The 61,554-nt window shown below is 43.3% G+C and overlaps 1 protein-coding gene across 1 annotated transcript; it reads right to left on the reverse strand.

Annotated features, from left to right (window-relative positions):
• Positions 1–32,357: 32,357 nt before the first annotated feature.
• ABHD5 (abhydrolase domain containing 5, lysophosphatidic acid acyltransferase) lies at positions 32,358–60,469 on the reverse strand. Its single transcript, XM_021525882.3, has 7 exons — positions 60,312–60,469; positions 46,632–46,717; positions 45,983–46,355; positions 42,433–42,587; positions 38,197–38,308; positions 37,490–37,676; positions 32,358–35,487 (listed from the first exon to the last, which is right to left on the reverse strand). Exons 1-7 carry the CDS (start codon positions 60,440–60,442, stop codon positions 35,398–35,400), a joined length of 1,134 nt encoding a protein of 377 aa, XP_021381557.1. The 5' UTR covers positions 60,443–60,469; the 3' UTR covers positions 32,358–35,397.
• Positions 60,470–61,554: the final 1,085 nt, after the last annotated feature.

Genomic DNA, 61,554 nt, shown 5'->3' on the forward strand with positions numbered 1-61,554 from the left:
TCCTCCAGACACCCCCTTGACTGGAAGCAGCAAGCACTTGGAGCAGCAGGGCCACGTGTGCTCTCTGGGCAAGGCAGGGCACAGCCCTGGCAATGCTTAGCTTTCACAACGGAGGTGAGGGAAGACTTCACCACTCAAGCAGAAACATTTTCAGAATCAAGAGTATAAAAATAAAAGGGAAAAAAAATCCCAACCAAACTTTTAGAAGTCTCACAGCTGCTATTGCTGATCATGTGTGTGACTCAGAGGGTAGACTGTATGCTATAAATGGAAATGGGTTACTTATAATTTGACTGATAATGTCTTAGTTTTTGTAAGAAAAATGTCTTTTGAAGAAATACTATAGTGGGGTGGCAAGCTGTACCATATGTTCTTTGCTGCAGCTGACTTTATAATACATCTCAGCTACACTTTAAACTGTATAGCACTGATTGCATTGTAACTCCTATGTCCTCTGCAGATAAAGTTATGGAAATATAATGACTGTGCTTCAGATACATGCCAGTGCTGTCTATACTATTTCAAATCATCAGACAAGAGAAGGACACCTGCTTGCCTAGGCTTTCCCCGCTTGTTTACTGCCTTCTGTACCACAGTGAGAGAGGCTTGCGGGTCCCCTAGGGAGAGTAAGCACCAAAAATAAAAATTAATGCTTGCTGGAGCCATGCTTTGACTATGTACTTCTTCATGCCAAAGCGTGGATGTCTTGTGCCCTCACATAGGGAAAAATTAGCTACTACAGATGCCTGATCCTTCAGAGGGCTAACAGGGGAGTGGACAGCCAGGAGAAAACCTGGAGACTTCCCTCCTTGACCCTGAAACAAAATAGGTCTGGAAATGATGGTCATTGCACACCCAATTCATCTCAAAATGTCTTGTCTGTTGGGAAATTCCTTGGGCAATCCTCTGCTGTACCTCCAGGAAATGCTGATGCCGTTTGCCTGAGCTATGGTCTGGCCAGCACCCTGTGATTATTGGCCTATTAAATTTTGGTAATGTGAGAAGGCTGAAGCCACACAAGATGCTGTGGTGTGGCCTCCTGGCACTGCTTGGCTGGATCAGACCTAGCAGAGCCCTGCCTTTCTCTGCAAGATGTCTGCCTGCACTTGCAGCCTGGCTGTGTGTAGACATTTGCAGGGAAAACAATTTGTCACTGTAAAGTGTCTGTGTGAAGGGAGCGGTAGAAAACAGTTGAAAAGAATCATTCTCTCTAATGAGTTTGATGTAATGTCTTTGGTCATGATTTTACCAGCAGGCCACCTTCACCACTGCCTTACTGAAGATATTTTAATGAAGGCTGGGCCAAATAGTTGTCATGCCAGAAAACCTGTCTGCATGACACAGCTGGTCTCAGTCCTGGGCTTCTAGGGCTTTGTCATGCCTTATGGCAGGGAAATGGGATAAAGTCATGGGGGAGCAGTAGGCACCAACCCATAAGGAGGCCCTAAGTCCCTGTGCCTCACCCTTTGCATACTGCTACTGCCCTCATTGATGCTGCTATACCACATTTAATGGTCTTGCCCTTTGTGCCAGACCTTGGCAGCCCTTCCCCTGGCTGCCTCCAGCCCATTTCCCTGCCTTCCTGCAATACTTTTTTCTTTCATAACACTGCACCTTAGGGCCTGGGCTAACCTAACCCAGACAGGAGTAGCCAAAGTCCCAGGTAAGGCAAGTGCTCAGGCTATGTTTTCCCAGCAGTGGACAAGGCAGGTTTTCCTAATTCCCCGTGTGCCTCCAGCCAGGCACTAGAGTAATATTCTCTGCAAAATTTGGTATAGTGGCATTAAGCACATATTACTTCAGGAATTCAAAAATGGACCAGTACAAGGCAAAGGGCTTGATCTTTCTGCACCCTTCTCAGCAAGGTTGCCTTGAAAGGTTATGCTTTAACTCATAGGGTGATTGCAAATCATTTTCTATAATGCTGCCAGTGAAAAAAGCAGGAAAAAATGCAGTGAGACATGGCAAGACGTGATGGTTTATGCATTGCAACATTGTACCCCTCCTTCATATATATATATATATATATATATATATATATATATATATATATATATATCTGCCTGAATGCACTGTATATACTGAATACCTTATGGGATAAGGAATGCACTGGCTAAAGTTTGAAAGGAAAATTTAATATCAGATTTAAATGGTGACTCAATGACTTGCAGAGAAATTCTTGATATGCTGGATGGGTCAGCACTAGAGTAGGAGTCAGTGTGAGTCAGAGGCGTGGAGAAGGGTGAGGTGAGGTGCAGAGAAGGGGCCAAGGGTGGGAAAGAGGGGATTTGAGGGCAGCAGGGTGGGAGGACCCCTTGGAAAGCTCTGTGGGCTGGAAGGATACTGTGGGAAGGAGCTGCAGGGTAGGTGAATGCCAGTAGCCATTGTAGTGGGTGATGAGCAGGTACCTTCTGCCCTCAGTTGGTAGAAGCTCTCATGAGATCCTAAAATTCAGGAGAATGACTTTAGAAGCCAAGCAAAAATGAAGTGTGTGTGGGAAGAGTGCTGGCCTGAGGAATGAGACTCGAAAAAAATTCCCCAACAAAAGGTATCGTGGCTTGGTTGCATAAACATAATATATGGGTGAAAATGCCACATAGTGGGAGAAGCAGGACAGGAACAAGCCACCAGAGCCATGGCATGCCTGCAGCCTCATAGTGGGGCATCTCTTGAGCAGTGGAATGGCATCCCTGAAGCTCACTGCCTTGCCAGTTGTTTGTGGCATCGGTGATTTGGGGCAGGGAAGGTGATGCTCTTCCAGGGTTGGACCTCTCTGGACCACAGTGTCCTGAGCACTGCCTGGGTGCTGTCACAAAATGTCACATCAGGAATAAGAGAAAAGGAAGGCAGGAGAGAATACAAATCTTGAAATGCCCTTACATATCCTGTGAAGTCAGTATCTGATCTCGAAATAAAAATTTCAGTAAAGTTGACCTAGAGATGGCAGTCTGTCAGCAGGCAAGAAGTGAGAGGCTGATTGGTCCCAAATACTGCTAAAAGATGATGCCTTACCCAGCTCAGCCACTCAAGGCTTCCCTAGAAGGAAGATGGGAGACAGACAAGAGATAATCCACACAGTGACAACCCCGAGGGGATATCTGCACTGCTATCAACCCTGATGAGATATGGACTCATGGGAATGAAGGAAAATGACCCTATAGAATGGAAATAGATCTGGAAGAAAACTGAGCAGCCATCCCTCTCATGCTCACATGGTCCTTGCATGGCATGGAAAGGAGTAAGCAGGTGGAAATGACACCGAGACTGAGCCTTCTCAGCCATGTCTCACTGATGCCAGGAACACGGGAAACACGAGTGCCACGAGGAGCCAGACCATTCAGCATTGGCCAGGAGTGAGCCGTGAGGCTGCTTTTTGAGGACAGTGCTTCAGTCTGCAATGTAGATTGGTGAATATTTAACAATTGTTCTGCTTCCCAGCAAGAAGACAGGACATGGGATCTGAAAGAATGAGCAGCTGCTAAAGAGAAGAAAAGTCAGGGACCTTTTTATTGGAGATGTCAGTCCTTTCTGTTTCCTGTGAGGCTATTAGCTCTGATACACTCCTGACATACAGTAGGCACAATTTTATTGCCATTTGCAAGTAATTAATGCCCATTGTTCACTGTTTTAAGCAATTAGGTGAACACATCTGCTTTAATATACCTCAGATGAAGAATGGTAGGGGAAAATAGTCCTTACATCAGTATTCATCAAATTCCATCAGCATACTTGTACTTCTATCCTAATTTCTTTGTCAGACACAGAGGAAATAGTCTGGGAAAAGAAATCCCACATGACTATCAGGCCAGATACGAATGTTTTTCAGACTGCCATTATTACCCAAATACAATTTTTCTCTTTCAGCTTGGTGCCAGCACTGGTGTTGATGGAGCAGCCTATGGAAAGGATTGGTTCAGGTTAGCAGAGAGGTTTTGCAGCAGAGAGGTGTTTTCCCTCCTTTTCATGCACAAAACCACAGTTGAATCTCTAATTGACTCTTTTTGTTGTGAGCATCATCTTTTAGCTATCCAGGAAACCTGGGTAGAAGCCCCCCATTGTTACTCTGGCCTGTGAGCTGATCCCTTACAAGTCCTGCTGTCCTGTTCCATCAGAGCAACAGGCAGAGGCATGTTTGTTCCCTTCTCTCCCATCACTGAGATATCATTTACTATTAAGTCATAGAGGACCAGAGACCTCAAAGGCAGCAAGGGAAGATTTACGGCACAGAGGCTGTCAGTTGCTTTGGTCTAATTAAATGGTTCCTGCCTCCTTGACTCGGTTCCAGCGCAGCGGAGCTTGACTTGTTAAGCATTAAGGAAGTGTCCTGGCTGCTCACTGTTACTAGTGCCTCAGCTCCAAAGTGTGACTGTTTGGCTGAAATAAGCTGTAAAAGCCTGTCACTGCCTTCCCACCCCTCTTCACAGGATGGATGTTCCTGCAGGTGGGTGCCTGCATCTGGGATAGCAGCAATAGAGCACATGGAGTATGGACCACCACAAACAGGCAGCTGGACAAAGGGCCCACAGAGCCATTGCTGCCCTTGAACCCTCTTTGAAGATGTAGGCACTTTTCATCTTCTCTGCTTGCTTTTCGGAGGGGCAGTGGGAAGCTGGCAGTAGAAGAGCACTCAGGAAGTGAGGACCAATTTCAGTGGGGTCCTCTCCATATGACCCCAAGACTCTCAGGCAGGTGCTCTTCCCCTCCTTGCCCAGAGTCACCCTGCCTCTCCTGGGGCACTTCCCAGCCTGCCCAGCCATTCTCCAAATTTCTAAATATCTGGAAACTGAGCCAACTAAGTCCTTCACCAAATACACTCAGCCCATTCATTCATGCCAATGAAGTAAAGAACAGGTCATGGTTCAAGTGTGTCTATTCACCTCAGTCACTTGAATTATTTTTGATTACAGATTATTATTTGTATCTTGTTAACAAATTGGCTGGTGTTAATTGTCAGAACACATGCTACCCAATTGCCTCTCCACATCATACGTTACTGCCTCCCTCCCCTGATTGGATGAATCAAATTTTATTAAACAGCAGCCTTCTTTCTCCCTTGCTTGCAGATGATGCATGAGCAATTGTAGCTACTTGGCAATTCTGTTGTGAAACAATAAAAGAGCTTTTCAAAATGCCAGGAGAGGAAATACAGTGTGAATACTCTTGCAAATATTTACTTGTACTCTTATTTGCAATATTTTATTGTGTAATAGATTTAATGATGCTATTTATCAAATAATGATGATTGCTGTCTTTAATAAATTCAAATTTAGCTAAGCAATTTCCAGAAATATCTGACAAAATTAAGGGAAAATTCCAGTGCACTAAATATAAGAGATAGGAGAAACCAACATAAATAATTTCAGCTGTACGATGCTTAGATACTGCACAAATGTGTGTTTCACAAGCACCTTAGAGGGAAAACAAGCAGAGAGTTACCTCAGATGCAATCCCAAATTAGCAAATGCTGTATCTCCACCTCTTCTATTTGGCAGCACCCAGTCAGGACACAGTGGAATGGCCTTTTCACTGCAAGCAGGGCTGAGCAAAGACAACCACATCCAAAAGTCTGTCACTTCAAGACAGGGCTCTGCTAGAAGCTGTAGTTTAGAAACCTGGGGTGTTTTCAGGCTTTGGGGTGGTTTCACAAGGAGGGCTGCCTCATTCCAACACCTTTTCCAGCTCTGCTCTGGCCCCAGTGCCACCCCTTTCTGCCTCATGGGAAAAGAGGAAAGGGTTTCCAGCAGTAACAGGGATCAATAAGAGTCCCTCGGGCTTAATGAATGGGTCAGTCAATGGTCATGGAGCTGTGGATGACATTTATTCCATCCAGACCAAGCAATTAGATGTGGAGACATTCTTTCTCTACTCCTTTCCTGCTGTGCATTATATCTCTGAAGCTTCCAGCACCCACACAGGTAATTTCTTGCCATCTGACATATCTTTATTGGAAAACAAGAACTACAGAAAGTGCTGAATTTCAGAATGATTAAAGAAAACACAGAGGAATATAGTGAAATCTTCCTGAGGTGGGCATCAGCTTTTAATGCTTTTCTTTGAAAGATCTTTAAGGGTATGTTCCTATGATACTGAAGACAAGGTCAGTCTCCAAGTCCAGTCCCTTTCCCTGAAAGCTGAAGGCTGGACATCTTCCTGTGGCAAAGACTTGGAAGGCTCTATGCATATAGAGTCTATTGAATCATTAAGCTGGAAGTGGTGAGGTGCAAAAGTTCCTCAAAAATCTATGGTATCTAGGCTAGGCATATGAAAAAGAAGCATTGAGGACACATTCCTAGCCTAGTCTGAAGGAGCTCCTAGTCAGTGCCAGAGAATGGGACCATCTCCAAAATACCTGAGTTTCATTGAAATCAAGCACACTCTTTTCTCATCTGATTAAAATGAAAGCACTGTCTTTTTTCACATTGCTATTTTGACTTGTTTGAATATGCAACAGCAGCTTCTATTTCCAAGAAACACAGTAAATACATATTCTTGGAGAGCCAAGATCCTCTTTACTCATTCTGAAGTGCCCAGATCTTCAAAGCAAGAAGTATTTCCTCCAGCTGTCCACGCACAAAGTTGATTTATAACTAGTTTTCTGTTCAAACCACTGTAATTTTGTGAAATGATAGCAGTATTGATTCCAGTAAGAGTTTCACTTTGCTGAAACTACCAGGCCAGAGGGACTAAATGGAGCCTTGGAGTGAATAATATAGCTTTCCACTTTATCAATTTCATCTGTGTTGCTCTCCACCTTCACTTAACAACCTACATCTCTTCTTTCCTTCCTTCTTTTCCCTTTAAGGCACTAGTCTTTTGCTCTGGTTCACATCTATAAATGATTGAATGTATTTTCTTACCTGGGAACTCTGTGCAGCATCAAAATACAATCTGAACAATGAATAGACTGCTTGACATCTCCAAGTGGTTCATGTTGCTGTGTGGGAAGCTGAATTCTGCCTCCAAAATACACTGAATTCTGGAGGTGAAAGAAGAAAATTATTTTCCAATATTTTTCAGTGGAAGAAAATATTTCTAGTTCAGTTTTTATTAAAATAAAAAGCAATAAAATATTTAGGAGAAAAATTAAATTCCTCAGTCTGGGTTACATTCTGCTATCAGATATATTGAGATGAATGAAGATAAACTTTACTGAAGACAATGAAAATATCTTGGTGTAAAACTGGTCTGAAGACCAGTTCCACAGAAAGACAAATTCTCACCTATGTAGGAGACAAAAAGGGGAGTTGGATGATATTTCTGGATCTGTAACCTCAACAGTGATCTAATTTAGAGAATAAGGAAGAATTGCAGATGAATTCCATATATTTTGCACCCACACTGCTGTGTGCAGGTGTGGCTGTGCCTCCATTTCTAATGTCACAGTGAAAAAGCCCAGAAAATACAAATGCTTCGGTGGCACTATTAATTCAACCATAGGCACAGCGTATATGTCAGCATAAATCTTCAGTAGCCTTGCCAGCTACTGAAACTGCTGCTTCTGCATTTGCTTTCTCTGTACTCACTGACTTAAAGAAAGAAATTTCAGAAAATAAGATGGCTTTAAAGGTGTTAGGAACAAACACCACTTAGAAAAACTAAGAAAGAGATAAATATTTGATTTTTCTTGCCATGCATACAACATAGGTTTATTTTTTCAAATGGACCATCCAAGACTCTGTAAGTTTGAAGATTTTTGAAGCAATTTTTCAGGAAAAAAACCCATAAAATAATATTAACAGGGTCTAGAATGATCAAATAACACTTTGGATTCTATCAGATGAAACATGGTTTAAAGCAAAGCTGAGACATGCTGCATTTCTCCCAAACATTTTATGCAGTGGTGTGGCTCCAGCATGGGGATGTCACCAGTCAGCACAAGGGGTCAGATTTGGAGGTAGAGGTGGGTTGCTGCCTCCATGCTGGTGCTAAACAACCACATGGCGTAAAACCCTTCTGTCTTCAGTCCATCCCCATGGCCCCAGGGAGAGGAAATTGTTCAGCAGCTCCTGATGTGGAGAAAAAAGTGCAGAAGGGAGAATGCTCCTGCTCGAGAACCAAGCCAAGCATGAAATTAATATTTCCTTTATCTAAAACAAAAAAAAAAAAAAGAAAAAAAAAAGAAAAAAAAGGAGAAAAGAAAAAAAAGAAAGGCTGTAACATAGGAATAATTGTAAACTTGAAAGCCTGGGGACTGGCTTTGAATCTCCTTGTGGGAGTGGGGTGCTTTGGCTGGTTCACTTCTCTCCCTGTTGAGCAACACGGAGCTGAAGAGATCTAGGATGTTCCACACAGTTAGACTGATACCCAACCTGCTGCCCGGGTGAAATCCCTGTAGCTCTTGTATTCTCAGTCCCCTTGGGAAAACTTTACCCATGAGGCACAGGTAGGGCCTGTGCAAGAGCTCAAACCCCCAGGAATGGATTAGGATAGGAGCCTTTCTGGACCACCATCTGCCAAAAAACACTGCAAAAGGGTGGTGGGGCTTCAGAGGGGTTTTCCCCTGGAGAAAATGGAAAATAGTCTTGTGTAGGGTTGTGCATCAATGCTTATTTTTGCTTCCAAGGTGGGATTTCATTAAATGCATTGCATTTCTTCATCTCTCCATTTCCTTTAAGGAACTGCTCCAAAAGGAACCATCAGCACTGAGACTGACCAAAACTGGGGTGTGAAACTAAAGCCTGGAAACCCAAGAGGTATAGGATTTAATGAAAGCTGTATCTTAATTTTCCCAGAAGAAAATTGCTCAGGATTTTTTTCAAATTTGTGATTTTGCTCACTCTCCCGATTTTTTTTACAACAACATCTCAGCACTGCCTTACCCTTCCCTCCTGTCCAAGGTTTCCTGAGAAGGAGCTCTGCATGCCCTGAGCCCAGCACAGCGTAGCTGGTGCATTTCTCCTGGCTGGTTTGGCACAGAACTCTGAAGCTTCCCTGGCACTCCCCAAGCCAGGCAAATTCTCAGTGTCACTGCCACCACCAAGTGCCTGAAGCAAAGCAAATGAGCAGTGGGACTGGCAAATACCCTGGCTGGCAAGCAGAAGCACAGTCTCCCCCTGTGAGGAAGAGCCACATCCACCTGGAATGGGCACATTTTGAGGGTGCTGGGGTGGGCGGTGGGCAGATAAATACCCAGTATGTCATGCACTTACAGCCTTTACTCCCTGTAAGGTGAGATGAGGGAGAAGAGATAGCTGTTATGCATTGAAAACAAATGACCCAATCTTGCCCATTCTGGGCACAAAACATCACAACCTAAAAGGAGGTTGTTATGAGGTGGATGTTGGTCTCTTCTCTCAGGTAACAAGGGATAGGACAAGAGGAAATGGCCTCAAGTTGCATCACAGGGGGTTTATATTGGATGTGAGGAAAAATTTCTTCACCAAAAGGGTTGTCAAGGCTTGGAACAGGCTGCACAGGGAAGCAGCTGAGTCACCATCCCCAGAGGTATTTAAGAGCCGTATAGATGTGGAACTTAGGAACATGGATTAATGATGGACTTGGCAATGTCTGGTTAAGAGTTGGACTCAATGGTCTTAAACACCTCTTCCAACATAAAGATTTATATGAAAAAGAGCATAATTATGGAAAAGGTAGCAAACTTTGCAGCACAAAGGAAAAGGCTAAATAAATTTGTATGTCTTTTCTGGTTTTGAAGAGCCTGTCTTTGGGAAACCTTGAAATCAGGCTTTACCTGCTCCATTCTTCTGCTTTGGCTGGCTTGAACTGTCACTGTTTCACAAGGTCTGACATGTAGCAATGTTACTGCTCAGGGCATTGTTTTTTTCCTGACATATGTCCAAGTTTTTGGTCCCTTCAACATACTGAAGCACAGCTCTGCTTTGAAAAGCCACAATCTCGTCCTAAGTCATCAAACTGCTCCTCCTCTCAGCTAGAAACCCAACATGCCTTTTAAAAAAGAAAAATAATTGCTCTTTTCCCCTGTAACTGCTATTTCAGAGACAGCGTGGACAGTGCAGCAGGAGATGGACTCTGGTGGCTCTGCAGTGCCTACTTTTGCAAAGGAAAAGTGTCTCACAGGAGGAAACAGCTGGGGCAAGGAGCCACTTAGCATGCTTGGGATCCCACCACGCTTTGGTCCTTTCCCCTGGCATGCTGCCGCCCTCCTCCTGCCCTTGGTGCACCCACAGGCCTTTAAATTTCACGAAAGCTCTTCGGTTCTGGAGAAAATAATAATTAGAAAGAAAAAAAGAAAAAGCAGAGGGGAAAAAAAAAAAAAAAAAGTCTTCCTTGATTGCTGAGGCGCTGATGGCAGGACCCCTCCTTCCCTGCTGAACCACTTAATCAGGCCGGCCCCGGCAGCAGCAGGTGCCCACCGGGGCGACCTCGGGAAATCTCCTCATCACCGGCAAATGGCCCTGATGGCCCAGCAGGGGCCCTGGAGCCGGCTCTTAGCGAGCTCAGAGGAGCTTCTCCAGCAGGGCTGGAGCTTCTCTGGCAGGGCTGGAGCTTCTCCGGCAGGGCTGGAGCTTCCCGTCCTTCTCCAGTGCTGGAAGCAGCGGCCCAGCCCCGCTTTCCCTGTGTGGCTCCCTCGGGCTCTGGCTGCTGGGCGCTCAGCCCTGAGGCCTCGAGGTGCTGCCAGCCACAGCCCAGCCCCGTGCCCTCAGTTTGGAGACTTACAGCTCCTTGGGGGAAAAATGGGATTCTGAGGAAAGGTGGCATCACCTGTGACACAGACTGGCTTGACTCACCATTTTCCTGGCATTGCACCTTTTTGCTTATGGCCACATGTCTGTAAGCCAGACAGACACTCCCTGCTCATCCTCTGGGAAGTTGTGCCTTCATGTATGGCGCTCATATGGGGCCTTATTCCAAATCTGATCCAATCTGTCTGTATTATGGAAGAAAGCACAATTTTGGCATAAGCTTAGAGCTTTTCTCTTGGTTTCTGTGCCTACTATGAATACCAATGTCTTCCCGTGACCCACAGCTCTCTGCCCTGGGCATTAGCAGTGTTATGTGGCTGCCCTACCAACTTCACTGGAGGTGACATGATTACAGCCCCTGTCTCCTCTGGATAAATGTCTTCAGTTGCTCAGCAACCTCCACACCAGGATTAAATTAACTTTGATTACAATTACAGACAGCACAAATCAGCCTGCACCATCAGAAGAAAGCAGAGCATGGTGGGTTTTTGTTGTTGTTGTTGTTTGTTTTTTGTGTGTTTGTTTGGTTTTTTTTTTTTTTTGAGGATTTTCTTCTCAAATGCTGCTGTTCGAGGGGGGGAGGGTGGAATTACATCTCACCTCTTTCCCTCCCTTTCTTTGTGTTTAGCGTGGATGCATCCCAACCCTGGTGCTTTAAAATGCACAGTGGGATTGAGCACAAAAGAGTTAGTTCATTTACATGCCTGAAAATATTTGCCTGCTTGGGAAAGAAAAGCAGAGAGGAGACCCATGTGCTGAAGGCAGCTTTGCTCTTATGTCAAGGCCCCAAAACTTCCTCTGGTGAAACTGATAGGCTTAAATACAGCTACTCATCACCTCTATAAGGCCTTTGCTGTCACCTCCTCCAGGTGCTCAGGTTAATAATAGCAACGTGCAGTTATTATATATGGCTTCATGGCTCCCTGGAGCAGACTTCCTGTCTGGGAGGCACAGCTCCATAAAACCCCCAGGTGATGAGGAATGCAGGCAACCAGCCCCACAGGGATCAGACCTGTGGCACACAAAGTGAGAAGATTAATCACCTCTATCTGCTGCTCGTGGTCTTCTGTGTCTGCACCTGGAGGAGACTTGCCAGATTGGCAAGAAGCTTTCATGGTGCCCAGCATCTTGTTGTGTGGGCTGCAGTGGGGTGACCTGGAGTGGCAGGAAAGCCTTTGCCTGGGGTCTAGGGAGCTGAGTGTTGCTTGAAGCACTGCCCGTGTAGTCCTGGCCTTGGGAAGGTCAGACTGTTCTGCTCCCTGTTCTTACACCTCGTCTCTTCACCATGTCCTTTTAACCAAAACAAGGCCTCTCTTTCCGTGGTTTCCCCACTTTCCCAGCCTGTGGCTCTGGAGACCTGGGTGCAGCTGGCCACCACCAGCCTGCAGGAGGCCTGCTGGCATTGCTCCGAAGGAACTACTGAACTGTTTCTTTGGGGAAGAACCTCCCTCAGGTAGATGGAGGGGAAAATGGTGCAGCGGTGAATCAGTGTGGGAACCGGGACTGGCAGCACCACTGGGAGTCACAGATAGCTTGGTGTAGACAAAATTAATATTTGCTTTTTAGATACCTTAATAGAGGGGCAGTGTTTCTTTTCTCTCTGGGCAAAGAGGAAGAGGAGAAGGCAGGGCAAGGCAGCAGCTTTTGCTCCTCTCTGTGGTTCTCTGGCCAGGAGACTTCTGCCAATGCAGTAGGTAAGGACATTGGCTGCTGCAGGAATTGGCTAGCAACAAATGACTGTTCCCATGTGGGAGTGGGGAAGGAAGTGTGGAGGCTCATTACATTTAATGGAATTACTCTGGACTTAGAGCAGGGTATGTGTCAAAGGAATTTGTCCTTCTCTTATTTTCTTCCTTCATTCCCTCCCTCCCTCCCCCCCTCCCTTTTCAACTATATAAGAGTCTGGTCATGCCAGTTTGTGATCCAAAGAGGCTTTTTGCAGTTCTCCTTAAACAGGGACCCCCCTGGTCTTGCACAGGTAGAATTAACATGGCAGAACAATTTCTAAATGGGCCTAGAATTTGGCCAAGGCTGCTGCTGTGCAGAGGTCTGATGCAGGTGTTCTGCCCTGGCATTCTTTACCTGCTGCCCTTGCTGCTTCTCCAGAGAAGAGTTGAAGCTGCTCCTTGGCCTTCTGCTCATTTCATGCATGGGAGACATTGGCCAACAGCGAGTACCCTTTGCTTGTGACCCACCACTGTACCTGCACCACCTGCAAAACAGATAGCTGGAGAAACATTGGCCAGGATGGCCCAGAGGTGGGTGGGATATGGGGCTCCATCCACTCCATCCTCCTCAGCTCTCGTTTTTGCTTTCCTTGTTTAATGCTGGGGGAGATGGAGATGGCCCAAAATCTGTGGCAGTGCCATCTTGCTCCCTCAGGAATGCACCTCTCCTCACCTCACTGGGATTGCACTCCTGTCCTGGCATGGAGCCCCCAGGTCCCAGGTACTGACCTTCCCTCTGGGGCTCCCAAGGCTTGTCCATGCAAATCAGGCTGGGGCCATCTCCTGCTAGATCCTTCATGGGTTACCCAGGCGGGTACCCAGGCTGTGGCAGTGGGTGGCTACCTGCACTCTGGGAAAGTGCCTAATCATGATCTGTCACTACTCACATCTGTCTTTTAGTGTCTGCTTTCTCTCTCCTGAGTGTCCTGATGTTTCCTGACACTTTCACCTTCCTCTTCCTTGTGTGTACCCAGGGGAAAGCGTCTTTGACTCATGCTCCCGTTCCACCGTGATGCATTTCAGCCCTGCTGCAGCCTGCTCTGACCACTCGCCAGAGAGCAGCACGTCAGACAGGCCTGAGGTTGCCAGGATTTGCCTTTCCAAGTCACATTTCTGATGAGGAACATTTGCATTGACCAAGTCCGCCTTTCACAGACTTGGTCAAAAAGATCACTTTGATCTTGAGATCATCTTGGGGTGGCAGGTGCATGCTCACCTTTTCCTAGTCAGGCTGGACTTTCAAATTACTTAAATGTGGCTTGTGTCAGTCCCTTGCTGTGAAAAGAAAACTTGAGCTATTGCTTGGTATCTTCATCTAAAGAGCTCCTGTGATACCTCAAGTAGTTGCTTCAGCAGTGGTGATGGAGACATCAAAAACTAGATGCCCAGGTGTTCTCACTGCCCCTACAGTTCTTCTCAACACCTTTCCTGGCCATGGCAACCTACAGTCTCTGGCAAAGGTGCTGTCTGTCCTCCATTTCCCTTTCAGGAACAAGTGTCCACAACATCCATTTCTCCTATGCAAATAAACCCAAGTTTCAGAATATGAAGAATTTTTGGTCCATTTAAATACTTATTTACTAACACAAAAGCAAGTGCCCCCATAATTTAATATGCTTCTGGAAGTAATTGGATAGAAGTCCTTTGTTTCTTTTCCTCCTGTCATCTTGCATTTGTTTAATTTGGCTGTTGTGACATGAAGTGACAGAACCCGTGCTCTGTTTTTACAGATAGAAAAACTCCAGGATTCTTCTTTCTGCACTGTTAGAAATTTATGTATTCTCCCCATTCACTCGTACATCACTATTGTGTCAGATTACTGACCCCCTTAAGAATAAATGCATTTTAATACAGCTGACCCAGAAACCTCCCAAAGGGGAGATAAAGTGTAGCTCTGAGAACCAGCTGAATTTGCTGTAACTTAGAGAGGAATCAGAGAAGGGTCCAAAGTGGCTCAGTGCCATGGTTATTTCCCATTAACATGTCCACATTTCCTGCTGCTCACAGCATTCTGGTCCCAGGGTTGCATCCGTTCCTCTGGTTGGGAAGGAATTGCTCACACAGAGTTTTCAGCAATGTTTATCCAGAAACACAGATTCAAGGGAAGATCAGGCTTTATTCCTGTGCAGAGAAGGCAACAGGGATGTCCCAGAGATGGGACAGGGAACCCTGATGCCAGGCACAGCAGGCACCAAGAGCAGCAACATCCAAAGACAGGTATTACTCAGGCACAAGCCCTGCAAGGGCGAGAGGCAGGGAACACAACTGTCTGCAGGGGTTGAGTAGGAGCATTACAAATAACGCCTCGCAGTACATTTGCCTGGCTGGCAATGTTCCTGGCACTTCTCTTTAAAAATATTTATCAGAAGAAAGGAGAAACAGCAGGAAATTGCAGATTCAACCTTGTATATAAATGCAAAGCTGCAGTGTGGAGGAGAGGAAAATATCTTTCTCTTTCTAGAAGTTTTTATACATTTATTCTCAAATTTCATACCATGTATCTAGCTCCCTGTCAATTTTGGCAAGTTATTTTTAATAATTTCTGTAAAATGCATTTAAAGCCTGAAGGACATGCTCAGTTTGGAAGACCACAGGCTGCTTCCACTCTTCTTGCTTTGAGGTTTCTGAATCGAGTGTTTGGGTTCCTGTGGGGGTCTTCAGTTCAAAGGAAATGTCTTCATATTATAGCCATGGCAAATTGTTGGGTGGGAATTTTTGTCACCTTGGGTGACTCCAGTTGCCCATCATGTTATTCTAACACCTTCCTCAAGCACCACAGGTCTCAGGTGCTTAATGTCTGTGCCAGAACCTACCAGTGGGCAAATACAGACCTTTGCGGCAAAATTTCTTTTTATTTATGAGCTGCATACTGCATGTTATCCACAAGCAGCTTATAAAGGCCATGTTGTTATTAGCCCTCCAAGGTGGACTCTGCAGTGGCCCTGGCAAGGACCTTGTCCCATGGGAACAGCAGATGTGGGTGGATGCTCCACAGAGGAACCTGTCCATACATTGTGTGCCACCACAGCCAGCGTGGCTGTGTGGAGCCTGGGTCTGTGTCCACAGAAGGGATGGAACCTCCTGCTGATGAATTTCCCACCCAGCACTGCTGAGGCCCTGGGGAAGGTACTTCAAGCCAGCAATGTGGTTTGTACCCTCCCTCGAAAGGACCAAACCCTCCCGTTTCGCACACAGACAGAAGGAATGAGCCTTTCTGCTGTTTTATTACCAATGTTCAGGGGTGTCAGGATGAATCAGAAAGTGCCTAAATTAATTTGCTTAATCTTTCAGAGTATCAAAGATTGGGTAGACTCTTCTAATCCTTGTTTCCCTTCACTGAGAGGGGTATGAAAGTAAGGGGGAGAAAACAGCTGAGGTTTCATATCTCAGGTTGATTTTGCAGCACAGACAAAAAAAGAAAGCAAACTACTCCTCTTGTTTGGAGCTGAAGAACATTTGCTCTGGAAGCCCGTGAAAGAAAATAAACACCGTGCAATATGGTGTTGTTTGTACAATCGGTTTTCTGTGAAAAACTTCACTTTAAATAGTTACAAAGATCTGGATAGTGGTGATCACGTATGTGAATTTAGGGACTATGCAGTAGCCAGGGTAATATTTCTACAAATGCCTAATTAGAGAACAAAGCAGGTGGCGCAGAAAGATGCATTTCTGAGAGCTGCTCTCCTTCTTTCCAATACAGACTCACACATGTGAACATATATACATATATATATATATATATATATACACATACATACATACACATACACAAGAGTTTATTTAGATCTAAGGGCCATTTAACAACCTCGCTTTAAGGCTCATGATAAGATTAATTTGGTGTGGTAATTGTATGTGCTTGAAAACTACTTTGCAATTATACTTGAAGTTACCAAGAATTTCTGTGATGAATTACCTTAGGATTTTCTTTCTGAGAGAGGTAAGGACAAGGTTAACAGAGGTCTAGTTTGAAGAGAGTTGAGCACCAGATAATTATCCTGCAGTGCTGTATATTTACAGCATGTACCATTGCCATGAATCTTCAGACCTGTTGTAACATAATTATTTCTATTTTTCTATAATACAATATTAATTCTGCACCATGGGTGGGGATTCCCTTCTCAAATTCATGGGTATTTTTCATTTGTGGTCCAGAGAGGGGACCTGGCTGTGCCTTAGGTCGCTGCAGGTGACTTACCACACTCTCCTTTCCTTACACACCAAGATGTGGATTAAGGTGCCAGATATCAGGCACCTATTTTGGAAATTTTTCATGGAAAAGGATTTTAAAAATCTCTTTTCAGAAACCAAAGCATTTCAATTCTTAAAAAATATGGTGTAAGGTGGCTGTTGCCCTCCTCTGTGTCAGCTGAACTGAGGGGCAAACAGAAGCACACATCTTTCACCTATAAACATCTACTCTGTGCATTAAAACCAAAGGAGCCATAAATTTCCTTTACTCTTCTCAACCCCCTCAGGGTGTACGAGGCTGTGGTCCTGATAGGAGCTGGATGGGGCAGGGGTCTCAGCCCTATAGGGATCTGGAGGATGGTTTCAGCAGCCAGGCTTGGGCTTGCAGTGGCTGGCAGTGGCTGGGTGGGTGTCCCCAGGCAGTGTCAGTCCCCTGGTGAGCAGGAAGGGCAGGCACCCTCCTCACAGCAAATGACAAGCAGGGCTTGGCTTGTCCTCTGCAGTATCACTGGGTCTTCAACCCAGCTGCCTGAGTTGCAGAGGCAAGGGGTTTCATCTCCAGTGCCCAGGCGATGGGAGTGAGCGAAGGAGAGGTGAGGTCAAATGAAATCTCTGCAGCACTTAAGTTCACAAGTAAATATCTAATTAGAGAAATGTTTGACTTCAATAATAAATGAGCAGAATATCAGGAGACATGAGTACATCTATGGCAAAGTACATCTATGGCAAAGTCTTTACAATGGGGGCATTTTTTGGCCTGCCCTCCCAAGGTCCTCACGTAAGTGGAAAAACCATGTGCGCAGCTGCTAAGGGTAGGGCATGACTTTCCTTGCTCTTGCTCTAACAATTTGGAGGCACCCATCGGCAAACCCACCCTCATCAATTCTGCATCTTCCTGAAAATGTACTTTTAAGCACCTTAATTGCATTTCAGAGATAACCCTGCAGGCAAAGTGACAGGAAGAGAAACCATATGGAGCAGTTTGGCGGTCAGGCTCTTTGTTTTAAATCAATCAAACATCTGCGGCTAATGTAGCTTTGGGCTGCTCCTCAGGAAACATTAGCCCTATTAGTCTGGGCTGGCAGGAACACAAAATAATATATTTATGGACAAAGCACATGTGCATTACTGTTGGAGAGGGAGTGGAGGAGGAGGAGGAGAAGATCTGTGGTCAGCACTTTGCTTTCTCAGGAGGTCAGCTCCAACAAGCAAAGAGAGGGAGCAGGGGGTCCTGTCTCCTGGTGCCAGCCCCACCACCTACCTCCCTGCCTGGGAGCAGCCTTGAGACCTGCTGCCACAATCCCAGATGGGAAAGACCACCAAAAAAAGCTGTGTGGCTTCTACATTAAAGGAATGTGAGGCGGGACGGTGGAGTGGGATGTGCTACAGTCTGCAGGGACAGTGATGGGAGGGAAGCACTGGATGGTGGGGCTGGCTGTGGGGCTGTGTCTGCCTCTCCACAACACCACATCCCCACAGAGCAGGTGGAAAACAGCAGGGACAGGATGAGTATCCCATCTCAGTCCCCACAAGCAGAGACAAGGACCGTGTGTGAGGGAGCTGGGTGTTACCAGGCTGAAACCACCACTGCACACCAGAGGTGGGCTGGTTCCCTGTCTAGCATTCCCTTTTCCATCTGGACAGAGAGTTCATCTCATGCGTTGCCTGTGTGTGCTTAGGTAACAAAGGCAGTCCCAAGGAGAAGGTGGGAGATGGAAAGGGAAACAAGGCTTTTCCATTTACATTGTCATGCAGACAAATACAAATGCATTTGCAGGTGCATCAATAAGTGAGAGGCTCTAGGACACACATCCACCTGGCAGCACCTCTCTAGGCTGTCCTCAGCTACCTGGGAAATGGTGAACCATGACTGAGAACATGAAGAGCAAGAATTTTGGGACTGCTTCATAGCCAGTCACTGCCCCTGGTGACTGGCTATGTCAAGGAATTTGCACTAGAGAAACCTTAAAAGGTGTGAAAATACTGTATATACCCTTAATCAACTCCCTAAATCCACTTTTAGGCTCCTTTGTTTCTATTTTCTGCAGGGAAAACCAAAAACCTGTGGCATTGACAAGGGTAAGGTAGAGCAGCCATATTTAGGGAAAAGTGCATCACTGACATATTAAATTCTGCCAAAACAAAACATTGTGAATCCTGAAAGTATAAACAATTGTTAAATTCAAGAGAAAACCCAAACGTATTCAGAATAAGGATTTGTATATTTGTTAGACTGAGGCAAACTTTAATGACTGAGACCTGTTCCTTAGTGACACTGTGAAATAATTGCACAACTATGACAGTTAAATTAAGTTTTCATTTTAGCACTAGATGAACCTGTCTTCTAAAATAAAGTCTAATTAATCCTCTTCTATTTTTTCTGATGCCAACACCACTGGGCAGAGTCAGGGATTTGGGGATGCCTCAACTGTGACTTTTTAGATTTTTAGATGTTTTATTCCAAATTTGCACCTCTACAGGGTGGCAGGGCTGTGGAGAGGAGGATAGCAGAATGCATGATTTGGATTTTTTTCTTAAATCATGCATCCATGTATATATTTATTATTATGTGTATGTATCTGTTTGAGGAGCTTCCACTGGTACAGTGACTATGAATTGCAAAAAGAACATTTTTACATTCAGGAAATGTAATGACTTAAATCTGGAGAATACCAGTTCTATTTCCATATCTGGGTTTTCATGAGCATGTTCATTTGTAAGCTCTGGCTTTCCTGCAGGGATGCAGAGGAACAAAGCTGGTTTTGTGAAGCAGAGCTGCTGAAGCAGGTAAACTGCAAACCCTGCAGACCTACCTGCTGCCTCTGCAGCTCACGCCCCTCACATACCCCTCATTGTCCTTCTATCCATATCCTACCCACATATCTGACAGCTCTTGTGCTTTTCCAAAATGTGTCAGCTCCCAGTGTTTTCTGCACTAAGACCATTCCTGCCCCAGCAAACATCCCCACTTTTGAGCAGATACCTACTTCCACCTTCCTCTTCTTTAAAGGGATGTATGAATTCTGCTAACTCATCAGCCCTGTTCTCTCAAAAGGGAGCTCCATCTGCTATGAAATGGGATAACCCCTGGAGCAGCCACTATTGCCTTTTCTTTCCCAAAGAATGACAAAGTTTCAGTGTTCAAAGGCAGGAGAAGGACTCACCTAACCTTTCTTTGGGAGCCCATGAAGGCAACACATGTGAAACACTTTGCCCCTAAGGGAAGGCTGGAGAAACATCTACACACTTCCTCCAGTGCATGCATGAGAAGCCACAAATCTGAAAACTGCTGCTAAATTTGTCAAAGGATGTATTTGTAACATTTGTACTTGTAACTCAGGGAGACTTTCCAATTTATTTGCAAATTATTTGAAAATCCACCTCTACTCAAAAGAGCAAGTGTTGTAACTGTGCCAGGGACCTGCTGCATCCGCACCAGTCACTTGCCACCTTCTCTGAGTGCCAAAAAACATCATAATTCTCAGTAGCAGCCCCATCATGCATAACACACCAGGATGGTTTGAATTTTCCCAGCATCACAAGCAAAATGTTTCCTTGAGTCATCCAGAGCTGAGGAGCTTCAGGAGGAAACCAAGGGGTAGTTCAGAGAAACTGCTGCTGGTAGAGCTTCTCAGTGTGGCCAAGGTTCTTTTGGGAGTGTGGGCAGAATAAATAGCAGCTGGTTTTGGGAGGGCAAAATGGTGGTGGGGAATTTGCTTTGAAAATATTATGTACCTCCACCTGAAAGCAGCATATCATGGCAGGGGAAATACAGGAGGTAGCTGAGGTCTTGCAGCAGACTTCTGAGCATCGGCTGCCCCACGGTGCCCTCAGTGTTTCAACAAAGGAGGAACCTGTGTTTTGTAGGTCACAGAGCAGGATGGGGCTCCAGACAGCACATGGGGTTCAAATGGACTGAATTTCTACAGCTTCCACAAAGGATATTACAATTAGGAGTCATCCTAGTCCACACAGTCCAAGGCAATCATCATATTTATAATTATAAGCTACAAGGGGAAAGTTTTCCTTTCTTGAGCCATCCCTCATGAAAACTCCTTATCCAAGGAAAGGGTATGGGAATCTCTTAGCAGAAATGACAGGAATTCAAAGAAGGGGTCATAGTCACCTTCCCTGTGCAACAGAAGGGCTCTTGTGACCCCAAAGAGATGATACTGCAAAAAAGGATTCAGAGAAGAGTCAGTGTAATTCCAAGTTTACTTTGGCTGTTTGTCACCAGCTGCTTGAAGACTTTAGTGCTGGACCAGTGTTGGAAGTGAAGGACATGGAAAGATAATGCTGCAGGGGAAAATTAAGTTCTTTGCCATGATTGCTGCTGTGGGGAGATGGAGGCTGTGGCCATCCTTGTGAGGAGTCTGCCTCAAAGTTAAGAGAGGTGAGAAACAATGTGGTGACCAATATGGCTTTGAAGATGGTCTGATGAAACACTGATTCGTGCCCAGGAAGAGATACAAGGGAGGGATGTGACCTTGCAGGAGTTGTCCCACTGCCTTCACATCTCTTTGGATGAGATCTATGGTATCCTCACTCCCAAGGAAAAAGGATGTGCAGGGCTGTAATAGAACCATAGCAATCATAGAATGTTGGGTTGGAAAGAACTTCTAGAGATCATCTAGTCCAAGGTCCCTGCAATGAGCTGGGACATCTTCAACTAGATCATGTTACTCAGAGCCCCTTCCAGCCTGATCTTGAATCTTTCCAGGGAGGAGGCATCCACAACCCCTCTGGGTAACCTGTTCTAGCATTTTACCGCCCTCACTGTAAAAACTTCTTCCTCGTACCTTATGTAAACCAACCCTCTTCCAAATAAAAGCAATTCTACCTTGTCCTATCACTACAGCCCCTTGTAAAAAGTCTCTATCCAGCTCTCTTGTAAGCTCCTTTTAGGTACTAGAAGGCTGGAAGGTCTTCCCAGAGCCTTCTCTTCTTCAGGATGAACAATCCCAGCTTTCTCCATAGGAGAGGTGCTCAAGACGATCACCTTCATGGCCTCCTCTATACTCACTCCAGCAGGTTCACGTCCTTCCTGAACTGAGGACCCTAGAGTGGGATACAGCACTCCAGGTGGGTCTCACCAGAGTGGAGTAAAGGGACAGAATCAACTCCTCAACCTGCTGACCATGCTGCTTTTGATGCAGCCCAAGATGCAGTTGGTTTTCTGGGCTTTCAAGCACATGTTGTTAGGTCATGTCCAGCCTTTCATCCACCAGCACCATCAAGTTTTCCTCAGCATCATCTTTGTTCATACCCAAGCCTGTACTGGCAGTGGAGTTTGCCCCAGCCCAGGTGCAAGGTACCAAGTGATCTTTGGCCTGTGGCCTCCAGGCTGGGCTCCTTTTGCCTTTTTGCCCATGTTTTACTTGTTCTTTGAGGAGGCTGTACCCAGGTGGGCTGCAGCAGCGCTTTACAAACAGGCTGTGAGGAGCCTTGCCCAGCCAGGTAGGGCCTTACCAGATAAGGTGGGCTGATAATGAATCTTTGCATCTTCACCCTGACCAGCACCACCTCTGTGAGCTTTGCAAGACCCATTGTCTAAGAACCATAATTTGTCCTTAATCTTCCCCCTAGGTACCATATTAATCAATGTTTGTTTTCTTTTGCTTTCAGCAGATTCTCTAATTATTAACCGTGCAGAGGACTTATGGTTTAGTGCGTGGGTTACTTCCTCTCACTGGGGGAAGGTGCTCTGCACAAGCCAGGGGCTTATTTGCTCCTTGGTGCTCCTGAAAGATAAGAAAGACATTGAACAATGGGAGCCAAATCATCTTCCTTTTTCCCTCCGTAACCATTAGTTTGATTCATGGTACTTTTTGTTTGTCACTGATGAGTAATGAGCTATTCCATCTTCACCCTAGATCTATGCAGAAATGATAGGTGCACATCACACAATGTAAAAGACATGAGGATTTAACCCCTCAGCCAACAATGTGCTGCTAACAACTTGTGCCTTGAAAATAGTGATAGCAGAGGGGAAAAGTTCTTTTTTTTTTTTTTTTTTTAATCTACCTTTGATTAGGGACATACATTTTTGGAGTGACAGCCTGCCAGAAATACAGTGTTACACAAGCTCTCATCATCTGAACCAGCATCCAGGAGTTGCTAGCTTTTCTCTCTCAAGGTCATCCTGTTATTATGCAATTACACAAGCAAGGCAGGGAATAAAGGTGTAAATAGACAAAGAAGGTTTTGACTCACTCCCATGAGCACAGGGCCTTTAGGACTGCCCATTTAGGTACATATATCTGAAATATTTCCCATGTTTTCTCTCAATTTGGCCCTTTTTTAGTTCAGCCCCTACATAGTCTGGGGCTGAGAAGTGCCACACCCATCCCTGTATGCTGGGTGTCTTGGAGTTCCACTCTCCCTATGCCAGGCTGAAGCTGTGAAATGAGGATTCTGTGACAACATCTCAACCACCTTCCCAGCCATCTGGAGCACGAGGCATAGCTTCAGCCCCACCGTGAGCAGCCACAGCCAGAAACCCCCATGCCAGGTCAGCCTGCTGGTCCCTCGAGACCAATCCCCTCCCTCCAGCAATGCCCAGTACAGTACAGGCTCAGTGCCTCTGGGACCTCTATGGCTTAGGGGCAGTGGCACCCCAGCTGGTGGGCAGCCCTTGCTCATGCCCTCTGACTCGCCCCCCGTGCCATCAGGAGAATCTGTGTGCGGGTTAACAGCAGCGCTGAAACGGCGACGGTTTTCCAGAGCCCGCCTGAGCTGACTCATAGAACAGAGCTCTGCCAGAGATGACAGGGGGATAGAAATCAGGGACCTGATGAGCTTCTCCCGCAATTATTTATTTATTTTGTGCACCATCTTCTCCTTCTGCCTGTTGGCAATGAGAAGAATTCATAAATGATGGTAATAAATGCGGAATGACAGCTAATCTTAATTGACCAAAGCTTCCCTCAAAAGACTGGGTCGTGCTGGATGTAATATGCTCTAAATGTAAAAATATAGGCCAGGAAATTACACTGGTGGTTTTACATGCCTTTAATCAAATGGGTTTTATGCTGCCAAGCAACAAAATCAAGGTGGGATCCATCTGTGAGTGGGATATTTTTCCCCAAAAGAGGAACTCTGCAGTTCAGTGGCCTTTCATTGCTGCTCCATCCTGCCGCCTCTGCTTCCCAAGATCTGCTAATTTGGGCTCCAAAGTGGCATCACTCAGTGGGGTTTTATTTTCTTCTGCCTAATCTATCTTCACCTTTCTGGGCATTCACCACATGCTCAGTGCAGCCACTGTGCTGAAACACCACCGAAAGAGATGTGCCTGAGGGGACCCCCTGTATTTTGCTGGTGATATTTTATCTTGGTGGGTTACTTTTCTCCAAATATAATGCACCATGGACTGTTATTTTTTCCAGAAAACATTTTTCCTCCCAGGAAGTGGGCATTGATAGCAAGATCCCCCCTTATGTTCCATCAACTCCAGCACATTTCTCTCAGAAACTAGTGCAGGAATACTTGGGAGATTTTTAGGACTAGAGGGACCTTTAGGGCTTGGGGGAAAGAGGGGGGGGCAGTCACAGCTATTCCCTTCAGGATGGGGAGGCAGTGACTGGAGAAGCCCTGGCAGACCTCTCCTCCAGCCAGAGGGTATCCATTATTTTCCAGTGATCCAGGGATCCAGGGTTGCGGTGGCTGCTCGCACCCCTGCCCTGGGCTTGCAGCACCATCTCACTCCCCAAATTACTTCTCTGCGTGGAGGTGTCTGGAACACTGGGGCTGGGACACATGAAGGATGAGGGCCAAAGGAGAGGGGAAGGTTAGGAAAGAAACCTGAAGACAACAGCATTTTTGCATCCTGCCAGGATGCTCCTGCTTGAGGTTTCTTTCCGCACTTCCCGTCTCGGGTAGGTCCCCTCCCTGCCTGTCATGCCAGCTCAGCTGGGCTCGTACTGCGGCACTTTCCTGAGAACATCCCAGAGACTTCAAAACCTCCTCCTCGTCCTGGCAGAATGACTTGCAGCTTTTCCGAAAACTGGCAAGCAGCCTCAGTGCTTTACCATGGGAAGAAGGTTAACTCCTTCCCTCCTTTTCTCCTTCCCCCCCGCTTCCCTCCCCTTCCCCCCAGCCCACCGCATCATCCTGCTGGTTTGCCTGGGAGCTGGCTGTCGGGAACGACGGAGGAGGAAAGAGTTTATTTTTAAGAGCATTTAGCCCTCACAGCTTCTTGGCTCGGGGTGTCGGGATCGCAGCCTTGTCCCGACAGCCAGAGCTTTCATTCATTCATCTGAGGCCACGAGATAAAATCCTTTGCGCGAGGCTTGTGAAAAGGGCAATTATTGAGGGTTTGGGGGTCTGCTGTTTGCAGGGCGTGGAACACTGAGAAGTGAGGACAAAAGCTTTATCCTTTAGGCACTGCAGGGAGGAGCTGGCAGCGGCTCAAAGGGTGCCCAGCCCCGAAGGAATATTTTAAAGTTTTCCTATTTTGTAGCTCTGCGTAAGAGCAACCCGCAGCAATGGCGCAGCAGGTCTCCTGCCTCCGTTTCTTAGCTTTGCCTTGGGCTTGCAGCGTCACCTTCTTCAAGAATACCTGTTTTCCTGGTTAATTTTCAAAAACATTACTTCCCCCCCCGCCCTCCCCCCTGGCCCCACAGGAAGCTCTGCAGGTACAAAAACCATGGGAGTTCAATGCACTGCAGCTGCAAACCCAGCTAAGCACCTTGGCTCCTTGCTTTGCACACAGGTAAAGCACGACCCTGGTACTGCCTCCATCCCCCTCTGTCCACGGGCTCCTCTGTTCCCCACTCCCCAGGGCATCCCTGGTCCTGGACGCTGCTTTGGTGGGAATAACCACTCTTTGCCCCTGTCAGGATGGTCAGGGTACACGTTGTGTGACAGGAGAGGGATGAGAAGAAGGAAGACCAAGAGACTGCCACGGCAAAGGGGTCTAGCCTGGTAAGACAGACCTTAAACTTTTTCCCCTTTTTCAGACTTGATTCTCACTCCTGCAATGTCAAGATTTCAGATTATTGGGAGACAAATTTAGAATAGATCTGAAAAGTAATTTAGAAACCTAAAAATAGCCTGTGAGCCTGTCTATCCAGTGACTGTAAAACCAGAAGGGAGGAAGGAGAAAAATAGGTTAGGGGCAAAAAGGAATAAACAATTATGAGAGAGGGTGGTCATGACAGAGAGAAATCTATCTTGTGTGTGTTCCTGATCACTGGGATCTGGACAGGAAGCTATCTTAACTTGTCTCTGCATACTTTGAGAAAATGTGGCCAGCTATTTTGATATCAAAATTGAGAGATGCCATTTCATGTCACAGTGGATAGCCCTGTGTGACTGCTCACTGCTTCACCCTCTGCACCCTGTCCTGGTTGGTCCTGGGGCCCAGCAGGATGTGATGCCTGATCTTTTCTTCTTTCCCTGAAAATGTCATGGGAAACACCATTTGCCCTGAATGATTAACCAGATGTGGAGCTGGTGGGAATCAAATAGCAAAGGAGAATTTTCTTCAGGACTTTTGGGAAACTGAGTAAACACAACTTGGCCAGTGATGGGGATTTACTGTAGGAGGGTTGGACCTGGAGGTCACTGACAGCCCCTGGCATGGTGAACTAGGTCCAGAGTGCCACCAGGAAATCCAGCCAAGAGCAAAAGCAGATGAGGTTGAAGAAAAGCAGCAATGTTTAAGCGAGGTGTTTGTGCCGAGAAGCCACCCACAGCACAGGACTACAGTCTACGCTGCAGGAAGGACCAGAGGCAGGCAACATAATGCAGGCAGGGCTGGCTGCCCCAGGCAGAGCTGGAGCAGGCTTCCTGGTCCCCCATGAGAAAGCATCCCAGTGGGACCTGTGTACTCGACTGCCATCACAGCACCAGAGCCCCCAGGGGGAGTGTGGCATCCCAGGAGGGCATGAGGAGGGGGCGGTGAGGGCTGCAGATGTTTCCTGCTTGCTGAACATGAGCTGCAGAGAGGATATAAATGTTGGTGCCATGAGCTAAGCCTCGCCTCGTATCATGCCTTGCTTTTATAACCTCTTCTTTTTAATATCCTGTTGAGACAAACAGCCTGTGCAAGTGTGCTGGGGGGATCTGCCAAGCAGATGAGCATTTTAGAGGATTTCAATCTGAAAGGTGCTCCAAGAAATTCAGTATTGTAGGAAGTGCTGGGCTGCTAAATTGTTCCTGTCCCAGCACTGAGTCCCTCAGGAGCAAAAGAGAGATATGACATGGGGCCACAGGGTCTGGGCCAGGCACTTGAGTTCAGTGGTAACAGACCAGGGAGAGCAGATTGCAGCAGGACAGGGAGATGATATGCCAAGTGCTGATATGGTTGGTCCAAGGAGTCATAGGGTGCCATGGACATCTCCCAGGTGATCTCCTCAAATGCCACTGGGACACTATACTGCTTTTGTCTAGCTGCAGCTGGTACCCATGGTGATGAATACAGGCATTGTGTAGATTAAACATGGATTTGCATATGGTGACACTGCTGCCCACTATGAGCCTGTGTCATAAGTGCACTCCTGGCTGCAGCAATATCACCTCTCCTATATGTCCCATCAAAGAAAGAGGTGACATCGCTGCAGGTGTTTTTCCTTCCCCTCTCAGCATATATCCCTGCTTCCAGAGAGTGTTATTAGATGTCCAGAAGCACGGGGGGCTGAAGGCCACAAAGGGCAAGAGCCTCTGCTTAACTTGCAGCCATGTCCCCTGATGACTGAGGTCTGGCACAGTTTTCCCCTTGAACTGTGAATCATGCCCTGTTTTTGTAGCAGGTGCTTCTGAGGCAGACACATGGTCATCCCTCATGCAGTCTGTCACCTTAATCCCACCTCCAGCTGGAGACAAGAACACAGACAAGGGGAATGGCATGGGCCAAGGTGTCACCTCTTCTTGCACCATCAGCACCCAGACTAGGAAGGCAGGTGCCCAGTAGCACAATGCCCATATGGGCTCTGCAATGGCTGTGGCCATAAATCCTCTAAACTATGGGGTGAACTTTCAGCCTCACAGGCTTGCCCCAGCATCCCTTGGCATCCCGGCCAGCCCCATGATCCTGCTGTAGTAGGGCCAAATCCTGCTGCCTGCTATGGGCTGATCACCATCCTGAGCGGGGCAGCTGATAGAAGGAATCTCACCCTGCCCCAGCTCCCACGGTCACCCACCCTACCATTAAGGTCTGGTGAACTGTCCCTTCCCCTCAGCAGGAGCTGGTGCAGCCTCAGTTGCCCCAGTGAGGAACTGGGCTGACTGGGAATGACCAGTAGGAAGAGTCCTTCCTACTCCCCTGTCCCCAGTTATCCACACCAGGTTCTACTTTGGTGCCTGTCCCAGAAAAAGCCCCACTCTTTTCAAGAAACGTCATTCAGACTACTCATTTGTGTCACTTTGGTGACAGCCTATTTTTGCCGTGCACACTCAGTTCTGTGACTGCTTTCACCTGGGACAACAGGCCCCGGCTGTTGGATTGCCACAGCCCATCTCCTCAGGGTGGTGCCTCCCGGGGGATAGCGGGGTCTGTCCCCACCGGAGCTGCACAGATCTCAGCCTGGGTCGCTCTGTCCTAACAGTGACATGCAGTGGCGGCAGGCTGCAATGGAGGCTGGAGGTACCCTTGTGCTGGTACCTTCACTGTTTTTTACCAAAGGGTTTTCCCGGGGCACGGCCAGCCAGGTGCTCCTGCATCTCCCGGAGCCAGGGGCGAGGCTGGCACAGAAGGGGCGTTCCTGTGGGGTCCATGGCCCGTGTCCCACTCAGCCCATTCCTGGGGCTCTCAACACCTGCCTGTGCCGGAATGGCTGGCAGGAAGGGAGCTTCTCCCTGCCCTCCGTCCCTGTCCGCAGGCGGGCAGGGGGAGCACCCGCCCAGTCCTGGCACATACCCCTGCACTGCTTACCTGCTGCTTGCAGATGAAGTATCTAATGTCTAAGCAGTCCCATTTAAACCCGCAATCAAATTACAGGAGCAAAATTAGAAGCCAGACTGGAGCCACTTTAAAAGTTGCCCCTTATTTAATAATTCTGTCGCAGCTATTTTTTCCTCTTATCACCATTTATTCTCATTCTGGGGCTTGTCTGTAATAATAGAGGAGGTTCATTTGTGTTCCCCCTCCTCTTTCCAACGTCTAGTCTTTCTTTGTGGATTTAATTTCTGCCTTGTGAAAAGGCATTAGAATAAATAAAACAAAGATGCAGTACTACAGGGATCTACATTAATGGGATGGCGTCACACTCACCCCTTCTACAGCCTGCCCTTTCCCATATAACAGGCGTGAACCAAACGGCTGGAATCCCTGTTTCAGCCCTGCCCCATGCCTTTAGGTGTCAATCTGTCAAGCGTAGAAGAAGAAATTGCAGTGCAGCTCTTTCTTTAAAAGCAGCGCCGTGCAGAAGCAGGAGCCCGGAGGAAGTGCCGGGGCGGTTTGGGAGCGCCGTGTCCCCTCTAGTGGGGTCTGCGGAGAACTGATGGAGCACAGGAGAGAGTCCTCAGCTTCTCAGCCGATGGGAAAGGAGAGGACAGTCTCCCCCTCCCTCCCTGCTCCTGCCATCCCCTGCTCCACGATGGACATACTGGGATGGTAGGGATGTGCAGCCCCAGCTGGGAGCTGGCTGGCACTGAAGGAGCCGGGGGAAATACTGTTGTAATAATTTGCCTATCAATTAAAGATGTGACTTGATGAGAGATCGGATTCACTCACCTGACTGGATATTCATCTGTTTCCAGATATTGCTGGGATAAAAAGAAATGCATTAATTTTCTCACTAACCCTCCCGCATTTTAGCAGAAACTATTTCTAGAACCCTCATAAAACAAATCTATAGGCATTCTACAACAGGCAAACACTATTGTGTACTTAGCAGCTGCTGTCCCCCAAACTGCTGCTGAAATCTTCCTGTAGTCAAAAAAACCCCAAAATAGTTTATGCATCATTTTGATGACACACCTAATTCTTGTTTTCTGTGAACAAAGCATGGCTCTAACTAACGTGCTCAGGCAAGCTTTGCTGTCAGGAACTATGGCAGGTGTCACACAGCCTAGGAGCTGCTTCAGGATGATGCACAAAATCCCAGTGCAGCCCAATCCTGCCTGTGCAGAAGAGTTATCCATTGGCATGGGGGCTGAGGCATGGGAGATCTCCATGAAGATAATTCAGGTTGGATGCAGCTTTCAGGGCTGGAACTAGAAAATCTTAGAAGTTTATTACAACCCAACCCATTCTGTGATTCTAAAACTTTGGGCCAGGAAGATATACGCCCGACTGGGGAACCTCCTGCATGGGCAGGCCTCTTGCTGAGCACAGGGCAGGGCTGAAAGCTAGGAAAGAGTCAGTGCCAGGGGATGAGCCAGCTGGCTTCTCACTTTTCTCTATGCTTTACCTGCACCCACTATTGCTCTGCCAAGTTCCTTCACAGAAACAGCCATAGTGGCTTCAGCTGCGAGCAGGCTCAGTGCTGGTGGAATGCTTGGAGAGAGGTGTGCCAAGAGGCTCAAAGGCTTCATCCTGCAGCTCAGGGAGCTGGACACAGGGAAATAAATTGTGAGCAAATCCAACAACAGCATGGTGCCCAGGCCCTGCAAGCTAGGAAACAAACCAGGATCAAGTGCTGGATGGATCTCAGCATCCCACCACTCTCAGGAATCACCATATGCTGGTCTTTCTTCCCCCATGCATGACCCCATTACCAGAGTCTTCCTTCCACTGTGCTTGGCAGGTTATTTTCTTTTACTCTGTACTTACCAAAGCATCTGCTGGGGGTACTCATGAGGCAGAACTGGCCATGGCACATGACTGAACACTGACACTGAACTCAGTGTCCAGCAGAACAAGCAATCTCACTCCTGGCAGACACCAAGAATGTGAACCTTGGGTAGCTAAGAGTAATAATCTCATTATCAGAGGGGGTCTCTAGCTGGGGGATTTGCATGGACTGAGCTCTTTAGCCTCCATTTTAGGTCTGAACTCTGAGTGAGTGTGAGAAACCTTAAATAAAGTCAAAGCAGAAAGGCAGGTGGGTATCAGGCAAGCATTTAAATATCAAAACACTACAAAGGAAGTGACAGCCGCACCTCGCTCCATTCACAGCTCCAGTCATTTACACATCAAGTAGGTGAATTCGAGAGTGCAGAAATAGACCTGTAAATATATGGAGATCCTGCTTTTGCAGTAGTTCATTTTCAAAGCACTTAGCATGCATTTGGGGTCACACCCCATTTCACAGCCCTGCCCTGCTTCCCAAAACTAAGTTTCAGTTTCTAGCTATCCTCTGCAAGTGAAGCATAAAATGCAAGCAAACACCTAACTTGTAGCGTTGTCACTGCTTTCATCTTGCTGCTAATTACTAATGCAAATTATGTACGTCTAAAAATGTTTTCAGTACATTCCTGCTACTTGTGCTTCTTGTTTTTAAAGTATATGTAGCAAATATTTCCATATTTTACACTTCTACATTCTACTACCCACATCCAAACCTTAAGGTAGGATATCCCTGTGATCAAAAGCAACAAGGTAAACTGGAACAGAGCCACTCCTCTTGTAAAAGATGAATTTTAGCGTATGATCTTTAATGATAAGTCTTGTTGTACATCTTGATTTTTCATCTTACCTCAGTGACCCTCCATCATATGCTTTGCCATCACCTCACTTCTGATTTGTGAAATTCAGTTTCTCATGATTTCTTGAGGGCTGCATGAGAGGTAAATCTTTAAGGTTCCTGTCCAATTACCAGTCTGAGGGAATGGTGTCCAGCTTGGGAAAAAGCAGTTGGATTCCAAGGACAAGCTTTAGTCAAAGGAGGGATACCAAAATTTTCAAGTGCCCCATACAGTGTGGATCCAAGCTTTCCAACCAGACTAGCCTCCAGCTGGCACTGCAGGTGTTCTCCTTACCTTGGTAAGCTGCGTTATTTGCACACTAAACACCCCAAACCTTTCCCTCACCATTTCTCTTATCCTCCTCCAGAGCTGACTGGCTCTTGAATGTTCTCACCCCAAAGCTCTTAAGCTGAATTTTGCTGTTTCCAGCTGCCTCACTTTTTTCTAGTTCTTACTGTTCCCTGTGCTGTAGGCTGTCATTCCAGCCACCTGCCTCTGCTCTCCACACTGGTCTGCCCACCACCTGCCTGAAAAGCTGAAGGCTCCATCCATTTCCATCTGCTTCCACTAACACCAGAAGGCAGTTGCTGCACACACCTGTGTCCTGTTCTGATCTTACTAGTCCCACTAAAATGTGTCTCCCTTCAGCTCCTGTAGTGCCTCATCCTTTCACAAGTTTCACTTGTGTTTCCTACAAAACATAAATCCCTCCATGAAGGCTTCAAGGCAACATGGCTGTGCTGCCATGCTCAAAGACTGCAGGATGGGTTGATGGTCAAATGGCCAGAAGAACCCAACAAAATTACAGATGTGCCAAGGAGCCCCAAGAAATTACCCATTTAAAAGTAGTTGACTGTGAGTCTTAAGATTCCGTAGGTTCAGGTTTTAATGAATGCTAACAAAACAGGCATTCCTGAAAATATCTGCCCATACATTAATTCCAGGTATTTTTATTGCATTTAGTCTTGTTTTCATCCCACTGAAAAAGCTGAGTAACTGTGATCTGGAAAGACTGGGAATTTAAGGAACCACAATGACCACAAAAAGCATTTCAGACAGAGACTGGCACATCAGTTCAGCACAAACAGTTGCAGTAACCTTAAAAAGATAACTTGTAAAATGAAAGGCCAGCATTGATTTAATCCAAGTGAAACCAGATGATGACATTTCTCTTGCCTGGACACATTTTTCAAAGATCAACACATATGAATTCACATTTTCCACTTTTATTTCACAATCAGATACAAACAGAGGCTTCCTTGTGATGGTTGCAAACATTTTATTATAGAGTCTTATCAACAAGTTCTCTGAAAATCAGTTTTTCAAAACTAAAATCTAATCTGGCAGGGTTCAATAAGTAACAAGATGAACTCAGCCATGGCAAACAAAATATTACTAAGTTACTTTAAATAAATATTATCACAACTTCAGGAAGAGTGTGTCCTGGAGATTTAAGCAGTTTATCTCAAATTTTTATTAATATTTTGGATTATTTTTGTTATGCTCTAGCTTCTGGTACACAGCTGTCTTCATTTTGATGTTAGAATGGGATAGATCTTTGGGTGCCTTTATGTCTATTATTCTTGTCTTATTTTATAGTGCTGTAATAAAAATAGCATCACCAGCATTCAGTGCTCACCACAGTACATTTTAACAACTGGTCACTGCACTGAAACAGAACTTCTGGAGAAACTGAGATTATTTCCAGGCAGTAATTACTCACAAAAGGTCTAGCTCCCAAGTCTTTTCAGCCATTCATTTTCTGTTCAGCACCTCCTATGACATTTATTAAAGTATTTGATTAGATTATGTTGCACACAGCAGGACATTCAGAATTCCATCTTGATCTTCACAGTAGCATCTAATACTTCCTGGAAGATAACATGGAATCCTTTTCCTTATACATACAAACAGCATTCTCAACTTGCAGCTACTTGTTGACAAACGCTTGCCAGCTTCAGTTAAATACAAGGGAACCTATGAACATTGAGACATTTGAGAATAAGCATTAATGTATTTTTACCGTATTTTGGATAATTTACCTCAACCTAGTAATAACTCTTGATTTCCAGGGTTTAATTGCACATAATTTTTTAAAAAAGCAATATAATGTCTTAACATTAATAAAATATAACATTTAAGAATTTTTTTATTGTGCAAAACATAAGCAATAAGTCTTATTAGTACAATAAGCTGAAAAAGCAAGGTACATTTAAAACAATATTCACATCCAGTGTACAAGTTTTATCCCTACTTCCAACTTTTGATGTGGAATCTACAATTCCCATCAGTAAGTGCTATCACAAAATCCCAATAATTTGTTTCACCTTTTATTATTTGTAGGAGAGTCAAAATTTATTTTTGCATTAGGTTTTTATGCACAACTAAACCAGCTGTTTAAGTTGATAAATACAAAATAAGACACTGAAAAGGGTGAAAAATAACCAACATGCTGAAGGCATCCACCTAAATGGTGGCATGACTGATAATTTATAGCTTATATTAAAAAATTGAATTGATAATTGATAATTCTGATTTTCCATTTTCAAGATTTTAGCAAATAACCCAAAATTTTGTTTTACAGTTCTAGCATCTGCTAATTGAAAAAGTAATTTAATTCAATACTTTTTTTAAATTAAAATATTTATCTTGCTAGATATGAAGTGCTACCAGTCACGGCAGTCACAAAAACTGTTTGATGTTTACATAGCACCATATAGATAAATATCTCCTTCAGTAAGAGAGACTATGTTCTACTGGGGAGCATAATCACATTATCTCCTGAATATTTTAGGTATCTTTGCCTTCCACATCATAAATATGTGCAACGATTCCTTAATTTGAGAAAAAAATGCACATAATTCAAGCTTTAAGATGGTGCTATCATTAATTCAAATTCTCTGTATAAAAGTATCACAGACTCTTCAGTAGTCAATTGAATATTCAAAAACAGATCAACAGTTTTACGTAAACTTGTTAAAAAACAAACCACCATGTTATTTGGCTTTAAAGTGACAAAGTATTTTTCTTAATATAATTTACTAGGCATGTGAAGTACTAACATCGAACTATAATGCAAAAAGTAGCAGAAACTGGACTATCTCTGATATTGAAATACTCAATTAAAATATATAGAGAATCTCCAAAACATGTAATTGTACTTCATTACAGTGGTATTGTTCATTCCAATAATAATCCTTCCTATAAGGAGGCTGTATGTTAAATAAAATACATTAAGCTTTTGTAGTTCCCAATTAGAGAACATCAAAATTTTGCCTCTGCCTCTCCTTCAGCTCGAATTCACTAAAATACGGACTAGGCTTTCTACTGAAAGAAAACGGGAAATAGGCTCACTATCCAGGTGGATATTTCCTAGGCCTAATCTAAATCTTATCAGTTTACCCACAACTGTTAGATTTAGACTAGCAACAAATCTTGCAGTAAAGTGTTAAAAATAGGTGGAATAACTAACAAGCCATCTTCTGTATTTTAAATCACAGAAATCTGCACATCAAAATATTTATGGAAGCGTGAGTGCTGGTGACATCATCGACTCTTACAAACTGAGTCTTCCGTATAAGTTGCACAGATGGAAAAGGATGCCTCAAAATAAATGGAAATAAAATCCAACAGAAGATGGATTTCCCAATATTGAGTCTCAATTTCTTATAAACTAACAAACATATTTCAATGACAGACATTGCTCATTATTTTGGCCCCATCCCTTTCCCAAAATCAGTTTCATAAGCTGTTACCACTCCAATTAAAAAACAAACCCTCTTAAAATATTGTATATGGAGTTCTGGGTTCCAAAAATAAAATACACGTGCAGTTTCATATTCTGGCTATGAAACATCAGCTAAAAAGTACGAATGTTCATAAAGAACCCAAATTAAATTTTGTACATTGTATCTCTATTGATACAGTTCTCCATGTTGGAGAATTCAGCATTTTTAGTTCAAAATGTGCAAAATTCAATTAAATTTTGAAGAAAATTCCAGTTTCAAAAGTTACATGTAATTTTGTACCTGGCAGGACAATTAAAAAAAAAAGCTATACAAAGTTAGCTTCAAACCTCTTCATTCCCCCCAAAAATAGGCACTCAGTGGTTTAAGTGTGCAAATGACTTCTTAGAAGAAACAGTGTGTAAACAGAGCCTATTCCATTAGCTCTGCATTCTTTAGTGATTTCCTAGAGAGTATTGCCATTAAACGCTATCTATGGTATGACTTTCTAAGAACAGAGGACATTCAGTCCACAGAGTCACAGATGTCTTTCACTTTCTTGTTGAAGTCTTCAGGTTGATCAGCGTACACGTAATGACCTGCACCGAGGATAGCCTGCAGCATAAAGGTGAAGAAGCATGTCAATATAAATGTTGGGACAGGTGAAGAACCTGGCTTTTACAAATTACCTAAGAGTTGGCATCATACAACCTAAAAAACACTTTAAACATAAGAAATACCAAAATACTCTTTCCTTGTAAAGAAACTTTCCTACACAGGAAAAGAAAGCAAAACTATTGCTCACCTTGTTGAAAAAAAAACCCCACCACTGAAGCGTGAACAAGTCACTGCACATCAAATTTAGCAGATATCAAATCATATCCTTGCATATCAAATTTCTGATGCATCTTGATTCCCTTCACTCTCCACTCAAAATAGCCTATTTCTAGAATTTGTTATTCTCTGTAAAAATGCTACAAAGTAAATTGTCACCACAGTATACAGCAAAGGTACTTGGCCTGTTTTCTATTTTACTGTCAATCCAAGACTAATCTTTAAAAAAAAACTATTTTCCCCTCCCCTCCTTAAAACACCCTCCCTTAAGTCTCTAACCAAACCTCCTACAAGTATAGCTGTTATTGTGTTAAAAACTCCCAGAAACTCAAAGTAAAAATTACTTATGAATAAATGCATGTAACAAAACGACAGAATCTCTGTGCATTTTACCAAGCATGGCACTGCCAGTCCACATCTCAGTCTCATTAGAGCCCTTGCCCTCCTATGGGTTTTTGAGCATGCCTGCAATTTTACCACTCCAATTTACCTTTTAGAACCTGTATGTGGCTTGGCAAAATTTTAACCTGGAATACAATACAATACCATTTTCCACAGTCCCTTCTAAAAGTCCCTGACCAGAGTGGAAAAAGTCTCCTTGTATGGTATACGCTTATCCCAGCAATATATTATACAATTTTTAACAGTGACTTTCTCTTACAACTCCCTCTCTCTGGTTAAGCAGTTAAGTGACAATTTCAGTCTGGATGTCAATATTTATTAAATGTATCTGTGCTCTTTAACACACTTAAAACAGTTGGATAACAATGTCTTTTCTCTGAGTTCCAGCTCTAAATTCAGCTATATCAAGTTATAAAATTTAATGTGGGTGACTTGTTATAGTATGCAATCAACATTATATATTGTACACTTCTGTCCAGATAGTTCAAGACATCAGTAACATCACAGCTGGTGTGTTCAAACATTTTATCACCTCACAGCATTTTAACATGTATGCATATTCAATTATCACAGCTGACTGATGTGAAAATATGTGAGGAATACTTTTAAATTAGTTTGTTTTTAGAGAAATCAACGATAAAAAATGCAGTGTGCACAATCACATCAAGTTATAAGTATGCACTTTTTAAATGACAATATCATACCTCAAACCAAAAATGTCTTAGGTAGTAAGACAACACTAAGTATTTTTTTAATGACTTAAAGAAAGATGCTCACAAGATCCTAAGCGCCAGGTACAAACCACTCTCTTATCAGAGGAACAAATGCATTACCTAGACAGATGAAGAGAGTTTGTGAGAGCCTCCCTACTATCTTATATATATATATATATATATATATATATATATATATATATATATGGAAACAGTAAACAGTAGGACTGGTGTGGTTTGAAACACAGTGACCACAATACCTACTTCTATTCGCATGCAGTAGAACAAAACAAAGCACCACCTTGCTCATGGATCTAGTTTGGCTTCTAGTGCTACAGTAAGTTTTGTTCTTAGCCTGGGGACTCAACACTTTTGTCTAGGTTTCCTCTGATGTAACATTTGTTTTTTCTCTGTTACAGAAAACAGAAATTATTACCCCAGGCTCTAGATCAAAAGTGACACCACTTCCAGAGCTGGTATGAAAAAACAGTCATAGAATAGTTTGGGTTGGAAAGAACCTTAAAGCTCATCTAGTCCCAACCCCCTTGCCATGGGCAGGGACACCTATGCACAGACCAGGTTGCTCAGGGCCCCATCCAACCTGGCCACAATAGATATGACTTAAATCCGCACAAAAGACAAACAACTGCTTTAGAAGTCAAACTTACTATTGTCTTCACATAGGAATTTGGTCTCAGAGACTGGATAGTGCTGCCAGAATTTCCATCTATACATGAACGTGCTCCATAGACCACTGTGATAGGAATGTCTTGGTCCATTTGTGAAATCCGTTGCAGCATTGGCCTTTTTGCCCATCCATAAGGAATCGTCATGTTCTTGAAAGCTGTTTCACCACTTCAAGGCATTCAAAAGGGTAAAAACAATTTCAGTTGCCATTGGACCTGCTTTTTATCTGAAATGGAGTATCCATGCCTTTTGGTAGCACAGAGTACATGAGGTTGGTTTTTAACAATTAAGAAAAGTAAGTTGCAAGGTTTACATATAATTTTCAACAGGAAGAGCCCATGTTTTTGCATGACTGAGCGATAGCACTTAAAAGAGTGAAATGCCTTATTTTTTAAGGAAATTCTTCACACATTAAAATTCTCTAACAATTATTTAACTAAATGAAATGCCCAAACTCTCACAGAATTAGCACAAATTGAGAATAAATATAGAATTAGGATACTTTTTACATTTATCAGTATCTGGAATTCAGAAAAAGTGCAATGGTACCTTTTTTCTTCAATCTAATAAATGCCACCATTAAAAAAAAATAGCATGCACACTGCTGCCATGGCCATTGGAGGGAGTAGCAGGAATTCAGTAAATGAACACCAGACTTCAAAACATACACTGGGAAATTCATACTCACCTGGGTGACTGTACATTGCAGTGATAGATATATTCAGCCACAGTGTTATCATCAAACATTGATGAATATTTTCGCTTGAAATCTGGTCTTAAACGTTGAACAAGGCTTAATCCTGTTAAAACAGGAAACGCTATTAGAGGAGGAATGTGTATCAATTACTTTATCAGATTGCCTAATGCCTTTCATTAGAGCCCCGAGAATACATCCCCTTGAAACTTGTGGCTTCTAAACCTGTATTTGGTTTTACCACTTGCATGTCTTAGGGAAACATAACGGAATTACACTTAACAGAAATTAAATATAATACTGTAAAGAATTTTATGCTGCTCCCCTCACCAAATACATATGGTGAATGTTTGAATAGGGCCACCACAGCAATAGAAGAAACCTACAATGGGGACCAGCCAAAGGGCCAAGTCTTTTTGTCACCAGTTTAGTCTCACGTGATACAAATATATTCTCCTTGCTCTGGCAGCACTGGGTAGGTTAAATGCACTACACTTTTCAGGACCAGAAGGCACTGTTGAAAAAGCTGGGGTGTTTTCTTGCTTAAGTCTGTCTTCTCCTCTTACAGAATAGTCTGCTTCTGAAGCTAGTTCATCTAACTAGTGTGTGATTGAAAGAACAGAGGCCTATGATGAAAAATGGGTATAGAAATCTTAACTTAAGACACAATTACTGGTATAAATGAAAAGACTTAATGCTGAAAACCATTGTCCTTATGCTCTCCTAACGAGCCAGTAGAGAAATGGGTGTTTTCAGGGGCCAGTTCAGGCCTTCTAAATTTAAGTCTTTTCTGAACAATTTCTCTAGGGAAGAAGCCTGTTATACATTGACCAGATGGATCTTTGGGACAAGAGCCTCGCCACAAGGCTAATCTTAGTTTAAGAGTATTAGTCATCCCTAATATCTGATCTAGACTTTTCAGTTTGAAGTCATTACCCCTGTCCCATCAATACAGACCCTTGTAAAAAGTTGCTTTCCAGCTCTCTTCTAGGCCCCCTGTAGGTACTGGAAGGCTCCTACACAGTGTCCCCAAAGTCTTCTTCTCTTCTGAATTCAAACTCTTTCAGCTTGTCTTCATAGGAGAGGTGCTCCAGCCCTCTGATCATTTTCATATCCCTCCTCTTGACTATCTCCAAGGGGAATGCCTCTAACATTCTTATACTGGGTCCCCAGAGCTGGATGCAGTATTCCACATAGGGTCTTATGAGAGCAGAGCAAAGGGGGAGAATCACCTCCCTCAATCTGCTGGCCAAACTGCTTTTAATGCAGCCCAGGATGTAGCTGGCTTTCTGGGCTGCAAGTACACATTGCTGGGTCATTTTGGGCTTCTCATCAACCAACATCCCAGGTCTTTCTCCTCAGGGCTGCTCTCAATCTATTCTCTGTTCAGAAGAGGTCAGGACTGCCCTGACTCAGAACCTTGCACATGGCCTTGCTGAACTTCATGAGGTTGGCATGGACCCACTTCTCAAGCCTGTTCACGTCCCTCTGGTTGGCATCCCTCCCCTACAGCTTGCTGTCCACACAGCTCGGTGCCATCAGCAGACTTGCTGAGGGCACACTCACTCCTCCTGCCCATGTCACTGACAAAGATGCCTAACAGCTAATCCCAGCAGTGATCTGTGAGGAACGATGCTCATCACTGGTCTCCACGTGGACATTGAACTAAGTGTAACTACTCATGGTTATGTTTCCCCTTTTCCAGACTGCAGGAACTTAATAGTGTTGTTAATCTATAAAATTATGATGATGTCACTTCTTCCCACCCAGTCCTGGGCAAAGGCCTGGTATTATTTATGTAGACCTTGTCACAGTGATCTATGTTTTCGTAACCTGGAGATTATTGCAACACGCCCTTACGCATGCTTTAAACAGATTTAGAAAACTAATACAGTGCAAGAGAAAATAATTCCCTTATGAAACAGTGATTTAATTCCCAAAGCAATGAAGATTTTGTAAAAATATAGCAACTGGCATTGCTCTATTTTCCCTACATAGAGTACAATTGCTGGACTTCTTTTTCTGTGTTTTTGGGTTTTTTGAAGGCAAGCGAACTCAGCTGGCTTGGAATAAGAGTACTTAGGAAAAAAGAGACTAATTCTGTCCCTTGCCTTGCTGTTACCAGAGAGGTTGTGGCAAGAAGTGTTACCAAATTTTAGACTTCCCTTTCTGTTTTGATAAGAGGTGCTTTGTCTGTGGATCCAATTCTAAAACATTTTTCCTCTGGGAATTTACAGGGGAGAATGAAACAAGGATTCAAGGCACCTTGGATCAAATTTTGGAAAGAAACCAGACTGTAAGCCATTGATGTAGTATTTATTGAAGAAATTATGAATTATCTGGCTGATGTTTTCCACAGTGTCTATGAAAATACTGTAAGAAATTCTAACACTGAATACACAGATCTCCACAAAAAGGGTGTGGTACCACTGACATTTCTGTTGCCGTGAGGAATTTTCAGGCATCCAGCTCTAGGAATGGAATTCAGAAATCCAACCTAAGCACCAAACCCCCACCAAACTGTGAAACTCCTGGGTGACTGTTCCAGTTAAGTGAAGCAAAACATGCAAATTAACTACCTGGAAAAAGGAAAAAAATATCTCTGGATCCCAGTTTTAAGTATTCGCCTGTGGGTCTGATTAAATATCCATGTGATACTACTGTGATATCCCACTGAACATGGCTCACATTTGAACTCATATCTTTGAATATGAACAACTGGCTTTAGAGTGTAATTCAAACAGCTCAATGTCCACCCATCAGCTTACACACATCTGCACGTGAAATGAAACCGGGGTTCAGATCACTGCCTTCATCAGGCTAGGTCTGATGTCTACTTGCAGCACAGTGTTTAGACTTACCCTTCCCCAAAAACTAGGTTTCACCTGTCAAGAACTTAAGTTGGTGATGGAAAACTTTTTTACCAGTGCAGTGAGAAACAGAAAAATTTTTAAAGGCACTGCCCTCTGCAGCAGCCTATAAGTGAGGCTAAGTGTGGGGACACCTTGCCAGGACAGAGTCTGCTTCTGCAGCACGGTTTGGCTTCACTTATTGCTAAGGAAGACAATTTCAGCTTTGAACTTGCCCATGTGGATTGATTTATGCATGCTCTTGTTATTGGATAGAACACATTAAATCAGTGCATGTCACTCAATATTTTCCAGGTTTTTTGTTAGCCAAATTAGCATTTTACTTTAAAAAAAAAAAATCTGTTTGTACAAAACATGTTGCTTGTCTGAAAAACTACATTTGTCACACTATTGAAAAGAAACAAACAAATCAGCATATGCAGCATATTGAAATATATATTCTATAGAAATAGATTTAGGAAACAGATGTGGTTTAAATGTAAACAATGCCTAGAAATCTCATAAGTTTATCTTCAGACTAAATACCAAAAATTATGAAGAGGTTAGTTAATTATATTTGTAAGGGGTCTGAAGGATATATTTTTCCGAGCCTCTCCGAAAGATAATTCAGTAGCACAGAGAGTAACAAATAGATAACCTCTTTCTTCTCTAGAAGGAATAGCTATAATGACTTTCAGATTTTATTACACTCATCTCCCCATTCCCCAGATGAACTAAAATCACAGTATTTTTGGTCAGCCCTACCTAGCCCAGTATTAGGGTATAGAGAGTTTATCTACCATTCCATTAGTGCTGTTGAAGAAATGGAAATATGAACAACCACCATAATGCAGGACATCAATTAGGCCCACCAGATTTCCTAGAGTGGTAAGAAAATGGCTAATGGAAAGAACCCAGGTTCAGCTTCTCTAAACTCAGGCCAAAGACTTTTGCATTTATGACAGATGGCCTTCTAATGTTAAAAGAATTTGGAAATCCCATTTGCTCATCAAACTGGAATTAGAAGGGAAGCTAAATGGACTGTGACCAGAGGCAACCAGAAAAAAACCCTTTCATATTCACACCTCTTTGTCAGGGTTCCCCAACAGACACCTGCATAATGCAACTCACTATAACTGAAGCCTGTACAGATCATATAGTGCAGCTTGCTGTAGACTATTGTTCTAGTACTTCTAATAGCAAGAGCTTGCCTTCTTTCATAAAAGAGTTCAAACTTTCTTCAACCTCTCCCACTTTCTCCTCCAACTCTTTCCTCCATGGGTGATACAGACTTGCAAAAAAGCTTATCATTATGTATTGTCTGCTCCATGCTTATGTTTAACCAAAACAGAAATGGTATTTAAGAGTAGCTAAAACTCACCAAAGGGTCCTGCTATTCTTAGCCCAGCTAATGGATTAAATGGACTCAATATAGCTCCTAGTGCTTTGATCCAGATTGGAATTGGTCTTTCGTGTTCAGCATTGTCAGGCCTCTCTGGAAAACCCCATGGCTCCACTAAGATAAGATGCTTGACCCTGTTGGCAAAAAAGGTTCAGCAGTTTAAAGTACAGTAGCTTTTCTTTACCTAAGCATGATGAAAATGTGCTGTTTTACAGATACATACATACAGCCTACTTTAGTTACTTCTATCACAGAGGCTTATTACCTAGCTTCTGATTCATCAACCATTTGGATTTCAATTACTAATTAGAGAGTGAATTGCACCTAATCATATGTATGAACCAGAAACATGGAAGCATGTGTCACAAAGAGAAATTCAGTATATTACAGATACCCACCGTCACAAACATTTGAGAGGAAGGATAGTCTTGTTTCTGTTTTTAAAAATAGCCTAATCTAAATGCTCAGTCAATATTATTTGCAGAGGCAGTTTAATTTGACAGAAAAGAGGATAATTGCATCTGTTTCATTAAAGTGAAGTTTCTAGAAGTCTAAGATCTCTGTTCAAAGAAGAGACACAATTTAACTGAAAAATCATCAAAGTAAAATTTGAACTGAAAAAGGCAGAGTAAAACTAGCAGTAGACTTCCAAATTTATTGATTTTAGGTCATGAAAGAAAACATCAGAGAGGCAATTTGTAAAATTATTACTCAAAGGAATACAGTACAGAGAGCATTGTACAAGTCTCTAGCACATGCAACTATTGACCACTTTGTGCTGTGGGTCCCCCTCAAGCAAAATTGTAATTCATCCTGGTTGATTAGAATTGTCCCTTTCCCTTTAATTGTCCCTTTTCCATTTAATTCCATAATACCACCTACTCTTACATGTCCTAGATTGTGGTGATTTCTGGGAAAAAGTGACGCTTAACTATAGTTTCCATTTTAAGATGATTTTCCATTTCAGCTTTCTCATTATCATTCTATACAACTACCTGCCAGGAGGTTCTAGCAATGTGGGGATTGGTCTTTTGTCCCAAATAGCAAGCAGTAGGACATGAGGAAATGGCCTCAAGGAGGTTTAGAGTGAATATTAGGAAAAATTTCTTCACTGAAAGGAAGAAATTGGAGTGGGCTGTCTTGTTCTATCTGGTCTAGTGGGATGTGTCCCTGCCCATGGCAGGGAGGTTGGAACCAGATAATCCTTTAGGTCCCTTCCCACCTATACCATTTTATGATGCTATGTCCAAGGAAGTGATTGAGTACACATCTTTGGAGGTATTTAGATGTGTGACTGCAGTGCTTAAGGACATAGGTTTAGTGGTGCACTTGGAAGTGCTGGGCAAACAGCTGGACCAGATCCTAGAAGTCTTATCTAACCTAAATCCATCTATGTTTTTTATATTTTTATCTTTAACTTTTTACCTTTTTTATCTTTTTCCTTCATTACTTCCTTCCCTGTTGAAGCCATGAGATCATATATTAACACAGAAAAATTCATAGTGCCTAAAATAATGCTAGAAGTGATCCCAAAAGTTATTTCTAGGTTATGATCAGTTGGGAAACCAAAACAACTGTGCTTGGAATAAAGGGCTGGAAAGAATTAACATCACAAAGGCGTTTCTTAGTTGTTGGCTCAGCTATGAGCATAGCTGCATCTTGCAGCAAACAGCAACAGTAAAGAGAGGACAAGGTAGAATCTAACTGTACAAACCAAGCAGGAGAGATCAGAGGCACAGCAGAGCAAGCCATGAGGAGCCATTCAGGGACAGCCACACACACTGCAAACTATGGTATTAAGTAAAATATGGCAAACAAATTAATAAAAATAAAGTAACCTTTGTTTCATGTTTCCTTTCTTAATACTTTCCTTCCTGTTTGGCATTTCTCCTTTTGGTAAACAAGCCTAAAGCATAACCCAGGATAATGGGAAGTTGACCATGAGAATCACTTCCAAAGTAAATGTCCAGAAATTGCACTATTTGAAAATCATGGCCCACTTCAAGTTGGGAATATGCTAAATGGGAATCTTTTTGGATTAGTAGCCTCGGATTTTCCATGGACTCTGGTACAGTGTAGCAAATTAACGGATCATCTATGCTTGGAGAAACAGATCTACTTTCCTAACAATATGTATCCAGAATCCCTTAAGCCTCTAATGCAATTTTAGATAACCTGGCTGAAAGCTGTACTATATTTATCACTTGATTCAATGCTCTTTTAAGACCCTAACAGTCAATTTGTTATTTTGGTGGTCTTAGTTTAATTTCAGAGAAACATTAGTAATGTGAGACACAAACTGAAACATCTCCAAATTAATTAACCCCAACTTAAGCATAGTGAGGCATAAAAATAAAGCACCACTTTTGATGTAAGTCAACAGTGGGCAAAACCAATATCCAATCCCAAAGGGATAGGACAGTGCCATTTATAGATACTCTGGAAAAAGAGGTAAGGTAATTATAAGTGATCCCTACAAAAAGCCAACTACAGTTAGCTAGAAGTTGGTTTAAAAGGATAATAGGTTTATATCTTTATTGCAGTTCTGGATTTAGAAACATATCTACTTTCACACATCGTTTCCAGCCACTTGTGCTAATTGTTGTCCATTTAGAAAGAAAAAAGCAAAGTATTTTAGCGAAAGACAATGCATGAAATTACTTCAAATATATCCAGGTGAGAAACAAAGAAACAGTAACACTTGACATGAATAGAAAAGAATAAGGTATGCTTAGTAAAATAAAGATTTTGCTATATGATGTGGAGAATTAAGCTAATATTCCGTTTTTCATAGGAGGCCACTAAATGTATCCCAACAAAGGCACTGACATTTTTTGATACAGAATTGCCTCGGTTGGTGAGATTCTAGGTCAGCTAGAAAGGGACTTATAACCAGATACATAAAATAAACAAATTACTACTTTAAGAGGAAAAAAATGTATTAACTGTTGGACAAAACATGGTGCAGAAAATGCCTATGAAATATAATTAGAGAACTGCTGCAGATGGGTTGTCTTACAAAGAAATATGAAGGCATACAGACAATTTAAATCAAAGAGTCACTAACATAATATTTACATCATTCTGCTGGCACCAGGCTGACTGCTAGCATATAGGCACAAATTACCTAGGGGAATTATATTCAGAAACTTCAATGTTATGCATAAGAGTGGGAAGTTTGGCAGAAACAGGCCTATTTTCCCTTCACAAAACTATCTTTGAGACAAAAACATCCACCCATAAATACATTCACAACTATTTCACCTTATAATATGGCAAGGGGGTACTAAACTTAAGAGGTACAGAAAAGTACACAGAAAATCATGTTTACCATATCTACCTATTTCCTTCACCTGGAAACAAACCACACAATTAATACTTTGGTCTTAGAATTCTATATAATTTCTTTAAATCATCACAGTCATCTACATAAAGATTATCTATAAAGAGCTTGATGAAATAAAACCTGTATTAAAATCAATAATCAAATACAGAAAAGGAATCCCTTTATTCCTTTATTTTCACATACCTTGATGGATACTTTAAAGAGTAAGCAGCAGCCAGGAATCCACCTAGGTTGTGTCCAAGTAAAATCATTTTTTCTAGCCCCAACTCCTTTCTCCATTCTTCTATGGATTCCACAAACTGATTTTCTGCTTCCCGAGCATCAGTGTCAAAGTGTGGTCTACTGCTACGTCCAAATCCCAAGAGGTCAAAAGCATGAACGGTCCTGTTCTCACAGAGATCTTCAAAGTTGAGAGCCCACAGTCCAACACCTCCTCCAAACCCATGCAGCAGAACAAGTGGAGTTTTATTTGAAAGGTCTGGAGAGAACGTCAGTGTCCATATTTTATTTCCATTAGATATATACACGTATTGTTTATTGTATATACTTGCAATACCTGGAGAACAAAGGGGAAAAAATTGTGTTGCTAGACACATGACAAAATACCAAGTACATTCTACTGAAACGACTGTTTTAAATAGAGATCTCCTTTCAAAGGAGATAGCTTCTAATCAAATATCTACATAAGTGAAAAATAAAAATGTAATTTTAAACCTGTTTATTTCATCACAGTGTAAAAGACATACTGAAAAACTTATCTCATTATATTTAATGTTAATTTATAAAAAAATCTAGTTATATCTGTGAAACTTACTCAAAACCAAAGACTTACATTTTAGCATTTTGTCCTCAGCCTCTTTAAGGTGTAGCAGTGATGTGGGACACCAGGCAGGAAGCCAGCTGAATAACCATCCAAACCTACAACAGCAATACAGAATAAAAACATCTTGAGCAGCATGGTAATTTTTGAAACTGATTCCTTGAAGACATTTCTTTTGCTGCTCTTTATAAGAGAGTCCACGTTAAGCACACGTTGTGAAGAACACTATTTTTGCAGTGGGAGAGAATTAATTTTTTCCTGACTTTATAAAATGTGGCATCACAAACAGGGGCATTCTTCAAAGGGTGAGCAGTTTTTCCACTGTGTCCCCCTATCACAGCATACTGATCTGGAGACATGAACCTTCAACATCAACCCAACAAGCTTTACAAGATATGTAACAATCACTGGAGTTTCCAGCCTCCTCTCAAGTTCCTTTGGAAGTCTGCCTGCATATACATAAACTTGCACAAACCTATTATTTCCACAAAAAGCAGTAAGCTCTGCCTTCACCTGCCTAACCTGAACTGATTATTACTCTAAATTTAAAAAGTGAAAAATAAACAGGTTTATCTTGCCAAGCAAAAACCTAGGACCTTAATTATGAACTTAGAAAGAACGTCCCAGAGGAAAACAAACCAGCAATTCCCTCAATAGAAGCTGCTTTTCCAGCTGTCAGTTACTATCTTGGTACTGCCAGCTTGACCATGAGAGCAGGGGGAATGACTCAGCTGGCAGCATTGCCTAGCCCAGTGCTGCAATTTGGTACTGCTCTTCCTGGGTGCTAATTTAACCCTTAGTTTTAAGACAGAATCTTATTTTTCCATCTCTCACCTGGTTTTGAAGTGGCTTAGACTACCAATGCAAAGCTTCCACTGCAGGACCATTCCTCGCAGGGAAGAGGATGTCAGTCACCAAATCAACTTTCTCTAGTACTCTTTTTCTACACTGAACTGCTTTTCAGTTAGTTACACAATTTTCAAGACTGAACACAGAGTATTAGTTATACAACAACTAATGCTGAAAGACCATTAGATTACTAATGTCCAGTTTTTCAGTGTGCACAACACATCAGTAATAAATAAAAGCTCGAGCCCCACAAGTTCTTTACCCAAAGCATCTTCTCCACAAGGGACTGACCTACTACAGCTACATTGCTCCTTAAGTTTATGATATGACACAGACAGTTTTCTGGGAATGCACAATGCAACTACAAGCACCATTTTTCAGATTCATAGAAACCTGTGAGAGGACATTTAAGAAAAAAGCCCCAAACCGTATCTGACCAGAACAGATTAACCATCCAATCACTCAGGCCCACTGCTATTCAGTATTATTTACTCCTCTACACTGGTATCTGGCTGTTCTGTAAATAATCTTCCTGACCCACCATATCACTGGAATTGTTATAAGGAGGGACCATGCAAATTGTTATCATAATTTTAATTGAGGAGCTGGGAACAGGTAGTTGTATGTCCTCCCATGGTATGTGCTCATGCAACCTAAGAAATGAAGGAACTTAGCACCTTATAGGAAAATGGGAATCCAAGTATTCTGCTTCCTCATTAAACTATGCATTTATTTAAAAGTAAGATCTTTAAGTTAAATCTGGGACAAGCCAAAAGTAATTTCACCTGCAAGTAACCATGAAATCCAAGTTTAACAATAACACAAATTGTGTCTAGTGCTATGAATTACTCTGGTAAATTATTAAACAACAGCTAGGTCACCACTCTTCTGAGTCAAGCTTTCTGCTAGTTACATGCTCAACTAGGCACTTTCATTCTTAACTCTTGGGTCAGAAACAAAACCAGTCACTATTTTCCCTAAGCTGAAAGTCTGTGTACTGTTTCTTCTCAGAAAAAACACTAAATCAGCAAAGAAAATACCTTAAAGATCTTATTTATTTATTCACAGAACTGTAAAGCTGCAACACATCAACAAGAAAACAGTGCAGGGATATGGCCATAATGAAATAGAAGTGACATCTACAGATCATGGTCCCGGAACCGTATTTCCTAGGAGGCACCTGGATACTTAAGAAAATTATTTAGGAAAATATATCAGAATGGAAAAGTTGCCCACTCCTTCTTTTCTTACTTACAAGAACTGTTCACAAACACTTAGTTTTTAATTCACAAGAGGCACTGCATACATGTATAGTTTGACAAATACAGTCATCAAGCTGAAGCTTTAAAATTAAAACAATGTTTGCAATTCTGTCCTGTTGCACTTGCCGAACTAAAACAGTAACAGTGAAGGCTTTCAGCAAAAAAATGTGAGCATTTTCTAGAAATACTATTTTAGGAAAAAAATATTTAGTTACCTATGGCCAAGACTTAATCCTTTGTTTGCCTCCAGAAAATATTTACCACATTGCTAGATGTTGTCCACACTTGAAGTACAAACATTTATCTAATCTATTTGAATATTTTTTCTGATAACTTTGGAAGGATATAGTTGTATCATTTCTTTTGTACATCTGTGCCAAATGTGTCTTCTAAATGCATACAGGAACATCCATTGCTTACATGGTCTGTCATTTTTATTTCTGTGATATAAAGCTGTAAGTGCTACATAATGTCAAAAATGAAGCAATGGACCTTTCAAAACAGTGTGCACACCAGCAATGGAGATGAGTTATGAAAGAAAACTAAAGATTCCAGCAGTAGTTCCACTTTGTAAGTGAGCTACCCACTGCCAGAAGAGGCAGACCCCACCTGCTCTCATCACCCACCACTTCCCTTACACTCTGTTCCCACCTGTCTTTTTGTATAAAAAGTCAAGAGCAGAATCTTGTATTTTGAGGGGTCAGGAGGTCCACTGGCCTCAGCTGCTTGCTATTTCAAAAAGTGGGAAATAAATCTACTGGCAGCCCAAATGTTTGTAATTTTTTACCAAATGTACTTTACAGGTGTTATACATTGGAATTTAACCTGTGTATGTTTGTGGCCATGTAGTAACATAGCCAGCATGCACATGCATGCTAAAACAATCAATAACCAGCAGTAGGGCAAAGCATTGCAGAGGACGATTCTTTGCGTCTTCAATTTGGGGTTAGTTACATTCTTCACATCCGTCTGAAACCATCTGGAGTAACAGAGGCTGGAAAAATCAGAGACTAGCAGGTGGGGTGAGGGGGCTGCTGGCCTGCCAAGTATTCAAAGAAGTCATCCTCTTTGCCAACAGACCTCCACACACACTTCCACACTTCTTTTAACACATCTAGGGAAGGAGACCAGAAGGTAAGGGAAAGCCCTGGAGACACCCACTGAATGACCTTAGTGAAAGTCAAGGTGATTAGTGTGAGACTAGAAGATTAGTGGGGACTATCAGTCGCCTATGTTAATGAATAAATACAGTAATAAATAATGCAAACAAAGGGATACACACACAAACATCTGACAATATGGAGCTGCAACCACCACATGCAGGGGCCAAGCCACCAGGCAGGATCTAACACACTGGCTGGTTGGAGCACGTGTACTGAGACCCTGGTTGCAAGCATAAGAAAGGATAACAATTAATAATTATTACTATATTTTGACACCTACTGAGTGAATGAACATTGTGTTATGTGTAGCTCAGGATAATACTGCTTGTCCTTAGCTGCTTGAATGTTAATTTGAATCAAGATCTTACTGTCAGCACTACTTGAATTGCTTGAGGGTAACTTTCAAAAGAACTGAGAATCAAATAGAGGCAGAGGTACAGTGAGCCTGAACCATCCATTCACCTCCACTACTCAGATCAAACCAAATTAAGAATGTGGCAAATTGGTTGTACCACCAATTTTGGAGTTTTCTGTCAGCTCCATTAACCCTATTCAGCTTGGTGAGAAATGACTCCATGCAATACAATTAATGAATCTGCAGCCAGTTACAAATTTGACATACAAAAAGTTTGTGAAAACTTAGATACTGCTGAAGAATTGAAAACATATATTCTAATAATGATGCATTTACTGAAACAGTTGAATAGTCTATTTGATTTCTAGCTTGTAATGTGGATTTAAAAAATGGAAGCTTTACCACATAAAAATACTCAGCAGAAGTTGCTTATAACTCTATCTAGGAGATATAAATGTACAGAAATGGAGCTCATTCTCTTACTTTTCGAGCATACAATTTACCTACATTGGAGTTATACAAATGCATGGATTAGAAGATGTAGCAAGCTTGAAATCATTAAATGGAGGCACCTCCCCACATACACCAGCACTGCAGATCTAGCTGTCCTGACCCGTGGAAAATCTCAGTGGCAGAACAGCAAACCAAAAAACCTGGGGCTTGCAAACAGATTGCAAAAAGGTAACAGAACTACACCAAACCAGAGTAAATGAATACAATACCATTTGCTACATGATCGCCTATCAAAAATTTTTCACCCACCAAGACAGGACATGCAAAAACCTTTCTAAAGTGTTGAATATAAAATCAGCTTTTCACTAAGAATTTTGGTGTTAGTATGGAAATCAAAACTCCCAGTACAGACCAAAAACCATGCAGCAGTGACAGGAGTGTGGAGAATTCCTGTCAAAAAGAATTATCTGGACTTAAAAATTACATCAGTAAGGAAGCCAATGCTCAGGTTATACAACAAATAGACAGTCACTTGCAAAGGAAGGATTATGGGAAAGTAACTGAATGCACAAACAACAGAGCTGCACATCTGTTTGTCTTGGTCTCAGGAAACAAATGTATTTAATATTTTTGAATTAATTTTTGCAGACAATATTGAAAACTAACAAGATTTTAGCTAGGGAGCAAGCTCAAAAACTTAAAAAGCTGAAACACCGAGTGAACTCACTGGTAAACTACTTCAAGCTTTACCATTTACCCTTAAATCTGCTTAGAATGAAGTTGATCTTTCAAAAACCTTAACCCCCTCTTCTCCTGACACTCAGAATTAATTTCAGCAATTTAGAAGTAAAGAAAGAAAAACAAATTAATGAAGATAATTTTGTACTCTTTCTTCCCAGTACCTAGAGGAACAGCATTGGGATTTTCAGGGCCTTTCAGCTGATAATGCAGCTACAAGCACCCAGAAAGTCGAGCTAGTTCAAATTTAAGAGACTCTTACACTGTAATAAAAAAACCCAAACTATTGGAAAGGCAGCTCAGATTCTACCCTCTTGTTTATGCATAAAGTATTTTTGCGGTACTGTGCTTAGCAAAGGAACTTAAACTGCCAATATGTTGAAATCTAAATATAAGCAACATAAAGTTCACTCTTCTAAGGTCTTACATAAACCTCATCCCATAAAACACCATGTGTCTTCTGACAACTCATTGAGCCCTTTCACTTGTTATTGAAATACTAAGAATGGGCAAAAAAGGAGGAATGAAAAGAAGCACCAGTTTTTCATAACTGGTAAAGAGGTCAGGGTATCAAATTTATGGCAAAGTGTCAATTTGAAAAATAAAGCTTTTACTGTAATGCTCTATAAACACTTTACAGTTAATACAGGATGGATGCTTAAGTTAAGTAACTACAGATACCCTTTTATCATTTTCATTATCTCCTTTTTACTCGATGCTTTCTGCATTTTCCTCAGCATTAGCAGTAGTCTACACAAAGCTTAAGAGTATGTAGGATGGTTTCTTCCATCATCAACATGACTAAGTTTTCACAGCAAATTCTATATTTGGTTACTAAATTTCAAGTTTATGGGTAATAACCTGAAACAATAAAAATCAAAACAGTCAAGGATGACACAATCAAATAGAACTTTCTGTATCAAAATGTAGCAGGCTTACTAAAAGTAGCTCATTTCTATCTATGATAGAACTGAGTTATCATAAATTTTTCCTTTCCCATTTCGTTGCTTTAATAGCCTGCAATATGAGAATATTGGGTGCTGTTTACATGAATGATTATGGCAGGAATCGATCCTTCTTTGTTAGCAGTTACCAGCAACACCACCATGGCAAAAACCCCTAATATGTAAAGAAAAATATTTTAGTAATCACAATATCCAAGGTCCATCTTGGTGGCTGTCCTTTGTGCCAGATCTGTGAAATTCAGGCATGAAAAAGGCATGAAAAATTATTTTCAACCAGGTAATTATGGTTTTACCTAGCTAGAGAAAAGCCAAAAAGTTAACCAGCAGACCTATGAACTATCAAGGTGGAAAGAAAGACTGTGAGTCAAGGTGGAGGACACCAAGCTTTTAAGTCAGAGCTGCCACTGACAGACAGTAACATATAATCATGACATCAAGTCCACATTTAACTAGGCAGGGATGTTTCTGCAACAAGGCTCAGGATATGATTTCATGAGAACCTTAAGAGCATAAGCAATTTTAGGAGTCCTTGAAGTCCTTCATTCCTGTTTCTAAAGTGCAGCACATTCTTTCATGCTTATGTCTTCAGAGAACAGTGAATATAGTCAGAATCATTCAGGCATACACAGAAACCGTTTTTGTGAAGGCTGTATATCCAGGGACAAAGCTTCCGCATGTACAATAGAAGTCAGATGTAGCAACCACAACAATTTGAATGAGATGTTCCTAGGATGAAACACTCTGGCAGTTGCAGACAAAAATCAGGAGAAGAAAAACATGACATGTTTCACTTTCATTGCATGAACAGACTGAAAATCCTCAAGGAAAAAGACCTCGAAGTGCATACTAAAGAGGCAAGACCCAGAAGCAAGTATCAGGAATATAGTAAGGGGAAAAAACCCTCTTTGCTTTAAGAAATGTCTGTTTACCATTTTAACGGGGAGACAAAAAAATGGATGAAATCATTCTCAACAGGTTAAAAAAGGGTAACAATTTTTTTCCCCAGATGACATTATAACCCTGCCCATAAAGTTCTGTTTAGATGAGTTTTGAGCCAAGATGTTCCATGCAATTAGATGTTGTGAAACTCTTGGATACTTCAGTAATGTTAAAACAGAATGTTTTGAAAACCTCTGCATAATATTTCTAGGAAGTGTAACATACATCAGCCCCATTCCAACACAAAACCCATGATAGGTTATTGCAGAATATTGCTCTGCATTGGGGTAGAGGTGAAAACAATGCATTCCTCATGTATTTACTGCATCTTGAACTCTGTGTTCAGAACATTCAACATCAGAATCAATATAAAAATTCAGAAGTAAGTTTTATTACTGTTTTTATCAAAATTAACTTGAAAAGTACCTCATGAATGTGAATCCATAACCAGTGAGACTTTCTGGCTATTTTAGAGATATTAAAGTTTACTGTGACTATTTTAAGTCATTTGAGCAACCTGATCATTCAAGAAGTGGAGAGGAACTACAATTCTGCTCTCTCCCATGTCAGGCCTCAGACATAGGTACACCTTGCAGTACAACTTCACTACTGCAGCCCCCTCTCCCTTTCATGAGTCTATCAGCACTGACATTTTTTTTTTAACCATATGTATCCTTTTTTCAATGCTTTTATAATTTCTTTCACCCACTTTCTAGTTATACCCAAAGGTGTCCATTTCAGGGCAAGTGCTTTTTCAGTATGTACCAAAAGAATGAATTTACTCATGGGGTGTTACCCAAGCCTGTAAGATGCAGTGCTCATACTGCTTACAAAGAAGATGTGAGAGCAACCAACTCAGATTCGCGTTCTTATTTAAAAGCTAAAAAAATAAAAAAATTCCAAAGAAAAAACATATTAGCAACTACATACCAAGTATGGAATAACACAGAATACAGAGATAAAGGTGCAGGAGAGAAGCAAGGGAGAAGCTGCACAGCTCCACTAAAACTCCTCAACCTTGTGACAGAGACCACGGGTTAGGTACCACAGAGGTCCTACCTCTGCCCCCTCCACAGTAAACTCATATAAGACAGAACTTGGCAATGCCACACATTACACGTGTTTTTACAAACAACACACTGCGGTAAGAATTTGTGAAGAAAAACATAACTAAAATTAAGGAAATGAAAATTTCCTCTTTGTGCCCCTTAGATATTATTCAACTGTGTAGTACTTTTATTTTATTCATACATCAACTGATGTACTCCTGCTGCCCTTCAGATATTGCAGGACTTCAACCTTGCTTAATCCTTGTCAGCCTTCTCATACCTACCATGCCAGCAGCCCACATTTCAGCCTGTTCCCAAATTCCATCAAACTAGACAAGAGCAAAGCACCGATGCAACAGGCACCCCTCATTAACCTGTACCATTGCCCACCCTCTACCCTGCTTCTCTTTTGGTAAAATTCCATTGTATATCGTGCACAATTTAGATCACAACTTTAGGAGGTGAATGTTTTCATTTTCCCATAAGGGCCCGTATAAAAACACAGATATAAGACTATCTAAAGCATATGATCACTTCCCTCAGCTCCAAGCATGCTATACACAAACCCCACTTGTACACAAGTATCAATACACACTGAGGGTTGTTTCACTGCAACTCATTAGAGCAGCTTCTATTATGTGTTCCTTTATCATAGCCACCTAAGGTGACAAAGAGTTACCTATGTCAAAATGCAAGAACTGGTATTCAACATTTTGGACTAATTATCCCCATTTCCATTTCCCATTTAGGAAAACCTAAGAGGTGCTCAACCTGTTTGACAACAAGCTATTTTCTCTACATGCTTACACCATAAATGCTTTAGACGTCAAGGAAGTGCAAGTAGTCTTAAAAATAGTTAAGAAGTTAAATGGGTCTAAAAAGTCACCACAGCAAAAGTCCCCTTATGGAAAAGTAAAGATGTAATTAAGAAACTTTTGGTATCAGTATGACACCAAATTACTAAATACATCCAAGAAAAAAAATTCTACAGTGGTCTGTTAGAGCTCTAACCCAACCCATTTCTGTATTTTGCCATTTGCCACACCCTTCTCTCCATCACTTCAATATATGAGCAGACTTTTTCAATGGCAACAGGCACTCTTACATCTTCTTTTAGAGAATGCATTTTTTTATGCTCATGTCTTCCCCTTCCATAGTCTCCTATCATCTTGCGATTTCTAGTACAACACACTCAGATCACCTTCCTTCTCTGCCATTCCTCACCATGTCACCATGTGTTCTTGCTGCCACTTAAAATCCTCCTTCTACCCTCTTAACCTTATTCCAGATCGACCTCATTCCCTTACACAGCTTTACTGACTCACAGATCTCTCTTCTCCACTGACCTCTCTCCTGCTGCTCAGCTTCTCATCTGGATCTTTCTGAGCCAATATAAATGCAGACACTCACCTTTCCTCTCATGCCCTCTTCTCCCTGGCTGCCAATACACACCATGTACAAAAAAACTATCCCAAAAGAATGTCAGAATTGCAAGTAAATACTCAGAAGTTATGAAACACAAGCATCAAAATCTCCTCAGCAAGAAATGTTAATAAACCACTATATAAAAGAAGAGACATTTAAACAGTTTGTCAGCTGGGAGAGCTGTTCAGAGTCTCCCACAGAAGTTCAGAACAGTCAGAGAACTCTCAGCACACAAACGCTGTCCCTTTGTAAGAGTAAGGACTCTGACTGGGCCTATCATCCCCCAGCAGTCTCTAAAACAACTTTTCATATACCCAAATACATGCAATACTGGCTAAAAATCGTGTTCTCCAATGACCCATAGTCACCAGCACTATGGCAGCCCCACAGCTAGTTGCCCCTCTAGAGTTATAGCTTCACTGTCACTTAGCTCAGCCCCCATTTCCACTGGGGCTAAGACACCCCCTAATTCCACCTCGGCAGCTTCTGAAGAAGTGTCTTTGTTTGATACTTGGAAAGTGAGGTTATGAGCATCTTTCTTCTGCTACCAGAATGAGAAGATAGCCCCTGCTATATTTTGCCATCTTTCCCTCTCTTCCTTTAGTCTGCATTAGGAGAAATGAGAGATCTCGATGAACACAGGCCTTCCCTCCCCAAATTCATACAAGCACCAGAAAACATTAGAAATAATCCCATAAATGCCTGAAAACCTGCTCAAATACCTTCTGATGAGCTCACACATGTAACACAAAAGGCTTTAAGTACTGAAGCTGTGACTGACACAACCCTGCCAGCCAAAAAGACAAAAATCAGAAAAGATGAAGGAAATTACCTTTAACCTTTTTCCACATCTTCTTTCCACACTGCATTTACATCTTACTCTTTAAAAATGCAAATTGTAGCCACCAAACCTGTGTTCAGTCACCTGCACTACAGGAAAGAAGGAAAGTAAGCAGGACCCTGTTTTCAGCAGCCTACCCACTCAGTTTGCTTTAAAACCTAGATCATGTAACCAGCAAAAAATTCAGGCAAAAATTCTGAGTTGAGTGTCCATTCATGCTGTAACACTGTGAACCATCCTACCAAGGAGACGACACAGGCTCTATCAAGCCTAATAAACTATTCCACTTTTATTAATCAAACAGCTCACTTCAAAATTGAGTTCTGTAATACTAACAAGCTTGAAGGATAACACAAAAATAACTGTGAACACTGGTGTTAGTGTATGTCTTTACCTTTACTTCAAGCCACTATTTTGTGAGACTAAAGGCCACTTACAAGCAATTTGATGTGGGCTTGTAACTGCAGATCACTTAAAGTTTTGTTTTAAAGAAAACCATTCCACTTTTCTCAAAGGCAGAAAAAAAAATCCCCAGTATTGCAGTTTAGGACCCTTTTTCTGTATGTATACATACATTTAGTAGCTGTTCATCCTAGCTATATTACAAGCCATAAGCCGTCTTGCTGCATCCACTGTGAATAAGTGATTCGATACTGGCAAAAGGCTCTCACCAGGCTGTCAGCCTCAAAAGCAGAAGTCTCCATCTAAAACCTACACAGAGGAGGTCCAAGGCTGTAAACAGGTTTGGAAATCACTAGCAGGTGACATGTTAACCAAGCAATCGCTGGCACTGTGACTACTAAAACATTTGTTTAGTTAATCTTCTAATTCAAAGTTAGGACAGGGCCATGAAAAGTTTTCATGAATAAATTTTCAGCTGAGATCTTCCAGAAAGTAACTGAACCACTATTATTCTGTTTTCACCATGCTTTGCACAGTTACCAAATTGCAACAAAGCAAGTGTGTTGCATAACAAGTTGAGTCACACTATTGTTTTCAAAGCAGATAAAACTTTGCATTTATTCTTTGCGTGCACCTGTCACTAGTAATTTAATCTAGGGGTTTGATAGTATATTGTAACTTCCTATCACTGCCACAGAATTCTAAATGAAAAATCATTTAACATATTTCTCTTGTTTATAAACCTCCCCTGGGTACTGAGCATTGCTTGACTTCAAAACATGAACAAATACTAATTTTAATTATTACTAGAAACTGACCAATAATAACACTAACGTTTCAACACAAATGCACTTTTTTAATTCATGGAAAAGACTGATGATATTTTGTTTTTAGGAGTCTTTAGTGAATTGGGAGGCTTACTCTGAAAAATACCACATCAACATCTAATTGTTCAGAAGTTCTGAAAACCAACACCCCTTAAAAGCCACTCAGCTGTGTAAACCACACGAGAAACTTGCAGTAATCCTCTTGAAAATTCAGCCTAACCCTATCAACGAGTGTCACGATCCTGCAATCCTGAAAGGCAACTCAAGTTGAGAGTGCTTGGCATCGTCTCAGCTGCACTCAGCACTCTGTGTGATCAAAGCAGACAGCTACTGCAGTTCAGGCTAATACGCTGAATGAACACACAAACAAAACAGGCTGAGCCAGAGCTATTTTAAGATTTGTACTTAGAAAACCTGTAAACCAGCAACAAGAAGCTTTACAAACTACTTGTATTTAAGACTGAAGGGGTCAGAAAGAACACAGAACCAAAAAGGGTTTCACTTGTAGCTTCAAGTGGGTAATGTTGCAGAGGTTCTGCGGAGGTGAAAATTTTGGGAAGCTATTTCAAGTTTGAGGAAAGGAGGAGAGTGCAGAGTTACAGAGTAGACAAAATTGCATAGTGCTTTGAAAGGGAAGCTTTTGGAGTTTGCATTTGAAATAAGAATGCTGTATATATATGGTGATAATGGCATAACAGGGCATTTGGAAAAGATGGATAGTTCAGATCTGGTCGGATTGAGCTGACAGAGCAGGAAAATATGTAAGATGAAATGCCAAAATCCCAAGTTGGAAAAAGGACTAAAAAAGGAACAAGACTGAGGATGGGGGTAGTTTTGAAAGATAACAAAACAGACACATAACATGACAACATGCAAATGGCAATACATTTAATTAATAAGTCATGAATGCATGGGATGATTTTCATGCAAATAGCTGAAGAATTTTAAGTCTGATTTCTCAAAATAACGAAAGACTTAGTTATGCAAGAAGGGAGATGTAGAAGAATAGGCAAGAAATTAGTTTTTGAGGACTAGGCAATCAGTAATGGGACATACCACCTAATATTTAGAGCATAGAGAAAGAGGAAAACTTAAAGTAAACAATACATATAAAGCATATTTACACATCTGACAGAAGGAATAAAGCATATGTATGACTAAAGTAGAGCTAGTATATTCTGATAGAGCACTGTTTGGATTAGAACCATAAAATATGATGGAACAAACTGTGAGATAAGTGACCAGCAAATACATTAAGTACATTTGGTAAACAACTCAGATATAGGATGACTGTATTATTCTACAGGGGCAGACAACATATTTGGGGGCAATGAAAGGGTATAAAAAGGGATCTGCAATGGAAGTTTAAGTGTAACAAGAAATAAAGCATGCGCTAAGAAGAAATACTTGAGTAAAGAAAATGTGAATTGAAGAAAATACCATTGATTAGTAACTGGTATACAACCATTTGAACGTACACACACAAAAGACATAGTGAGGAACTATGTAGTTGCAGGCAGAAGAATGATTATTAGCTATAACAAAGTCATATATCAAGGGTGGAAGTGGTTACAAACAATTATTAGAGATACATGTTAAGAACAGGGTCAGGATAACTTATGCCATAGGAGTTATTTCAGTAGATGTGAATGCCTTGGCACAGTGAAAGGAAATAAAAGGTTAGCAGGCAAAGCACATAGTACCAGAAAAGTTAGTCCAACAGTGTATGCTTGTAATTTATAGATGTGCTCTCATCTCCTACTTATATAAAGTATAAAATGATGACACAAGTGTACTGTCAAAACGAAAATAGAGCATGGATGGAACGGGAAGATGGGGTATCTGTATGCAGGCATGAAGCCGCAGAGGCACAAGGAGCATGGGCCAGCACTGTATACAGCCGTGTGACCTCTAGGGCGCAAGGCAAGGGTGGCTGACAGTCGGAGTGCGCACACACGCCAAAGCAAAGCGGCAGAAAAGGCGCAGGGACACGCCTGCAGGCAGGTGTGTAATGACAACAGCCGGCCGGCCACAACAGAGCTGCAGTGCAGAAGGGGAAGCAGCGGGGGGACACGGGGCTTGCAGGGAGCCGGCGGCACACCCCGCCGGGAGCCCGCCCGTGCCAGGAGGCGGGAAGCCATGGCAGGAAGGCGGGCGGTGCGGCAGGAAAACATGGCAGGCGGTGCGCCACGCTCCGCGGAGCGCCCGAGCGGCGGTGCCGGAGCGCGGCAGGGCCGGAGCGGAGCGGGAGCCCCGCGGCCGCTCGGGGAGCCGGGAGCCCGCCCGGCCCCGCCGCCAGGGCCGCGGGCAGACGGGCGAGCAGCACCCGCGGCACGGCACGGCCCGGGCGCCCCGAAAGGCTTCCTGCCGCCGTCTGGCCAGCCGCGGGGAGGACAGGGGTTACCCCGCGGCCGCTCCACTCACCCTTCGCTAGGAGCCTCCTCCTCGGCCATGGCGGCGGCGCGGTGGTCGGCAGCTGACAGCGGCGGAGGGGCGGCGGTGGCGGCGGCCGGCAGCAAAGCGAGGGACAGCGCGACGGCGCCGGCACCGGCCATCACGGGCTCCTCCCTCTCTTACTCCCTCCCTCCTGCCCGCCCGCCGCCTGCGTCATGCCCGCGGGGCCACCCACTGCCCCGAGCGCCGCCCGGAGCGCCGCGGGCGTGAGCGGGCGTGAGCGGGCGTGAGCGCGGTGCCCCGCGAACGGAGCGGGCGCTGGGCGCGGAGCCCCGCAAACGGAGCGGGCGCTGGGCGCTGGGCGCGGAGCCCCGCAAACGGAGCGGGCGCCGGGCGCGGAGCCCCGCGAACGGAGCGGGCCCCGGGCGCTGGGCGCGGTGCCCCGCAAACGGAGCGGGCTCTGGGCGCGGTGCCCCGCAAACGGAGCGGGCGCTGGGCGCGGTGCCCCGCAAACGGAGCGGGCGCTGGGCGCGGTGCCCCGCAAACGGAGCGGGCGCTGGGCGCGGAGCCCCGCAAACGGAGCGGGCGCTGGGCGCGGTGCCCCGCAAACGGAGCGGGCCCCGGGCGCTGGGCGCGGAGCCCCGCAAACGGAGCGGGCCCCGGGCGCGGAGCCCCGCGAACGGAGCGGGCGCTGGGCGCGGAGCCCCGCGAACGGAGCGGGCGCTGGGCGCGGTGCCCCGCGAACGGAGCGGGCGCTGGGCGCGGAGCCCCGCAAACGGAGCGGGCGCTGGGCTCTGGGCGCGGAGCCCCGCAAACGGAGCGGGCCCCGGGCGCTCCCCAGGCGCCCGCCAGCGGCATGGCTGGAGCAAGGCTCCCGTCGGTTGGCTCCTGCTCCCGGGATGGCGGCACAGATGACGCCCGTGGCAGAAGGGCCGCGGCTTCCCGGGCGCGCAGAGGGGCGCACGGTGCATGGGGGTGTAGCCTGTGCTGTGCTCACTGCACACGGTCCTGACATAACTGCGTACACCGCACACACTGGCATACTGTGCATATCTACCCCACTGCTTTCCCACCGAGTGGCGTACAGAGGGGACACAACACCGGGCAGCGGCACTGGAGAGGTGGCAAAGCCCCCGTGCCAGCACATAGCTGACAGGTAAAGCAGGAGAGGGAGCACAACCCAAACTAAAGCGTCAGCTCTCCCACAGACATATCCTTGGCAATTCGCTCAGCAAGGCCTGCAAAAAGGGCAGCAGGGCTAGCCAGTACTAGG

This window comes from Lonchura striata, chromosome 2, assembly GCF_050655825.1.
Source record: "Lonchura striata isolate lonStrDom1 chromosome 2, ASM5065582v1, whole genome shotgun sequence".
In the NCBI taxonomy this organism is placed as follows: domain Eukaryota; kingdom Metazoa; phylum Chordata; class Aves; order Passeriformes; family Estrildidae; genus Lonchura; species Lonchura striata.

Coding starts and splice junctions, on each gene's coding strand:
- ABHD5 (XM_021525882.3), bottom strand. CDS start 60,442: ATGGCCGGTGCCGGCGCCGTCGCGCTGTCCCTCGCTTTGCTGCCGGCC. Junction 42,588..45,982: donor TCTTTAAAGTATCCATCAAG/GTATGTGAAAAT, acceptor TTTTGCCAACAG/GGTCAAGCATCTTATCTTAG. Junction 38,309..42,432: donor AAGAATAGCAGGACCCTTTG/GTGAGTTTTAGC, acceptor CTGTTTTAACAG/GATTAAGCCTTGTTCAACGT.